The sequence below is a fragment of the Uranotaenia lowii genome, chromosome 2 (genome assembly GCF_029784155.1).
Source record: "Uranotaenia lowii strain MFRU-FL chromosome 2, ASM2978415v1, whole genome shotgun sequence".
Taxonomy (NCBI): Eukaryota; Metazoa; Arthropoda; class Insecta; order Diptera; family Culicidae; genus Uranotaenia; species Uranotaenia lowii.
Window position 1 is genome coordinate 339,086,722 of NC_073692.1, and position 70,184 is coordinate 339,156,905.

General features: G+C 40.5%; 7 protein-coding genes across 8 annotated transcripts; 4 read left to right on the top strand and 3 right to left on the bottom strand.

Moving 5' to 3' along the window:
* The first annotated feature begins 4,341 nt into the window (after window positions 1-4,341).
* LOC129744893 (protein rotatin homolog) lies at window positions 4,342-11,598 on the top strand. The gene is made up of 8 exons (XM_055737648.1): window positions 4,342-4,488; window positions 4,547-4,743; window positions 4,801-6,420; window positions 6,475-7,526; window positions 7,669-9,297; window positions 9,356-9,702; window positions 9,761-10,886; window positions 10,947-11,598. The coding sequence occupies exons 1-8, from the start codon at window positions 4,449-4,451 to the stop codon at window positions 11,308-11,310; spliced, it is 6,375 nt and encodes a 2,124-aa protein (XP_055593623.1). The 5' UTR covers window positions 4,342-4,448; the 3' UTR covers window positions 11,311-11,598.
* A 6,084-nt stretch (window positions 11,599-17,682) lies between these two features.
* Window positions 17,683-25,885, bottom strand: LOC129744899 (transferrin-like). The gene is made up of 6 exons (XM_055737654.1): window positions 25,646-25,885; window positions 20,218-20,308; window positions 19,692-20,113; window positions 18,955-19,633; window positions 18,745-18,893; window positions 17,683-18,677 (listed from the first exon to the last, which is right to left on the bottom strand). Exons 1-6 carry the CDS (start codon window positions 25,722-25,724, stop codon window positions 17,800-17,802), a joined length of 2,298 nt encoding a protein of 765 aa, XP_055593629.1. The 5' UTR covers window positions 25,725-25,885; the 3' UTR covers window positions 17,683-17,799.
* Window positions 25,886-35,513: 9,628 nt separating this feature from the next.
* On the bottom strand, window positions 35,514-37,957 carry LOC129744902 (THO complex subunit 5 homolog). The gene is made up of 4 exons (XM_055737659.1): window positions 37,754-37,957; window positions 36,935-37,682; window positions 35,903-36,870; window positions 35,514-35,836 (listed from the first exon to the last, which is right to left on the bottom strand). Exons 1-4 carry the CDS (start codon window positions 37,868-37,870, stop codon window positions 35,597-35,599), a joined length of 2,073 nt encoding a protein of 690 aa, XP_055593634.1. The 5' UTR covers window positions 37,871-37,957; the 3' UTR covers window positions 35,514-35,596.
* A 353-nt stretch (window positions 37,958-38,310) lies between these two features.
* On the top strand, window positions 38,311-43,907 carry LOC129744904 (probable DNA double-strand break repair Rad50 ATPase). The gene is made up of 8 exons (XM_055737663.1): window positions 38,311-38,564; window positions 38,803-38,932; window positions 39,000-39,178; window positions 39,243-39,457; window positions 39,514-39,672; window positions 39,730-39,921; window positions 39,984-40,164; window positions 43,808-43,907. The coding sequence occupies exons 1-7, from the start codon at window positions 38,412-38,414 to the stop codon at window positions 40,129-40,131; spliced, it is 1,176 nt and encodes a 391-aa protein (XP_055593638.1). The 5' UTR covers window positions 38,311-38,411; the 3' UTR covers window positions 40,132-40,164; window positions 43,808-43,907.
* Window positions 40,418-42,694, bottom strand: LOC129744901 (zinc finger protein 708-like). Its single transcript, XM_055737658.1, has 2 exons — window positions 42,381-42,694; window positions 40,418-42,310 (listed from the first exon to the last, which is right to left on the bottom strand). Exons 1-2 carry the CDS (start codon window positions 42,596-42,598, stop codon window positions 40,447-40,449), a joined length of 2,082 nt encoding a protein of 693 aa, XP_055593633.1. The 5' UTR covers window positions 42,599-42,694; the 3' UTR covers window positions 40,418-40,446.
* Window positions 43,908-50,029: 6,122 nt separating the features above from the next.
* On the top strand, window positions 50,030-51,515 carry LOC129743020 (uncharacterized). Its single transcript, XM_055734965.1, has 3 exons — window positions 50,030-50,071; window positions 50,223-51,470; window positions 51,509-51,515. The coding sequence occupies exons 1-3, from the start codon at window positions 50,052-50,054 to the stop codon at window positions 51,513-51,515; spliced, it is 1,275 nt and encodes a 424-aa protein (XP_055590940.1). The 5' UTR covers window positions 50,030-50,051.
* Window positions 51,516-51,624: 109 nt separating this feature from the next.
* On the top strand, window positions 51,625-59,219 carry LOC129744895 (uncharacterized protein K02A2.6-like). 2 transcript variants are annotated; one of them, XM_055737651.1, is made up of 3 exons: window positions 51,625-52,530; window positions 52,754-56,127; window positions 56,188-59,219. In XM_055737651.1, the coding sequence occupies exons 1-2, from the start codon at window positions 52,345-52,347 to the stop codon at window positions 56,099-56,101; spliced, it is 3,534 nt and encodes a 1,177-aa protein (XP_055593626.1). In that variant the 5' UTR covers window positions 51,625-52,344; the 3' UTR covers window positions 56,102-56,127; window positions 56,188-59,219. The 2 variants fall into 2 exon arrangements, with proteins under 2 accessions (XP_055593626.1, XP_055593625.1); XM_055737650.1 differs by having other exon boundaries at window positions 52,754-59,219.
* Window positions 59,220-70,184: the final 10,965 nt, after the last annotated feature.

Below are 70,184 nucleotides of genomic sequence, written 5' to 3' on the forward strand. Positions count from 1 at the left end.
CATTGGTCGAACTCAGATGCGTTTTCGTGATGAACTCCGCAACGAATACATCTGCGTGAGCTTCGACAGTCAGCTGTTTTATGGTTATATCGTAGGCAGTTAAGACATAATATTGCTTTACGTACGTATGGCTTAACAATCATCGCGCAAGAGTATAATTTGACTGAGGTGGGAAGCTGGTTTGTTCGAAATGTAATACTTACATTTGTTGTTGGGATAGGTGCCTTGTCTACAAAACGGTTGAGACGGTATATTTCCAATATCGGTACATGGGAGTACAGCTCCTGTTGAATTTCTGCAATGGTGACGTCAACTGGGATATCGGATATGACTCCAGTAACCGAAACAAGATGGCGTGGTACATAGCATTTGTACCCGAGCGACGCTGGGTAGTCGCTGCGAATAACGCGATTGGCTGCGATGTGACTGTTGAAATATACTAATACCTTGGCTTTGCCTACATGTTTGATTTCCGTAATGCAATGTTCCGTTGCGAAAATTCTTTTCAACATGCGTCCCACACCAATACGGTTGATAGACTTATCTTTTCCTTGTTTCTCCTTATCGATTTCGACGTATACCCTGAAGGGAGCTGGGTCTTCCGCTCTATAATCGTAGTTTTGAGGTGTTTTTCTGAGTCGTACATTTGGCTGCTGGGTCGTTTTTTTTAAGGCGCCTGTGCTAGAACTGCCTGTTTCTGCTGCAATATCTGGCGGATCGGGATTCATCTTCTCTTCGTCCATTTTCCACTCGCCAAAATGGCGGCGGAGCAAACGATTATCGGGAAACTTTACACTTGTTTCAGTACTGTGAGGACTGAAAAAACTGTCTTCAAAGCAAGGGAGTTCTGGTGAATATTTATTTCAGATTTAGTCGTAATCCACTGCTGTATTTTAAAATTTTCACAAAGAAAAATACGGAGCTGAGGAAAAAGGCGTCTTCTCAATTCAAAGATGGCCGAACTATATGTACATTCCCTTTAAATCGTGATAACAGGAAAAATCGTGATAAAAACGTGAAAATCAAAAATCGGATAAGCACAAAACAAAAATCAAAAATACGCTCCAGTCTCATTAAGAAAAATTGGGTTGCTCATACTCAAATTTTTGTTTCTCAAAATCATGATTCCTCAGCAGGCATGCGTTGATTTGTTACTTTTCGTCTGATTTACTCTGAAATTTCGCATCTAAAAATGTTTCTAAGAACCGAAAAAGGAAATACTGCATATTTATCTATAAAGAAGCAGCTGTTTTTGCTATGTTTACGCTATTGCTTTGCACAATTTCGATGAAAAAAATGGGTGGTACGAACACAGTGAGCGCGAAGCGAACTGCGAAGCGAAATATTCATTCACCGGATGAATTTCGCAAGTTCGTTTTTGAAGGCCGGCCACAGTGTACGCGAATTGCGAAGCGGTTCAACACTGAAAAAAACCTTCGGTGTATTGCAAACATTAATCACTCGTGAAAAAATCTTTGCAAATTTAATTTGCAGAATCAAAACTGTGAGCGAGGGATACGTACCGCGCAAAAAAAAACTAATCCGCGTTAATTCCGCGAAAAACCAAGTTAATTCCGGAAAACCGCGGAAAAAAACCTTGCACGTACTAGGACCACAGGATTTGTGAAAAGGAATCTTAGGACCGGGATAAGGACCTGATTTTTGACGCCCAAATCCAAGATGGCGGCTTCAGCCTAAATTCAAAATGCTTTTAATGACTGAAAATTGCATAAAACCCCCAAAATGTGGGTATTAGGTGAAAAGAATCAATTAGTAAAAGTCGAATTTTGCAGTCTGACGCTATGAATCGCCATCTTAAAATCCAATACGGCGGCTTCCACTCAACTTTAAAATATTTCAAATGACTGAAAATCGCAAGAAAAAACATCTACCAAAACTATGACAAAAATATTACAAAATTATTAAAAAAAATTAAAATATTATAACAACAAAAATTACGAAACTCTGACAAAACTTTGATAAAAAATATGGTAAAGGTGATAAAAATATTATATAAATTTGAGAAAAATATACCAAATCTATGATAAACTTGACTGTTAAAATGGCGAAGCCATGAGTAAATTTAAAAAAAAAAATCTGACAAAAATTAATAAAAATTTACTAAATAATAACAAAAAATTAATAATAATGCCAAAACCCGAAACAAAAGCTTTGACAAATATTTGACAACATTATGGATAATATGACAAATTAAATTAAAAATATGACAAATATAATAACTAATAAAAAATTACAAATATGACAAAAATTTGTAATAAAATAACATAAATCTTTCAATACTATGACAAAAATCTTACAAATGTGTTAAAAATGTATGTAACAACGCTATTAAAAAAATATAATAGAAATATAACAAAACTATGATAAAAAAAAACAAAATTATGACAAACAATTGACAATGGTTGTTATAGTACTGTAAGGTTTTTGTCATTTTATTTTAATTTTTGTCATTATTTTGTCATGTATTCATTTGTCGTATTTTTGTCATAGTTCTGTCAGATTTTTTGTTCATTTGATTGTAAGTTTCTTTTGATAGTTTTGTCTTTTTTTCCGTTCGATTATATATAGTCGTTTTACCATCTTCTCTTCATACTGAATGTCTTATCCGGTACAACTGTATTCGATGATTACTCTTGTATTTGAACTCACGGACATTGGCTTAGGAGGGAACTAACTTGCCAACTAAGTTAGACATATCACAAGCCCATAGATTTGTCTAGATTTTGTCATTTTTTTTTTGTCATATGCCATATATTTGTAACATATTCATCATTTTATGTTCGGATTTGTCATGTTTTTTGTTGAAATTTTGTTATTTTAATGTCGTATTTATCATCATTTTGTCATTTTTCTTACATACATGTATATTTGAAAGTATTTTGTTATATTTTTATTTCATTCTTCATAATTTTGTCAGATTTTTGCCATTATTTTGTCAAATTTTCCATATTTTTACCACCTTTGTAATAATTTTTTTTTATAGTTTTATATATGTTTGTCAGATGTTTCTAATTTTATTGTAAATTTTTTGTTATTATTTTGTCATTTTTGTAAATTTGTTGTCAAATATTTGTCCTTATATAAGTTCTGTCAGGTCATTTTATGGTCAAATTTTGATTATAATTTTGTCATATATTTTTTCTCATTTGTCTTGTCATAGTTTTGCAGTTTTTGTGATTTTTTTCTTATATTTTTGTCTAATTGTGTTATATCTGTCATATTTTTGGCATAATTTTTTTTACTACATTTGTCGTGTTTTATTCAAAATTTTGTCATTTATCTCTTTTTTGTTTGTCATATTTTTGTCATATTTTTAATTTTAGTAATATTTTTAATATGTTTCCACAGTTTTGTTATATTTTTGACAATATAACTTTCTTTTTATAACACTTGTCATATTTTTGTTTATTTGTTTCAGTGCTTTTTTGCAGTTTTCTCAAAATTTTTGTTAAATTTTTGTCAGTCATTTTTTATCAATTTTTTGATCCCTTTTACTCATTTCTTATATTTTGGATGGATCATGCGATTTTCACTTATTAACTGCATTTTGAATAGAGCGGAAACCACCATCTTTTATTTCAAAATGGCGTCGGACAGCCAAATTCGACTTCTTACTTATTGAGTACTTTCATCCAATACCCATATTGTGGGAGTTTCATGTGCTTTTCAGACACTTCCAGCATTTTAAAGTTGAGTGGAAGCGGCCATATTGGATTTCAAGATGGCGTCGTATAGCAAACTCCAACTTCTATCCGTTCAGCCCCTTCACCCTATACACATATTTTGGAACTTTCATGCCACCGGTCGTTTATTGCCAGTTAGAATTTGTTTCAATTGAAAAAGACTGAAACCGCGTTTTTTTCGAAAATCCGCGCTAAAAAACCGTGCATTTTTCATTACCAACACAGAAACGGCTATGATAATTAAATAAATAAACTGTTGAAAAAGATTTTTTAGATAAATCATTTTACGATAAAAAATATCCGAGATAATATTTTCAGTGTATGTCCGGATGAACAGGATGAACTCGCGCGATCCAGCCGGGTCTTCGCATGAAAATTCGCTTGCACTGTGGCCGGTCGATGTTTTTTTCAACGTGTTTCAATGAGAAGCGGTTTGCCGCGCGAATTGGAAATTCGCTTCGCACTTCGCTTCGCGCTCACTGTGAATTCGACCTAACTTTCGTAATGCTCCATTATGTGGAAACGAAATTGAGAGTGTAATAGGGTTTCCATTTTTTTACGCAGCGAATCAAAACAAAACAAGTAAAAACCGCGCCATCTTCGGATTTTCCTTTACTCTTTCTTTCGCAATCGCAACGTTGTAACGGTTGCCTTTCGATAGTGCTCTATTGTTAATATAATTGTAAATTTTTAACTTTTAATAATTGTTTATATGAAAATTTAAGTTCAAGTCTTCACCCGGAAATGACGCTCGTTATCACCCATGACATGCTGTCCAAGCTGAGTGAGTAAATTTGGTCTAAATACGCAAAAACTTCCTAAACTTTTTCGTCCGATAACAGCGCATCAAATTCAGGAAATTCGAATACGCACCCTGCACGACATTGAGAACAAAGTGAAGCGAGCCCTCTGGGACGAACAGCAAATGGAGCTGAAGTTCAGTCCCACGTCGCTGGTTAAGAGTCTCATCCGCTGGTTCGGTAATGTACCGATATGCGAGGAAGCCGCCGTTCTGGAACTGCTGTCCCTGCTTTTGACGGTTGGTTTTTGAATTTGATAATTTTTGCCCGGACTAATCCGATGTTATTGATTTCAGAGCAAATACGGCCATGAAATAGTGAACTATTTCACCATCAGTAGACTCATTAAAGAGCTAGGCAAGGTGAAATATTTGATTGGGTCGAAACCGGAATTGGCGGAACTGGTAGAAAATGTTGTCCAGCTTGTAAATAGTTTTAAAGAATCCGAACAGCTCCGATCTGATTATGAAAGTGTGGCAGAAAGTTTGGCTAGCATAAAAATTGATTGTATAGATCTTACCGAATCACCGAATGTACATTCAGAAACGATTCCTCGGAGAGGTGCAAATTATTACACCAAATGTTGGGAGATTCCCTTACCTTCGGATAAGAAAACACTGAGGGATTTGAATGATTCATTGCATCCATCTGGCAACGATAAAGACATTCAACATGCCTTCAATTATATGGTTCCATCGATCAACGATTATCCTCCGGAATTTTTTCTTCAGCCGCCGTATATTTATCACTCCTTGATCAAACTTTTGGAAGCCAGAAAAGTCAGTGTACGAACTATTGTGGAAATGCTGCACCGATTAACGGTGTCTATTCAAAAAAGAATTAAATCACTCCAGCTCACTTGTATGTACTCGTATGAGAACTCCAACACAGATTGTGATTCGGAAAACATACAGATATCAGTGCCGGCTTTTGTCCACGAGCTGTTCCTTCTTGGAATTAACTGTCTCAAGGAAGTGTCCGACGATATGGATTTACAAGATTCAAACAAAGTATTTAATATGTTCCATGATCTGATTGAACTGGCCTCAACTCAACCTTTGGATGGTTTTCAATTTCAAGAAGTACGCCGAGAGTTTGGATATCTTTGCAAGCACTTTCGCCAAAGCTGGGAATCGAACTCGAAATGCTTCTCGATGCGTACCAAATATCTGGTAACGGTTAATCTTTTGTCCCGGTTCCTTCAACTGGCCAAGCCAAACACTGATAGTACAGTAGAATTAACTACTGCAGATGAAACATGCTTTCCACATCATCAACAATACAACCCAAACGATTTTGAAACTTTAAACTCGACCGGTCATCGTCGTGCTCTCGAAAAGAATGACCACAGTTGGAAGCATGAGCTGCAGGTGGCTGCCCTAGATTATCCTATGAAGCACATCTATCCTTCGCTCTACGAACCAATTCTAGAGCAAGCACTTAAAACTCCAAACCCGAAACTACAAATCCTTCTGGAAGCTGATGAAATACTCGCCCCAGCAGTGACCATTCTTCGGCAACCGGACAGCATAAAAGACGAAGACCTTATCTTCACCGGCATCGAGGCCATCGAAACTCTTCATCTGCATCGGTCAACAGCCATGGTAAAGCGCCTCATTAAAGCTATCGGTCGGTGTTGCTGTTACTTCCAATCGAATAGTCGACTTCGTGAAGAAGCAGAGAAACTTACTCTGCGCCTTTTAGCCCATTCGGACGAAAAGGTAAAAAGTGCCGCATATGATGCCTGCAACGGCGTTATAAAGGATTACATTAGCTCCCTGGATGAAGGAGCTATTCTGACTCACCGGCGAACCTTTCCTAAGGTGGAGGGCAAGATGAGCGCTCTCGGGATTCCACTGACGGTGGAAATCTTAGTCGAAGTGATTTGCTTCGGATTTTGTAGCCAGAATACAAAGGTGTTTTATTTTTAAGGTTTGATTCCATTCCAGCTAAATTTTATTTCATTGTAGATCCAACAACAGGCGGAAACAATACTGCTTTTCATATTGAATTCCCGCGCGTTCTTGCTTGACCGTTGGAGCGATCTAGTGGATATTATCATACCGGTTCTACCGCTATTGCAAACCGTCGCCATAACCAAACAAAACTCCACATTGTCCCGAGCAATTATCACCTTACTGCATCCGGACTCGGAGCTACCGTCGCAGGAACAGATTCGAGGCAATTTGCGATTCCTATTCCAGGATAGCTCCGACATTCGAGAGGAAGCATTGACACGAATATTGTTCTTGTTGAGTATCGACGCCAGTTCTCAACACTACTCACCCAGCATTGACCATATTCGGGATACTATTTCCAACGACATTTGTCTGCTTAAAACAAAGTACGACATCGGCAAGCACTTGTCTACTGATGTGTATGAGGTAGCAACCATCCGACCCCTATTGGATACTTTGGAAGCTGAAGGAACCGATCCTGCTATTAGGCGGAGTGCATTGGTCCAACTGAACGCAATGTCCGAAGACCCCATCTTATGCGAGATCATTCACAAGGCCAATGGATGGGCATTTGTGTTGCAGGTTTTAGATAACGCTCTGAGGGAACATCATTATCTAGATTATCCGGACAGTGCAGTTCCCGCAATTGGAATACTTGCTAAGATGTGTTTTATGGTTCCAGAATTTCGAAAGTTCTTAGCTGAAAATGGAAACGTGTATTATTTGGTTATAAGAGCACTTCTGATTAACCACCATTTGCCCATTTTTAAGCCCGATTGTTGTTCGTTACTGTTCTTGCTACTCTTTAGTGATTACGCGGTTGGCAGTGGCAAATCGATCTCTCTACCAACACTGGTCGCTCAGTACAGGATTCCATTCGTGTGTGAATTTCACTGGCGATGTAGCCCGTTTCATGAGCTAAGCTACTTGGAAGAGATTTTTGTGGATCGTGCTGACAGCGTTGAGAAGCCAATTCAGCAACAAGATAGCATTCTGCGCTTCAGTCGAACGTGTGGGGTGGAATGTGCCACTTCCCGGCTACAGATGAACACAGCCAATCAAAGGTGAGTTTGAAAAATCTTCCTTAAACCTTCAAGCTTCACACATGAAAGATTTGAACTCATGAAGCTTTCTGACTATTTTATTTACACTATTTTTAAATTAGAAGGAATTTCCTTTTTATAAACCTTGATTTAAATTTTTCAGCTTCCATCGAAGTTCCAGCGACCTTGCCAACTTGCAAAGCTATCGCCATGTGGCGTGGCAATACTTGCGGCTAGCCTTCGCCTGTCAATGGTTCGATGCATTTGATAATATTCTGGTGAACGCAAAGAAACACAGGACCTCACCGATGGCTGCAAACGCTAAGGAATCCGTCGTCATAGATTATAATCTTCTGCCGCCCCATTTGATGCCTTCGAAAAGAAACGATGACGAAACTGTAATAGACCTGGAATATAACAGCCTCGCGTTTGATCGGTCCCTGCGGCTAACGGCGACCGATGTCAACATGATCAGAACTACACATGTGGAGGAAATTTTCAAAAATAGCCTCAAATGCATAGCGACAGCCACGTCCCATGCTGAAGTTTCCGTTGGACTGGCAGGGCTGGCCAGCAATTTAAGTTTACCGATGCGAGAGCAAATCCTACACAATTCAATCGTTAAACATTTGAAAAAATTTATCCTCACGCCTCCGAATACTTTGGCTGACGAAAAGCTACTGATAGATGTGATCGGACTACTAGGAGATTTGATTCAAATCGGGTACGAAAATGTTCTTGTTTGGATTGTGACGCTGCTCTTCGAACAAACAAGTATCTTTACTCAACTTCTGAAATCCGAGAACTGTTCAGGGGAGCTATTCATGAAAAATGTTGATTTTATTAAAATAGTACTGCAGGAGGCACTTTTGTGCGAAAATACAGATGTCGTAAAGTTGATGGTCAACGAACAAGATTATCAAATGAATATAAAACGTGAACATAATTTCAATTTGCTAAATAAACTGTTTGAAACAATAACCGATCGATTAGACAACGACCTGCACAAATGTGACATTATGAAGATCATTGCCTTGGTCAGTTTATGTCGAGTGGTCGTTCAAAGTGGTTTACTCGAGTTTGACAGTAAGTTTTTGAACCATGTGATCAACAAGCTCTGTTCCTACATGAATCTCATCCGATCGATAACCTATTCCGGCTCAACGATCATCAAGAACTGCCTCATAATAATGTCCCTCATGTTGGACCGAATGAAAGATATTCACCTGAAGCCTAAACACTACAAAGTGATAGCCATTCAATGCAGTCACACCAACCCACTCATCCGATCCTGTGCTTGGAATGTGTTAGCTAAAATGGCCAAAACACTGTCCGGGGCTCACTCAATCATCAAAGAATGTGCCTATCTTCCGGGAGGCGTTCATGCATGTGCGGCCAAAACTCTGCTAGATCCAGAAGAAACCAGTTTGGTCAAGGAATCGGCGACCGGATTGTTGATTGCATTGCTTTCCCACAAAGAGGAAAAGGGATGCAATTTGCACAAATTTATGCTGCCACATGATAAAGCAAACCCACTGAATCCCACCAACGCAGATCCGCTGAAAACTATTCTGGAGATTTTGAAGAAACATCGATTCTTCGAGCAAGCTTTGGAGTCGATGCAAACCTTCACGACTCACGATGAAATGCAGCTGGGAGAATTTGCCGGTGTTCAAATGGTCACGTGCGATGTCGTCAAAAGCTACAGCATGATTTTCAGTTGTTTGGTTGATCTGAAAGCTGATTTGGTAGATTTTTTCATCGAGAAAGGTTGTTTGCAACGGCTTATGTAGTAAGTTTCTAAAACTATTATTGTAAATCAGTTTTCCTAAAATGATTATTTATTTAAGTTGTATATCGAATGTTCCTCTGCATCCGAGTCGATCGGCTTTGTTAATGGTTTCCGAGATCAGCAACTTTCTGCTGAGGTGTCTTAGCTACAAAAAAGATATCATTTGTGAAATTATGAGCCCTTATCAAGCCGTTATAGGGGGCATCATTTACCTGCTGAATGGGGAATTGTACGGTGAGCAAAGTGAAAAATTGCTACACGAAGTTACTGTGAATATTATGCACCTGTTGAGTTCGCTGGCCTTACACAAGGTAGGCAATCAACTGATCACCGGTGTTCTGGGCGAACTTAAGTTGGAGCCTTTGGTTCTTCTTATTAATAAGGGTATCGCAAACAGTCGAAAAGGTGATTTAAAAAAAAAATTATTGTTTCGTGTGAGATACATTATTTTTTTCTATTTTAGAATATCAAATCGCCTGTCTTCGTTTTCTCACGCTACTGGTGTTAACCTCTGATGTTAATATCATCCCAACGTCAGAATTCCAATCGTTCCTTGGGTTGATTGAAACGATACAACTAGAAATGATTGAAGGTAACAGGAAAAAATCATCAATTAGCACTGTACCCGGCGCTGGCGAATTGCGAAGGATAAAATCCTTGCAACGGCTTAAATATGAACCCGAAGATTTCTGCTCCCTCGAAGATGAAGACAGTGAAAATCGGGATCCCAACGGGCAGAAAAAACTTACCGGTAACAGTGCCAAATCGAAAGCAAAAGAAGTTGAAACTGCTGCCAGTGGGAGTGAAGTCTTGTTCTTCACATTGGTGGAACAATTTCAGATTGTGGGTGCCAAGGACAAACCTGAAAATGGCGCCCTAATCTCTACGGTACAAAAACGTACCTTGTACTCCACTATTCAAGTAATGCTGAAACAGTCGGAAAAGGCTAGAAAAGTTGCGAGGAAAAAGAAGTTCTTAGAAATTTTGCTAGACAGATTAGAAGCTGTCTGTAGTGGAATCAATACCAGCTATCAAGATTTCGTGCGTAAAAACGGTGACAGTAAAAAGGCTCCAATAGTGGAAGAACTATCATCGATTGCAGATATAATCGCAGCCTGGTTTGAACACGATTTACTGGTCCACCAGAATAACATTAACCGCCTGTGCAAAATGTTTCTGCAGCTTTGGCCATGGATCGGAAACAATCAGGAACTGGAAGTTGCTTTCATAAAAGCGCTAGTTTGTCTCACTGAGAACTCAATAATTGTTTGTAAAAGCTTCACCGTTTCATTTCCGGGGCACCCTCATTCGATACTGAAATTGGTAATCGCAACTGTAACTGCTGAAACAGTTAAAGTAAAAGGAATAAAAAGTGATCTGTCTTTACTGAGATTAAGCCTAAGGGTTTTGATTAATTGTATCTCTAGCCAAGAAGGTCGTCTATTGGTTTCAAAGTTAAATGTTCTAGACAACATTAATAAACTGCACCCCGCAGTAACCAAGCTGCAAAAACCTTGGATAGCTGTAACTTTGTTGTGGCTAGAATTTTGGGAAATCTATTCCCGACATAACGATGTCAACGAAGTTAGGTAAAACATAAAAAAAATCTTAATCGAACCATTTTTTAACTTCATTTTTTTTTATTACAGGCATCTCACAGTGCTAGGGGCTTTGATACGCAAATCCACACCGGAACTACGCTTACTGGCCCTAGAAATCATGCGGAACATGTCCTATGTTCCCAGCAACAGGCCGGCGTTGCTTGCCTCCCAGGATTTTATGTGCACCGTGAAATCCGTCCTCGATGGAGAGAACTGTTCCGAGCAGCTGATAGTGGCCAGCTCGATCTGGAAGATGATTGCCAACAATTACAAGGGTAAAAGTGCTATTAAGAATAGTGCCATACCCAGAAGGTTGAGCGCACTTCTGAAACAACGCTCCCTGAAGGAACGGTGCGAAGACGATGAGCTGTTCAATGTGCTGAATGTGGTCGTGAAGTTGTTGAATAGTTGAAAATTATATGGTGTAGGATTATCAAATTAGCGACGTTGGAGTTTGGATTTTTAAAAAGCGAAAGAAATGTAAAGATTCTAGAATAACAGAAAAGCATTTTCCTGGAATGGACAAAAAATTTCGAAGCTTCGTTCGTTCTTCTCGGTAGGCTGCTCTAGAATTTCTTCCCTTAAACAAATAGTGCTCCAGACGCTAAAGCGTGTGTAAATGGTGTGAAGATTGTGAAACTGCTGTTTAAAAGTGTGTTGAGTGTTGAAGCAGAAATCAAGGCAAAAAGCTTGGAATTGAAAAAAGGTTAGTGTACATTTTTATTCTTTCTTATTTATTGATATGCTTTAATTACGGCAACACAGAATCCATTGTAAAATTGCTTGTTTATGAATATATAGAGAAATTTACCTGTAAAGTCCTTACGTATTAGCAGCTCGGTTGATACAATAACACGGTAGTAGAGAAAATGTAACGCCATGAAATAATGTCCCAAGGCACCATTTTGACGTTGTTTACAGCAAACCATTTCATTGCTATTTCGTAATCATGGTTGACAATTTACAATCCAGTTGAATGTCAGAACGGAACAATTTTGTTCTTTGGGCGAATCTTCCAGATGTTTTCCAAGCCATTCCTGCTCATTATAGTGTTGTACACGGAGCTAATGCACATGACGTCTACTACTGTTGGTTGTCCAGCAACGAATGTTTCTTCCTGACTCATGCTACATAAGATTGCATGGCATACTTGTCTACACATTTTCATGCATGTACATAAGAAAGGGCAATATGGTATAAAATGCCATATGAACATAAGTTACGATACTACATTTACTTTCCTTTTTTTTCATTCAACTTATTTTATATTTATTCTACATGGTTACACATCCACTCCTTGATGGGTTGTCCACGGAAATCACAACCATGTTTGAATCATAGAGCGTAGTGTTCTGGAACGAAAGGGTCATGAACCACCCTGATGAAGAAAAACACTCAGTTGCAACATGGTGATGCTGCGCGCATTAACGGCTGTCATGCTCGCCAAATTCTCGATTTTTCGTCGACAACGAAGAGGGTTTTCCGAAGGCTTCAGCCCAAGGCTCGGTCTCTTTAATGCACAGAGCATCAACACACCCTTGTCCTCTTATTTCGAACATCTCAGGGCCTTATCAATTGGTATAGGCTTGTTCCTCTTTTCCAATAAAACTTCTTTTTCTTGTGATAAGACTATAAGCATTTTCTCTTCTGATGGTTTACTGTTTGGCACCATTTGGTTTCTCATCGTAATACATCCGTTTTTTTTCACCTTTCCCTTTTTTCATTTCTATCAGCTTACATTTCATGTTTGCTTAAATTTCTTAAATTCTCGAGAATATCGGCACTTATAGCAGCTCTGTTTCCCAACTTGTTCAAGTTGCCTGACTTACAGAAAGTCTCCTCTGAACTGAACATTTTTCCCATTTAATTCCTTCATTCTACTGCTTCATTAGGGAATCGTATCGTTCAAACCTTTTACGAACAAACTTTGTATTACCATTCACAGGTATGAAAATTGACAGCAAAACCAAGAAAAACCGACTCCGATCACTCAACCGTTTCCCATGAGTATTCCTTCCGTGTATCACAACAACTTCAATTTAGAGATAATAACAACAACAACTCCAATGAGAAATATGACTTAAATTTTCAATCTAACATTGCCAAACATCCTCTTTTCTTAGCCATCCATCCTTAAATATTCAAGTGGATGTTCTTATGAGCGCATCTTATCGGTAAAACCCAAACGCACTTTTTATTTCCGGATAAGATAACATTTAAATTCCTAGTTTTTCTCAGAATCTTCCATTCCACTATCTTACTTTTTCACGGACATTCTTAACATGATATAAACGTGTGTGCCAATTCAATGTTTTTACGTTGCCTGTTTAAATATATACTAATCCAATGCAAAAATATTTCTCACAAACAAACCGGGTACGAACAAAAACAGTAACTAAATTACATCACAAGTTCATCTTCTAACATTCTAGACCTCGACCGAACCACTTCATCCGCATAACCCTATTGATAAAAACATCACACGTCAAGGCGGCAGCACACATTCCGACCAACAAAAATTGTCAACCACCATAGTCAAAAGATCGAGTTATCTTTGGCTGCCCTTCCAGCAACTTGCATCCTGTGGGCCTTCAACCGGTACTTAGTCGATTCGCCACCTTGCTACACCCAGATCCCCAGGAAAACACAACACCTTAAATCTCACATTCCATCTCTAGTGCACGACGGCCTGCTGCCATATAAATACTTCTCATCTTTGTGGCCGTTGTCGTCATAAACGCTTCATAACCACTGTACCTGGAATCGACTGAATCTCTTGGAACTAGACACACCAGGCTCAGCCATATCCGAACAATTCACCTGCATACTAACTAAATCATCTCCATCCAAACATTCATTGCAATTCCATACTTTTAGGATGCAGCGCTCTCTGGTACAAACGCTCACCACATTAAGAAGCAGTCTCAAAGACCTAAGCAGGCGTATAGCCGCACATCTACGTGTGTGCACCTTCCATTCCTCACCTATTCCTCCCACACCAGCACTCCTCAGCTTAGCACCGAAAACATTCAACTATCAGCGCCACTCCCACAGTATTCCGAAGAAAAAACCGTCACTAAAAACACATTACAAAACACGATTTCCGGTCTATCTACCACCCATAGTTCCACCTGCCATCCTAGGCTAGTCATCCGCTTTGTCATCTTCTTCAACATTCAGTCACTACAATTCCTCCAAGTCAATTTTATGCTACCTCCATCTTTACCAACTAGATTGTACTTTACTTCAACGCTTAGCATTGAAGCTTACAATCTCCACCATTTTGCAAAATACATCCACATGAACCACATTCGAGCAATTGGTTCCTAAAAATTTCATTTTTCAAGCTCGTCAGCTTTACATTCAAGATTAAAACTATCAGCATTTAAGCTACCAGCATTTAAGCTCTCAGCATTTAAGCTCTCAGCATTTAAGCTCACAGCATTTAAGCTCTCAGCATTTAAGCTATCAGTATTTAAGGTCCTGAACAACCTTTTCCGCATTTAAGCAACAATCTATTCAATCCGCATTTAAGCGATATTTCTTTCATCTTATTTCAATTAACTTACCAAACGCCATTTTGGAACCTCGTCGCCAATATAGTGTTGTACACGGAGCTAATGCACATGACGTCTACTACTGTTGGTTGTCCAGCAACGAATGTTTCTTCCTGACTCATGCTACATAAGATTGCATGGCATACTTGTCTACACATTTTCATGCATGTACATAAGAAAGGGCAATATGGTATAAAATGCCATATGAACATAAGTTACGATACTACACTCATCATTGAAATTAACACTCAAAGACCTGACCTTAAAAAAGTAGGTCCCAAAAATTCAAACAGCCATAACTTGCGAACCACTGGAGCGATTTTCAAAAATTTAGTTTAGTTGAATTACTTGAAGTGGTGGTACCTTTATAATTTACTGTATTTTCTAATATTTTGAAACTTCCAAAACGTTTGTCGCCATGGAACCCATATTCGGTGACGAGTGTATTTCCTGCCGCCGGCACATAAAAACGGGTGACGCTCTCTTATTCAAGATAGCCGCTCAGTTTCGCCACGCTCTGGTAATCTGGGACTCTCTCTACCAAAATACGCTTGGCGCAAGTATAAACCGACGGGGGTTGGGTGGGCTGGCAGTGTTGTTCGTTGCCATGGGTCCCGTATTTGTGTGACGGGTGTATTTCCTGGGAGGCCCCGTCACATAAAAAAACGGATGACGCTCTCTTACTCAAGTTATCCGCTCAGTTTAACCACACGTTGCATGCAAATTATGAAGTTCTTCCCCTTTACTTTCTCGCTCCGAGAATTTCTTTGGGTCCGGCTAGTAAAACTACCAAAATGAGCGTGGTGAGGTGACGAACGTGTTAAGAGAATAAATCATACGAGAAAGCGTGTTTAGCAATAATGGCTATCAATTATCGCAAATATCATACTTTCTGTTGTTGTAGAACCCACCCAGTTTTGTTTGTCGGTCGGTTGTTTCTCCCACCCCCCCTTCTTTCCACCCACTGTAGCTTTCGGATTCTGCCTTTTTTTTATTTTCTGGTGAATTGAAAAAGCTTCTTAATTAATTCAAATTTTCGAAACTTGATGTGATGATAATCATGATCATTGCATTCCTTTAACATGTTCGTCGCCACGGCACCCATATTCGGGTGACGGGTGTATTTCCTGGGGGGGGCCGTCACATCAAAAAGCATGTGACGCTCTCTTACTTGAGTTTACCGCTCAGCTTCGCCACACGTTTCAAATATGGGAGTTCTCCCTTTTTGCTTTCTCTCTCTGAAAAATTCTTTGGGCCCGGCTTGTAAAACTACCAAAATGAGCGTGGCGACGAACGTGTTAACACGTTTTTCGCCACGCTCATTTTGCTAGTTTTACTAGCCGGGCCAACAGAAATTCTCGGAGCGAGAAATTAAAGAGGGAGAACTGGTACAAGATTTAAAACGCATGGGGAAACTGAGCGGCTAACTTGAGTTAGAGAGCGTCACATTTGATGTGGCGAGGATGGGACGGGTGGCGACGAACGTGCTAAAGCTGTAGTTTACGCCAGTATATATATTTCCGAGGGGTTTCCAAAAATTCCAATGACCGTCCAAAGAAAATATGCAGCGATTTAATCAAAGCAATCGAAAGATACCGGTATTTCGATAGCAACTTATTATTTTCTTCAGTGAGCGTTTTTTTCTGAACTTTTCATTTACCGTGGTTGAATTAAAAGGAATCTTTCGATTGCTTTGATTCAGTTAAATCGTTCAACCAAGTAGGCTCACTACACAACAGAATGCAGCAGGTGTCAGTTTTCGATGTATACATATCGATAACGATATATCGTTTCGTTGCGTAAAGTCATGAAGCATGAGTTGTGACAGGCGTGAGTCTAGGATCAGCTGTACTCGATTGGCACTCGAAGGACTCCTTAGGTCATGACAAGGAAAGGTCAAACATGAATCAATAGAGGAGAGGTGAGGCCTCGAGTAGAGGTCGCTGGCTTTGTTCATGAGGGTTGCCGTGAAGACCCGAAGTACAAGTACGACCTATAACCACAGAAAACTATAACCTACAAAACGCAACTCAACTACACATGAACTCTAAGTAGCAAATTGGAGAGACGCAGTTCGCTCGCTGTGCCTAAGAATACAGTTCCTAATGAGAATTTATGGTAGTTTTTTTTTTTGTAACATTTTTATTTGAAACGGCTCATACCTGTAGGCTTCAAGGAGCCAAAATCGTTTTGTTTGTTTACAATTGTGTGCTTATATCTAGTCACTTTTTATTAGAACAGAAATGAAAATAGATAGGGAAATACGAAAATAAAAAGAATTATAGGCGAAGATCTATAGCTTTTAGGAAAAGGTATATTTCGAACATGTAGTCCAAGTCTATCAAAGCCAGCACATCTCTCACTGGAACATAGGGTGGTTTTCCTCGGGCCCTAAGGGAGTCTATAAAATTCGTTCTAGCGACAAGATGGACCTCGCACGACCAAACAATAAATATGCTCGATGTCGTGGTAACCTTGGCCGCAACCACACAAATTGCTGCCAGCAATATCAAAACGATAGAGTATCGCGTCTAAGGAATAATGATTGGACATGAGACGGGAAAATATACGAATAAAATCCCGACTCAAGTTCAATCTATTAAACCATGGTTTAGGACTTACCTTCGGGATTATAAAGTGCAGCCACCGACCAAACTCTTCCTCCTCCCATTTGCGCTGCCAGTTGACAAGAGAGTTTCTTCGAACCAAATAGTAAAATTCGTTGAAGACGATTTCACGTTGATACATGTCGCCTTCCATCGCCTCCACCTGAGAGTCTGCCTTCACATTGCCCACTATCGAGCAATGCGAGGGAATCCAAACAAAGGTGATGGTAAAGCGACGTTTTGATAAAGCACTCAAATAATTCCGTATCTTCTCGAGGAAGTACGGCGATTGCATTCCCGGTTTTATCGAATGGATTGCTTCAACAGAGCTCAGACTATCCGTAACAATATAGTAGTGTCCAACTGGCCGTGAAGCGACACTGTCCAAAGCCCAGTGAATAGCTGCTAACTCCGCTACATATACAGAGCATGGTGACTGGAGACTGTAAAAGGTGCTAGATATTTCGTTGAACACTCCAAAACCTGTTGTTTCCTCTATAAGTGATCCATCGGTAAAGTACATTTTATGGTCGTTATTTCAAGAAAACGATTAAACGGAACAAAAACCTCTGACCTTTTTTTGCTGGAATCCGTTCAAATTCGTTAAAACAAGAAAACGTATTAAACCTCTAAATTTTTTATTTCGACCTGAACTTATCGTAAAAATAACTGAACTGTTTGTTAGATGAATGCTACACAAGATGAACTAATTTTAAAGAATTCTGATACGAAACCACCCTAGCTTCGGATAGCGTTGTACAAAGCGAACAGGCAAGTCATGAAAATGTTTATACTCATCATGGCGGCACCATCTCCGGGATCTGGAGTAGTGGTGCCGATTGCACTGCTTGTACAATCTTCGATATTCTCAAACAGTCGAATATAGTTTTGCACGGCATGCCCAAGCTCAGGATGTTGCGGCGACACCAGTCCCAAGGCCGAGTCCTCGAACAGTAAATTTTTGACACCTCCAAAAATATTGTACATTCTAAAGTCAGGATCGCTCTGTAGATAGAAGTCGAGTGCACTCAACGCATGAACTATTCCAGTCGTTTTAGACGACTGGCGGCGAGTAACAATTTCACCGTCTACGATAGTAGTCAAGTAGCATTCTTCGTCTACCTCGAAACCTGGAAAAGCAGCCAATGTCCCGTTTCTGCATAAGATTCTGTACTCTAACGGGTTCATTCCCAACATTTGTGCGTGTTGCTGTAAGTTTTGGCCTTCCACAATTGCCACTTCACCTCTGTTCTGTAGACATCTCAACGCCCCTCGTGTACCGTAGAAGGGATTTGAATCAGCAGCTGCACAATTCGTGTTCCTGCTGATGGTAGCCTCCGCTCCCTGTACTTCTTGGTCCGTCAGACTCGAGTGAAGTTCGATCGATTCATCTCCTTCGATCGGAGTTTCGTCGATCGGATCGCTTGCTGGCTTAATGGCAGCAAAGCAGAGGGAACACAACGATTCGGCATTTTCACCATGTGGGTCGTGCAAATCGTCTCGCGATCCGGGCGCACAGGTATCGCTGAAGAAGTCTCCCAACAGTTGACCGTAGTTGCATGCCTGCCGGTCGAAGATACCTCGACTTTTTCCAACGTTGATGAAGGCGATCGATGCTGTCGCATGAAAGAAGAGAATTAACGGTTAGAAGTTAGAAGTGTGACAATAAGTTTTAATGATTACCTATTCCTCCAAATTCCGGAATGCATGCCTTGGCGTCTCGCAGATTTTCGAATCGGGTGAAACGACTATTATCGCGAACTAGAACAACTACCGAAGAGTACTTTTCCTTCTCCGTTTCCTGGAACATAGCAGCGGTCAGATTAAAGGGACTGAAAATTTCAAAATGTTAGTCTAGGTTTTGACGGATAGTTCGGAGAGTTTATTGCTTACTGTCTTGCTAGGTAACCGTAGTTGGAATCGATGCCAGTAAAATCGGCACGATTGGAAGAGATTTCGTTCAAACAAGCCATTCGGCTCGTAGTTGGATCGGGACATTCGATCAGTGGAGTTATTCCTGAGGTTAGAGCAGCTGCCCGAAGTACTTTACATTTTTCATTTTCCTCCAGGGATGTTGTACACCAGCGAGCGGTAGTTTGGCACAAATCTGTGGCAATGGGTAGAGCCCTGTTTGGACGTAAGTGATCCAAGGGGCTTTGAATAGAATCAACGGGTGAAACTATTCTACTATCATGTCCGAGGATTTCTTGAATAACAAGTTCCCAATTGTTTGTGCTAGAGGGACGCACCCAACGCTCAATACGCAAAGATATATCAACAGCACGAGCTGAGGTTGAAATGATTACAGGCCATGGCTGGGTCAACCACGAACAAGGAGCAATGTTGCCAAGAACCGGTTGTACTGTTCCGTTGGGGCAAAGAAATCCGTAGTTCGAAGCGATGTCACTGCGTTCGTTGAAGTAAGATACGGCGTCTTGTTGAGACACATAGGTCACATCACCACCAGATCGAAGGCAGTTTAACGCTGCGCCATGACTTGAAGGATTGGTCAAATCGTACGAACACTCCGCAGTATTTTGGCACAAAGCGCAGAGATTTGGGTATTTGGATTCTAGAGGAGAAAAACAATTAGATTAAGAGGTCCAAAATAGTAACTCAATGTGAATTACTCAATTCTTTATCTTCCGATGGTACATGGGACCATCTGCCGGGTCGACAGGCCGATTCAAAGTACTGCGAAAGTCCAGCCGCTTCGATTTCAGCAGCACTGGTCAAGTCCGAACACTCAGTCGGTACAACGAGTCGCTCAAAATGTTTCAGGAATCGTTCGCTCCATCGTTGCTGCCGTCCATAGTGCAGGCCAGGATGGCAGAATTTTTTACCTCTCAAACCATCTAATCCACCCTGATGTTGAGCGGAAACCACAACTACCGAGCGATAGTCGACCAGATCACGTTGTCGTTCCACGTGTCTCAACTCCTTAATCACCGTAAGTCCATCCCAGTTTAGCGAAGCTACCTGGAGCATACTCTCGGCACTGAAAATTCCCAGGTCGGCCGTTCCATTACGAATCCGTTGAGCACACTCGATGCTAAACATTGCAAAACCAGAAAAAGGAAGTTTGTTCAATCAGTCATTGTTAAATTCTTTTCAAACCACCCCTGAGTCAACAGGCGTCATAAATAGCGATGGTACCTGTCTTGAACTGTGACACATTCTACTTGGGACGATCCACGCTGTAGTTGAAGGCACTGTTCGGAGAATCTACTGGTTGCACAAATTTTATCTGCAAAACAAATTGAATGGAGCTATTTAGTGCATAGCGCATATATACCTTCGACTTATGATATAATGATGCTTTACCACACTTCCATGGAAGCGAGAGTTATCAGTTCGATACTTTATCTTATCTAGCCGGTAGGTACACTCAGACCGAAACTAGAGGGAATTGTAAATCCGAACATCAGAGTCGCTTTACCCGAAATATGTTTCTCTGTGCAATATTTCATTGTGTTCTATTATTCCTGAATAGGGGTTTTATCGAAAGAGAGTACGCGTGTGTTCAACCTAAACGTTGGTGTTTAAAAAAAGGGAGCTTCGAAGAGGAAGTTGAGTTATTCATGAGAATAAACTTCACTAAACAAATTCTATATCGAAAATTATAAACATTTTGTATAAACAACCAACGAAGACCAATATTCTCAATTAAAATATTTTGTGAATTGAAAACAAAAAAATCTTGATTCGGATTAACACATTTAAAACCGTCCGTAGTGGCCTTTTCAAATCAATTCTGAAAAGCTGATCATTCATACTGATATGAATGATTCACATTCCGTACCCTGGGTTCCCATGGGTAACGGCGGCGGTGTGCATGCTTGTGATAATGATGGTTTACTATCATTGTCCTGAGAGGGTCGTTGCACACATCTTGTCAAGCTTGGATCATAATATGACTCAAATTAGAAGGCGTGATGGACACCTTTATTTAAATTAAATTAGCGGTAGGTTCAATGGTGTCCAAATTTTTCATGATCCATGCTGATAAGATGAATGGGAGTTGAAACACTTGCCCTCCCTTCCGTTGAACAATGGGAAAATTTTGTAGTGAAAATATCACATTTTGCCGTCATAAAGTGATACTTTTCAATAGGGCATAATCTGTTTGGTAAGGTAGTTAGCTAGTTTAGTTTCATAGAATTAGGATGTTTCAAGTATTGATAGGTTAGGTAATGGTATTCGCCTCCCCAATGCTCTAGAAAGTGTGCATTTGCGGTTTATGAATTTCGTTGGCTTATTCTTAAATCAAGCATTTTACAAGAACTAGGGGCTCATTGGACGGGAATGCTGTTTTGACAAATATGATATTTCAGTTTGTAATAAACTTTCGACATTTGTTTTGATTTATTTATTTACTTTTGGTAGATCTATACATTTTTCGGTTAGGATTGAAATTCATAAATCGAAGTTTAAAATAGAAAATATGATTTCGATAAGCAAGAATGAGTAGATAGTTTAGATAATTTATTTCGGGCATTTAAAAACAGGCACACGGTTTATTTGAATTGAACCCCTATCGTGTAGATTGAGTATAAAAGTTTGTTTGAGTAGTTGACCACAATTAGTGACAAGGTTTTAAGGAACAGCACTGTTATTTTCCTGTACCGTTGATAAGTTGACGATATAAATAAAGCTATTGCTATTTAAGCTTACAGTTCATTGTTGATGAGTTTAAGAGACACCTTTTCTAGATTCTGTTTTTATGATATCCTAATTGAGTTATCGAATAACCGTGTAGTCGCGTAGAATCAATCACTTGAATATATCTTTTACTTAGCAAATCTATGATTATTTCTAAATCAAACTAGGAAGAATCCAAATTTATGGAAACGAGTAAGGTAGATGACAGGTAGGGAAAATTCAACTACGGTAAGATAGTGAACCCTTCTGACAATGATATCGAGGCGTTAGCATATGATATCATATTATTTGATACCATACTGCTATTGCTCGGTTGAATTGAAGGTTGGGTTAACTCGAAGTTCATATGGGGCCCACCAACCGTCCTAGTCCGTCGAGCACTATCTTAACGCTTCCCTAAACTGGTGCTTCAGAACCCTCGGGCTCTGTTGCCGCTATCCTTTTCTAAGCTATTCTACTCTCATTTAAAATTTTCCTCTTCTGTCCCCCGTTCTGTTTTTCCTTTCCGGGTCAGCCAGGCGCTCGTAAACCCATAAACAAACAAAAAAAAAGATATGAATGATTCACATTATAAATTTCTGAAAAATACAATGATTCGCCTTGTGGCAAAATTTCAATACTGTATCTTTTAACATTTTCAAGAAGTCAATCCAGGTACAATCTGGGACGATTTTCAGGAAACTTAGGGCTTTGGTATGAAGTATTTTCAAGTTGGCTTCTAAAATTACTCACACCAGCTTGCTTCAAACCTTTATTGTTTTTGTAAAGCATTTGGAACTCAATTTTCAATTTTTCCTGAAGGCTTAGGCAGAAACAGTTCAGTTGAACAATAAACAATTAATGAAAACAAAATCAAACATGACAAAAACTGATAAAAATGATAAGCATTTCTCAAATGACAAAACAAAAAAAAATACAAAAATAATTTAGGTCAAACGTCACAGGAATGACTGAAGTTGCAAAAAAACTGGTCCATTCAGTTATTTATTTTGTCAGCTTTTTTTTGGATATCATTTTGGTATTTTCTCCCCTTTTTTATCCGGTTTTTTTATTTGTTTTTCTATGTCGTAACTATCATTTTTTTTCCATTTTTTCGTTTTTGTCATTTTGTTAATTATATTAATTATAATAAATTTTGTACATAGAATTTTTTTTATTTTTTTTTATATTTTTTGTCATTTTTTCATTGGTGTCATTTTTAGCTTTCCCTTTTGTAGTTTTTCTGAAAAAAAGTTATAATTTCTGTGTTGTTTTTCATATTTATCATAATTTATTGAATTTCTTTTTTTATAAATTTTGTTATTTTTATGTCCTTTAAACTTTAAACATTCAAACAGCGATGTGTGATTTGGAGCAAGTCGTTAAGTCATTTAACATCGGATTGATTTTCTATTTTCCAAATTTTATGAAAGAAGTTTCAAAATTCAGAATCAGAATTCAGATTCAGAATTCAGATTCAGAATTCAGATTCAGAATTCAGATTCAGAATTCAGATTCAGAATTCAGATTCAGAATTCAGATTCAGAATTCAGATTCAGAATTCAGATTCAGAATTCAGATTCAGAATTCAGATTCAGAATTCAGATTCAGAATTCAGATTCAGAATTCAGAATTCAGATTCAGAATTCAGATTCAGAATTCAGATTCAGAATTCAGATTCAGAATTCAGATTCAGAATTCAGATTCAGAATTCAGATTCAGAATTCAGATTCAGAATTCAGATTCAGAATTCAGATTCAGAATTCAGATTCAGAATTCAGATTCAGAATTCAGATTCAGAATTCAGATTCAGAATTCAGATTCAGAATTCAGATTCAGAATTCAGATTCAGAATTCAGATTCAGAATTCAGATTCAGAATTCAGATTCAGAATTCAGATTCAGAATTCAGATTCAGAATTCAGATTCAGAATTCAGATTCAGAATTCAGATTCAGAATTCAGATTCAGAATTCAGATTCAGAATTCAGATTCAGAATTCAGATTCAGAATTCAGATTCAGAATTCAGATTCAGAATTCAGATTCAGAATTCAGATTCAGAATTCAGATTCAGAATTCAGATTCAGAATTCAGATTCAGAATTCAGATTCAGAATTCAGATTCAGAATTCAGATTCAGAATTCAGATTCAGAATTCAGATTCAAAATTCAGATTCAGAATTCAGATTCAGAATTCAGATTCAGAATTCAGATTCAGAATTCAGATTCAGAATTCAGATTCAGAATTCAGATTCAGAATTCAGATTCAGAATTCAGATTCAGAATTCAGATTCAGAATTCAGATTCAGAATTCAGATTCAGAATTCAGATTCAGAATTCAGATTCAGAATTCAGATTCAGAATTCAGATTCAGAATTCAGATTCAGAATTCAGATTCAGAATTCAGATTCAGAATTCAGATTCAGAATTCAGATTCAGAATCCAGATTCAGAATTCAGATTCAGAATTCAGATTCAGAATTCAGATTCAGAATTCAGATTCAGAATTCAGATTCAGAATTCAGATTCAGAATTCAGATTCAGAATTCAGATTCAGAATTCAGATTCAGAATTCAGATTCAGAATTCAGATTCAGAATTCAGATTCAGAATTCAGATTCAGAATTCAGATTCAGAATTCAGATTCAGAATTCAGATTCAGAATTCAGATTCAGAATTCAGATTCAGAATTCAGATTCAGAATTCAGATTCAGAATTCAGATTCAGAATTCAGAATTCAGATTCAGAATTAAGATTCAGATTTATATGTAGAATTCAGGATTCAGATTTAGCTTTCGAAATTAAGAATCAGATTGATGAATCAAGTTCAGGATTGAGTTCGGATTTGATGTTAGTTTCAGTACAGTTTCAAAGGTTTAGATTCTAGAAGAAATTGAAATTTGGCATTCAGACTCGGATTTCCATAACTCACATTTAGGATTCAGAATCAAAAGTCAGGATAATGATGCAAAATCAAGATTCAAAAATCGTATAGTACATATTTAAAGATTTTGAATACTTTCAAGTGGGTACTTAAATTTTAAAATATAGTTTGAAAATAAATGAAGAAGAAAAATTGGAACAAATTTTTTTTTCCTTCTAACAGTTTTTAATATTAAAAGCTTTGATTCAGAATTGCTTAAGTCAACTTGAAGGTGACTCAGGGTTTAAAAGTGATTAATCCATTGACACATTCAAAGAGCTGGGTTATCCTGATTTTTTCCAAGTGTAAAAAACTATTGTTCATGAATTTGAAATGTAAAAGATTTTCTAAGAGGTATAACGCCATCACTTAAAATAGCCATACAATCAAACTTTTGTATTGAATTTTTACTAAAATTGATTAACAATTTCAATAACTATTTCAAATTAAGTGTCGTATATCACGTCATTTCTTAGAATGTTTGAATACGCACGTTTTTCACACTTTATGTTGGTATTGCTCGAAACCTTTTGGCACATGTTCAACGATGGCTTCGCAAGCAACCGTCATACAATCTCGACGTTTGATTTAATGCTACAGTGATAAATCCGTTGAACCCGATTTTTTATCTTTTCAACGACTTTTTAACACCCTTTTTTCACCGAACCTTCTTACCATTTCCATGTGTTTGGCAGTTTTCAGCTTCATATTTAAACTCTGATACGATCGAGCCAATTACCATCGGCGTGCTTATCGATGATAAGATAATATTATGTTTGCCTGACTGCAATATTTCATTGGAACCATCGGTTTTTGACCGTTATTATGCCATTTTTTCCTTGGGTTTAAACTTTTCAGGAAGCATGACTAAGCTCTTATGGCACTCACTTAAGGATTTCAAACATTTGCTACCACTCTACGCAGATTTATCTTATCACATGGTTTTCGCAAATAGCACCTGATCTTTGCCGTTACCGTTTTAATTATTCTTCAGGAACCCCGCCCAATGTGATCCGAAACTTACCGACAATCTGAGCCTGAACATTGCCGCCAAAAACGCACAAAATCGCCAGTACCCCGTAGCTTATAGCCGATCGAGTCATGTTTTCCGTATTTGTCCCTTTTTCCCGGAACCACAATATATCAGCCACTTGACAAAATCAATCCCCTGTTAACTTAAGCTATTAGATCATTATATGTTATATCGAAGACCTCACACGAACTGCACCTTTCCCGAGTCGAGTACCGAATGAAACTAACCGACTCCGGCCAGGTGCTTGATTTTGTAACCCTGGTTCGCTGTGTTTGGTATCCACACTGTCACAGTGTGTCTTATCAATCGCAATGATAAGCGAGGTTGGGAGACAGAACATTTTTAGATAAGCAATGGTTTGACCGTTGTTGGGTGTTAATTTGAAGTAAACCCAATTTTTCGTTTTGAAAATCCTGTTATAATAACGGTGAACAAGGAGTTATGTGGACATATTTTTTAACTAAACGCGCTGCTGGAATTGATAATTGCAAACGTCAAAAATATCAGTTTTGGCTACTAAAAATAGGTAGCGGTCCTAGTGGACTACCTAACGGTACACCAGGTGGTATTTTTCTATTAGTTTATGACGTGGTAAATAGATCACTCCAATTTTCTACTCTGATTCAAGGGACTCAACGGTTCGACTCATGGTAAACCGGCGTATACGTAGGGTTTAACAGCATTACTGAAGAAAATTTAAAAAAAAACACGTTCACGCTTAGCAGTACTCATAAACGAATTCACTCCCTCAACGAATACTCTACGACCTTTTCTCTAAGCGAGTAAAGGTCCGACCTCTCCCGTGCTTTTGCCCGTTGTTTGGGTTTTTCTGTAGTCCGTCCTCGACAGGACTCAACTGCAAAGGCATTTTTATTTAAAATTGAGGTACAACAAAAACAAATTCGGTTACTTACAAATAGTTCCCTTTCTTAACTCGTCTGTACTCGAGTGCTACGTTCCGGCGTTCCGGATACAGATTGCCTAGCGTCTGATAAGATGTTTAGATTAACAAATATTCCAATTCTATATAAAAAAGACTTACATGGAAACGGGGCAACTTGAGCTGAATCACAGTGTAATTGGCCCTAGAAACCGGAATGTTCAACGAGAACGCTCTTCGTCAACTTCGAGCGACAAATCGCTAGATTTAGGAAAACCTTTCAATTAGTACTGAAGGCGATTATATAAAAAGCTTAAACTTACTTGGAGATATCAGAAACCTAATATTATCCACTACAAATTCGCGAAAAGCTAAAGCACTTGGAACTTAGTAAACGTTTGCAAAACACGTTGTGACGAGATCCAGAAATCCAATAAAAATACGTTATTCTTCGTCTGACGTTTACCGCTTTTTTCCTACACGCTCAAACTGGAAACCCAATCTGTGGGCTATAATCCCACGCAACACCCCCGCCCGTAACACCTTACGCTAGTAGGTTTTACCTGTCACATCTAGATCTAACAGTGCTACCTTGGCAACTCCTCGCTGTAATACACCTGAGCCAGTTTCCATGTCTACTCTCCCAACCTGCCCATCAGATCCTGGATAAGAACGGCTTACACGCCCTCGTAACCATCCGTTCCTCACGGTCTCGTCCACGATTACAACAAGGTCTCCTTCCTGCAACGGTCGAACATCATGGTACCATTTGGTCCGCCTTGCTATTGTTGGTAGATAGCCCTCGATCCAGCGTTTCCAAAATTGATTTAAAATTTCTTCCATCGTTCTCCAATTAGCTTTCAGGTTACTCGTCGAACCAATTTCCACCTTCGGTGCACAGGAACCACTCGATGTCATAAGCAGGAAACAATTAGGAGTAAGTACAGGATCATTCGGAGAGTCCAGCGGCACTAATGTTATGGTACTCTCAGTTCTATTTTTGGTTCGACAGCGATGGTAAAAATGAAACAAATATGGTGACGGCCATTCGGATTCCCACTTTGTCGCAGCATCCGCAACGTTCAGTTTTGAAGCTATCCAGCGCCACTCGTCGACTTGAGTTTTCGATAAGATCTCACCGACTCTGAATCCTACATACTGCCGGTACTTTCGTGGGTCGGCATGAAGCCACGAAATCACGACGGATGAATCGGTCCAAAAATATCGCTTGCATATCTTCAACCGGTGACTGTCGACAATGGACTCCATTAGTCGCGCTCCAATGACTGCACCATTCAACTCGTTCCGAGGAATCGACTGTGGTCGAAGTGAGGTAACTTTCGCCTTCGAAGCTACTAGACAGCATCTCGGTGATCCTCGATCGACTATTCTAAAAAATGCTACGCTAGCGTAAGCTGTCTCGCTTGCATCTGTGAAGATGTGCAGTTGCAGAGAATCATAGCTAATAGGATCGTAGTTCGGGAAATAACATCTTGGAATCGTCACCTTCTCTAAATCGGGAAGCACTCCTATCCAGCGCTTCCAGTTTTCGAAATCCGTCAACCGGATAGACTCGTCCCAATTCACACCTGACCTCCATATATCCTGCATGAGGATTTTTCCGTGGATGGTGAAGGCTGCGATTATTCCCAGGGGGTCGAAAAGGCTCATTACCACCTGAAGAACTTGACGTTTGGTGGGAATGATGTGTCCGGTTAGCAGTGTCTGAAGATCATCACGAAATACATTTTCAAATACGAAGACGTCTGGGCTTGGCCGCCAAACCATCCCAAGAACTCGATCCGTTGCTGTCATTCTATCCACAGAAAAACGTTTCGTGGAGTTTTCGCTTTCGTTGCTGATCTCTCGAAGAACTTCGATGGAATTCGATTGCCACGTCGGGATTTGGAAGCCAGCTGCACCATTTATCGTGGCCACTTCTTGCGCAATTTCGACAGCTTCTCTCGCTGAATCTCTGCTATCGAGAAAGTCGTCAACATACGTGCCTTCTACGATGGCGGCTGCTGCTTCTGGATAACGGTCACGATGTTCGGAGGCGTTCAGATTCTTCGCATATTGAGCGGAACATCTTTCCGTTTTTCCGTACTTCCCGGACGGAGTCCGCTTTGTAGTCTCTTGCATGACTCTTCGGGCACGTTGATCTTCGCTGGTTTCTGGCGGAGCATGTTCGGCAATGCGCATACTAGGTGCGGCTGCTAGGTTCCCTCTGGCAAGATCGTGCAATTCGTCGTCTTTGTTGCACTTGCATGTGTGGACCATGGTTCGGGCGAGATTATTCGTAGCACTCTGTCCACCGAAGATAACCCAGCCTAATCTCGTCTTTGTTGCTACGGGTTCACCAGCACTTCGCTCTCTTCTGTTTAGCGTTAACTTCAGCCTTGCATGGTCGACTCCAATTAATATTTTAGGAGTAACATCGGTATAGCTGCAAATCGGTAAACCACGAAGATGGGGGAAATCTTTTGCCATTTTTTTGTAGTTCAACGACTGCTTCGGCAATCCCAAATCAGGAACGGTGCGCACGTTCGTCAGGGCATGTCTTTCTTCACTTTTCGGCTTGGATATCGTCAGCTGCACGACACGAGAAGAATCTTCATTCCGTGATACGCTACCTGTCCACTCTATGCATAGAGGTCTTTCTACTCCGTCTAGGCCCAGTTCATCGGCGACTTTGCTTTCGATGAGAGTCAAGTCGGACCCATCATCGAGAAATGCGTGGACCAATAAAGACTTGCCGTTCCCATGTAGCATAACCGGTATGATTTTGAAAAGCGTGGAATTTTGTTTGTGTCGATGTGTTGTTACAATTCCGGATGCACCATACGAGGTGGATGGCGATGGCTTACAATGGAGCAACATATGGTGCATTTCCTGACAACCGTCCACACCGCAGGGTTGTCTTGTTCGACACGGCCACTTGCCGTGTGGTGCCAAGCATCGTCGACACAGTTGTTTCTCCTGCACTACTTTCAGACGATCATTCAACGAAGATTTCTTGAATCTCTCGCAGTCGCGGACCCTGTGGCCCTTCCTATCGCACGCTAAACAGGGTCTGGGATCTCCTTTCTGCTTCGGCAAAGTGTTCTCCGTTTTCGAGAAAACCTCCTGATGAGTATTGAGAAAGCCTGTTTCTTTTTCTTTGCGGGTTCCTCTTCGAATTTGACCATCCATTGCGAGGTCAGCTGGTGGAGTGACTTTGCATGCAGCGGTTCTGAGCGATGACACATAATTGCAGAAATCCCTTAGCGACGGCTCCGGAACGTTTTCTAGGAGTTTTCCCCACTCAAGGCGTAAACTTGGAGGCAATTTAAACACCAGTTCGGAAAGGAGCTCCGGATTAGTCAGGTGGGACTGTAAACGAGCGGCTTCAATGTACGTCACCAAATTCCTCACTTCACGTCCGAAACTAACGAGAGTTTCTAATTTGTTTGCATTTGGCAGACTGCCACGGCGAATTTTAGACAGCATACAATGTATCAATTGATCGGGTCGGCCACACTCTTCCCTGAGGGTAGCAATAATTTCTGGAACCGCTGATGGAATTGTGAGCAGGTTCAGAACTTTTTCTCTCGCACTTCCTACCAGGCACTTTTGAAGGCGAACCAGGTTCTCGTCTGGTTGAATTCCGCACATGGCCGTGGTCGATTCGAAAGTGCTAAGGAACACCGGCCATTCTAATGGATCACCCGAAAATCTGGGTAAATCCCGGGATACGACGTGCCTTGCTGCGAGTTGCTGGGCATTGAGCAGTACAGGCTGCTGCTGAACGAGTTGATTGTTGAGCAGAGGTGGAGAATTTGGAGGGGGATTATTTTCTCGACACCACGAACCTCCGGAAACATCTACCGGCTCTGATAGTTCTGCATAAGAAAATCTCGGCCGGGGATTTTGATCCACTGTCATACTGAATGGATGCGACGATCGACGCTGAACATCAGAATTTGGCCAACAATTCCGGGAAAAACTAGACTCCCTTGTGCCCAGTACTGCTGGGGGAAGTTTAGCGTAACCTATGCTGCCTTTCTTGTTAGTTGCTGCCTCTGGTCGCCTTCCTTGGACTATTCGTGAATCTTCCGGTCTACAATATTCCTCCTCTATCGCTGGCAGCTGTAAGATTTTCGGCACCGCACCAGTATGTACCGGGGCCGCTACAGGAGTGGATGAAGCCAACAGGTTTTCATTACCGATGTCCTGACTTTGGATCCACTTTTCGGTCAGCTGCTCCCGTGACTCGAAACTACGTTCGCTTCCTGCTTGAGATTCTTCGCCCAGCAATTCCAATTGTAGTTGGTGCTTTTCCGCCAGATAGAAGCGATCTTTTTCGGCTTGTTCTGCTTTTTCTTTCCTCAATCTATCTTCCAACTGTTTTTGCTCCTCCAGCTGTTGCAACCGGAGCCGGGCCAGCGAAGATGTTGAATGTTTTGAGGAAGTGGATCGCATTGTATGGAACGAAGAAGTATTCGTTTTCCTGGATTTTCCGGTACATTGGGCGCAACGGAACGATTTGTCGGCAATAGAGGCATTTACTCCGGCGCAATTATAATGCCACCACTGGGAGCACTCGTCACATGCCACCATATCCTGGATTTCATCCGGCTGCGTGCATCCTATGCAATTATGCTGGGATGAAATTTGCAGGTTATGTTGATTGGAATCCGTAGCACTCATTCCGCAGGTTATTTTTGAGCTTGTTTGGGTTTTTCTGTAGTCCGTCCTCGACAGGACTCAACTGCAAAGGCATTTTTATTTAAAATTGAGGTACAACAAAAACAAATTCGGTTACTTACAAATAGTTCCTTCCTAGTCTGATAAGATGTTTAGATTAACAAATATTCCAATTCTATATAAAAAAGACTTACATGGAAACGGGGCAACTTGAGCTGAATCACAGTGTAATTGGCCCTAGAAACCGGAATGTTCAACGAGAACGCTCTTCGTCAACTTCGAATATATCTCCGCAGTTTCACTCGTAGTTGAGTGACACTACTCTGATATCTCCCGTCGTTGGAGATTTTCTTCCACACACGAGATATCCCCGAGATGCACTACGCAGAAGATAAAGTCTCACGTTTGTAGATTCATCCGTAGGATCGAATTCGGTGTAGAGTGCACGAAAGTCCTCCGACAATGATAGGGTCATTCTAAACCGGTTCGCGATGAGCATTGTTAGATACCGTCTATCTATACGTGTCAATGCATGCCCTCCCTCTAAGTTTCGACGACGACTACAAAGGTCGCCAAATTCGGGAGCATCTTCAGCATATCGGGCAATAATGTATACACGGTACTCAACAGTGATTTTTTCACTGGGCCCAGCTTAACGAACAGTTTATTGAAGAACGCCTTTTCCTTCTTCTTTAAATCTTTACTTACTTACTTACTTACTTAATGATCCCGCGCCGATCCTCCGGTGCATAGGTAAAAGACCTCCACTGTTGACGATCCGGAGCCAGCGTCTTCACCTGGTCCCAGTCAAGATTCTCGTCGACAGTTCGGATTTCAGCGGCTAGGCTTCGCCGCCACGAGTTTCCGGGTCTGCCTCTTCTTCGATGTCCTTCTGGATTCCAATCTAGCGCCTCTCTGCAAATCTCGTTTTCATCTTTTCGCAGCGTGTGCCCAATCCAACTCCACTTACGTTCCCGAATCTCGATTTCTAGCGGCCTTTGATGACACCGGCGATGTAGTTCCTCATTCGAGATCCAGATGAGGTGGTTTACAAATACTTACAGTTTTCGCGTCGTCACCGCATATGTGCACCAAGTGTGCACCGTACAGCAATACGGATTTGACGTTTGAGTCAAAGATTCGGACTTTCGTTCGTAGAGAGATCTGGCGTGACCGCCAGATGTTTCAGAGACTCGCAAATGAAAAACAGGCCTTTCTGATCCAGGTTTCGATGTCTTTCCTGGTACCACCATCTGGCGTTATCTGGCTACCAAGATACTGGAAGCACTCCACTTTCTCAACTTGTTGCCCAGTTACCATGAAACTGGAGGGATTTCCTGTGTTGATTTCCATCGACTTGGTCTTTCCGACATTGACTTTAAGACCTGCTGCCTTGGAACTTTCGGTAAGGTCGTCGAGTTTGCTCTGCATATCTGGTTGTGTTTGGGCGAGCAAAACAATATCGTCAGCCAGGTCAAGGTAGTTCAGTTGCTCCATTGTTGAAGGATTCCACGGCAATCCTCGGTTCGATGCACAGTCAATCGATTCAGTCAGAATCTCATCCATTACGATTAGAAAAAGTAGCGGTGATAAGATACATCCTTGTCTCACTCCAGCAGTTACCGCGATTGGTTCGAACAAGACACCGTCGTGCAAGACCTTGCACGAAAATGCCTCGTACTGTAGTTCGTTGAGATGGACTAGTTTCTCTGGTACTCCTCGTCGCCTTAGAGCCGCCCAGATGTTTTCATGGTTAAGTCGGTCGAATGCTTTTTCGAAATCAACGAACAACAGCAGAAGAGAGTCCTGAAATTCGTTGATTTGTTCCAGTATGATTCGTAGTGTTGTGATGTGGTCCACACATGATCGTCTGGATCGGAATCCAGCTTGTTGCCGTCGGAGTGTAGCGTCGAGTTTCTCCTAGATCCTGTTCAGGATCACTTTGTAGAGTACTTTGAGGATTGTACAGATCAACGTTATGCCTCGCCAGTTACCGCACTCTGTCAGGTCTCCTTTTTCGGGACCTTTACGAGGATACCCTGCATCTAGTCGGCCGGGAATGTTGCAGTATCCCAGATGTCAGCGAAAAGACGGTGCAACATTTGTGCTGACAGGGCAGGGTCGGCTTTCAGCAGAGATGCAATCGATCCCAGGCGCTTTGTTGGATTTCATGTTTTTGATTGCCGCTTCTATTTCAGCCAGTGAGGGCGCTTCCGAGTTAACGCCATTTATGCGGCTTACTGTTGGCGCTTCGAGCTGCGGGTTCTGTTGGCCATTGCTATTCGTAACACGGAAAAGTTTTTCGAAGTGCTCAGTCCATCGTTTGAGCTGATCTGTTGGATCGGTCAATAACTGACCTGCTCGGTCTTTCAGCGGCATTCTTGCATTAGTCCTTGCACCACTGAGGCGGCGAAAAATGTCATAACGTAATCGAATATCTCCATTGGCGGCGGCTGTTTCTCCCTCTTCGGCTAGGGAGTTTGTCCAGGCTCTCTTGTCTCGTCTATAAGCTCGTTTAACTGCATTTTCCAGCTCCGCATATCGTAAGCGGGCGGCTGCTTTGACTGACCCGGTACATGCCTGCTCAATTCCGACTTTCGCCTTTCTCCGATCATCGACCATCCTCCAAGTTTCATCCGACATCCATTCACTTCTTCTTCCACAAACTTTACCGAGTACCATGGCTCTTCGTGATAAAGGCATTCTTGATTCCACACCACTGTTCTTCGACTGTTCCGTCTGTCGGCAGCTCCGAGGCTCGGGATTCTAGCTGTTCAGAGTATGCCCTTTTCACCTCTGGATTCTCCAACAGGCGGACGTCGTATCGACACCCGACTTTCTCCTCGCACCGTTGGACACGCGCAACTCTCAGTCGTATTTCGCCAAGGACGAGGTGATGGTCAGATGCAATGTCTGCGCTTCGTTTGTTGCGAACATCCATAAGGCTCCTCCTTCATTTTCGGCTGATGCGGTCAATTAGATTTTCTGTTCGGCCATCTCGGGATACCCAAGTGACCTTATGTGCTGCTCGATGGGGGAAGAGCGATCCACCGATCACCATGTTGTTGTTGCCACAAAATTCTACAAACAGCTCTTCGTTTTAGCGTCGGGAACAGTAGGTTGTTATTCTAAAGTCCTCATACCGCGATGGGGCTGCCATCTTGGACTTAGCTGGCGGGAGCCGCATTCCATAAATTCAGTCGCTCGCTGCGAGACAGACGCTGTTTGAGCCGCCCCTGACCTGGAGAACAGACGCGTGCGCCCACCTTCTCAGTCTGCATGCGACCAAAGCATCCACCGGGGTTGGGTACCCGATCTCCGCTTAGGTTACTCGCATCCCAGCCGGCACCACGAGGAGGTAGAGATAGGAGTTGTGAATAAGAGGTGATATGACCACTATGGGGTCTAGTGTTGCACATTATCCACCATTTACCAGCCAAATCTTTAGTCATTAAAAATTAAAATTGACAGCTTATTTCTTTATTTTATTATTGGCTCAGGGCTACTCTGCAACTGCAAACGTCAATCGCATCTCATGCCAACGTTTGAAGACATCGGTTAAAGACAGCTCAAGTCTTTAGCAGACTTGACATCAAAGATGCTTTTCACCAAGTTGAACTACATGAATCATCACTACTATCAAATCACTACTTTTAGAACTCACAGAGGAACCTTCCGATATAAACGGCTCATGTTTGGAATATCTTGCGCGCCAGAAATGTTCCAGAGAATCCTGGAACAAGTACCTTCAAGATGTGAACATGCTGTGAATTACATTGACGGCATTCTGATTTACGGATCAGACATAGAAGAACATGATCGATAACTGAAAACGGTAATGGATATTTTGAAAGACTACGACATACTCCTGAATCAAAAGAAGGCAATTCAAATCCACTCATTATTTCATATGCCAGAAAAACCGTAAGTCGTACTGAAAAACGTTACTTCCAAACTTAGAAAGAAGGCCTTGCGCTCGTTTGGGCTGTAGAGAGGTTTTCGACACACCTGTTGGGTCGCAAATTCGAATTGTTCTAAAATTATGCGAATTGACGATTGGCATTCTATCATTGTTCAGTTTGCGGTAATATGTACGTGGTACTCAAGTGTAACCTTTTCGCGAGGAGCTATTTTATTTGCTTATTTCGGGCGTTGAAAAAAAATCGCTAAGTCATAATGAAAAATGAAAGGAAAAGATTCCTCGTTCTCCCTTGGTGTGTTCATAAAAACTTTGTAATATTCATATTTTAAGTAAGTTTCTCACTTGATAGAATAAATAAAGAATCAAAACACTTAATTGGTCAAACAAATATATTTGAATCACCTTTCTTAATTTTCTAAATCATGTGAAAACCCAATTCCTCACTTTTCATACTTCAAATCTGGGTAAACACGGAACTGCTCCCATTGGAAGCGATACGAAGCGGCCTATAACGGGGACGTCCCCGGAACGATTTCAGATACGTCTTGTCCTGGGTGAACTCTGCCGGCGTGTAGAAGGGTCCTTCGGTTTCCAGGAAAATATCCAAACACGACATGGCACGCTTTAGCTGCCAGGAAAGGATAGTTTTTGGGTGCTTCGGTGCCTCCAAACTATTCGTCCAGTATTCCATGTCCTTGAAATGGGAAGATTTTTAATTATTTTTTTAGTTTTGGGTGGGGAAAATTGTTAGTTCACTTACCCTAACGGATGCATTATCCGCAGCGGAATGTTTCCCGTTCCAGTTCAGCGACAGCGACCAAAGAGGAGTGCTCTCGGGGAAGCTGCAGGGAACGCAGATGTAACACTCTAGTTTTGCCGAACCACGGGTGACGATTGCCCGGAAGTACAAATCATTACGACCAGCCAAATTTTGATCAAGGAATTTCTTAGTGACATTTGAAGCACAATATTCTGCATGGGAAAGAGCCGTCCACTGAACCAGGGTGCTTGAAATGCGAATCGGATTGTTGTGCTCAGTATTGATGGATGTGTCCACGATTCCGGTTTCGAGTTCGTGAACTTGTTGATAGAGTCTCAAGCGAGCTTCCCATCTTGCACGGATCGCTTTAATTGTAGCTGGTATGGTTATCTGCCATTTGTCACTAGAAGTGATGAACTTTTCTCCTGAATTGACGAACTCTATTCCGCACATTTCTTGAGCCCATTTGTAAGGCTTTCCAAGATCCTTATCGTTCATCATCGAGTAAAATTTATCCATGGTTATACCGTATTCCTGTAGTTGGAATTTTGTTTTCGGATTTGGACTACCATCGCCATTGTCCTCCGAGAACAGGGCATTAAGAATATTCTCGTGAGACATTACATCCCCGGCAGCCACGCCAGAAACTTGAAAATCTACCAGCGAACATTTGACCGTTACAAAACCGGCATTCGGTAGATACTGGAACGTCAATGCAAGTGACTCTTTGCCTTCCTTGCTTTTAATAGTAATAACAACGCTCAAAGGATGAGGTTTGACCAGAGCTTTGCGCTTCTGTCTCAAGGGGTCCTGCTGTTTGGCAGCCTTACGACGGTTGTAACTTCCCCGGGACTCGCGCTCACCGTTTTCTGACGCTTCGTCATCGGATTCGCAGTTCAAATTTCCAGTTATCTCGACTTGACGGGCTTCCTCTTCGTCACCTTGTACAGTCGTTGATACTAGAGGGTCTGTGGAAAAAAAAGTTCAAAATTGTTGATTGTAGGTAACAAACAAAAAAAAACCAAAGCTTACCACAAGCTTCGCCATAAGCGCTGACATTAGCATACAGAACGTACAGAGGCTGAACCAGCAAACGGACTGTTTTCTGTATTTCCCATCCCTTTTCGATTGGCATATCTAAAGCATCCTGCAGTGGCCTGGTGGCAGCCAATAAATCTTTCAACCTCGGAGCCAACGATTCCAGTCGTTCCGTTTTGGAAATGATATCTTCGGCCACTTTAGCCTTGGAACCCTGTAGTTCCTTGCAAAGTGCATCCAGTTCTTTGCGCTGTTGCAATTCCCATTCCAAGCGAGCAATTCGCCGGGCGTGTTCATCTTGTTTGGTTTTTTCCGGACGTGAAATGGACTCGGGAGCCTTATCATAAAATTCTGTCTCCGGTACCAGTTCGATTTCCTCGTCCTGACTTTTGAACAGATAGCAACGTTGCACCTCTTTGCGTAAATGATCCGCCTCGTAAAGTAAGTTCTGCAACTGAAGCCGATTGCTGTCCACGCGTAGCTTTTCCTTGTGTAGCGCTTCTTTACCATCACGAATGCGCACCTTGTCTAGTCGGTTTAGCTTTTTCAAGGTGATGAAAGCCAGCGAACCTTCGACGCGCTTTTCGGCAATCTTGGCGCGTGATTCTTCCGAGTTTTCCTTCTTCAGTGCGGCTATATCGTCGAACAGCGCTCGCAACTCGTCACACGTACTGTGGAACAGTTGCGCATCCTTTTCCGGGGCTCGTTTGGACGCTTCGCGTTCCTCAAATGCAATTGTATTCTACAAAGGAGTGAAAAATGTTTTGAGATTTGGAAAGGTGTTGGTAAAAAAAAATTAAAAAAAATACTTACCGCGTACAAATCCTCCTTGGACAATTTAACCGGTGAGGTTGTTTCGTTGACCGATGTTTTTCTGCGCTTCTTATCGTTGCCATCTCGATCATTGGTAGTTTCTGCTTTGTTAACCATGCTTAGAACCGGAACTATCCGTATTTGACCGGCGAAAAAGAGAAAATGTGGAGAACCCGCGGACAGTTTGGAAATTAATGTTTACAAACAAATATTACACTTTCAACAAAAAACCAACATGATTTCCGTCTTGTTACACGCAATTAAATAACTACTCATCGATTTTAAAAAATGGATACTCAAACGCAGCAGTGCGTTGTTTTGTTTAGCTTATTAAATAAGAAAAATTTTCTCTCCAAGTTTTGGTTTTACTATCGTATCTCAACGTCATCACAAAATCCATAATTCATCGATCTTGTCGTATGTCCATGTCCAATCATTATTCCTCAGTGAATAGTTTTTTTTTTTCGAAACCCATCATAATAACTCAGAAAAAGATTTTGCTCCCTCCTGCTCTCAAAAATTGATTGAATTTAGTCGTAGTTGATTAAATTTATTTCTCTGTGTAGTCTTCTAACGGAAAAGTTTGCGTGTTTCATTCGGAAATTTTCGTGGATGCAGTTTTCTTTACTTACGGGACTTATAGTAAATTTAGCCAATAATGACCAACGCCACGTTCATTGAGGACTGGAACAGCATCATCCAGCACAAGATCAAGGCGGCTGATCTGGAACATCCGACTGAATCGTTCGTTTGCCGGTGTCTTGTGAGTTTTTTACGGATGCTCAAGTACGATGTTACCGAATTTGAACAGGTATGTTATTTGTAATTGTAATTGTAATTGTGCTTTATTGATTTAACGTCAACCCATCGATATAAAATCATAGTTAGGGTCAAGGAAATACAATTCGATAGTAACAAGTGAATTAATTAGTTCTAGTCTGTACTATTCTATTACTCTCTATTTATGTTATTTATGTTATTTTCGAAATCTTTTTTTTTTTTAATAAAATTATTATTTTAACAAATTACATTTTTACCTAAATTTGCAGATGTACAGTGAAACGAAAGATTCCATCATGCAAAAGCGAACCCTTCTTGTAGCTCACATAAATCATCTTTACCAATTGTGCCTCGGACCCCAGCAGAATCATTTTTTCTTGATGGACCTTATTAAACCTTGTAAGTTTGATGTTGATAAATAAGCTTTATTTAAAGTTGCTAAACATGTAAATAACAAATATTTCAGCTCCTAAGAAAACGGTTCACGTTCTTGGAATTCTTCTGAACTTCCTATTTTACGTAAACATGGTTCATGACGAGGTAGTAAAACGGGCCACGACCTGCACTTCCAAGTTTCAAGAGCTCTCAACTCGTATGAATCAACACCAACGAGATTTGGAAAGCCATCGCATCAAACAGGATAACGTACGTTTGTAGTTAAAAAAAACTCTCAAGTGTTACACTGTTAAAAACAAACTCTGATTCACAGATCGAACACAACATCAACATGATGGAAATGCAGTTGCCCCAGTTGGAGCGGGAAAACGAGCAACTTAAAGAAAAGCAAATTAAGCTGCGCGAGAAATCCACAATCCTTAAAACGGCTGATTTGGAGCTGGTGGAACGAATAGCGAAGCTGGACACCGACTATGCCACCCTCAAAGATCAACGAGTCGAGGACGAAGAAGCTGCTGCATTAATTCAGTAAGTTAAAGTTCTTACGTATTAATCTTAATTTATTACATAAATTTTATATTTAGAAAAATCGAGGAACTTGATCTGGACATTAACGAATGCGAGAAACAAGAAACACGTTTGCAGCAAACAAATTCGGAATACGCTACCCTGATAAGCCAAATTCAACCGAGTATTCTGATAGTGACGGAGATTCTGCAAAGTCCATTGGACAATTGCCTATCGTAAGAAAAATATTTTAACTTATTCCAAAAATGTTTCTCAACTCTAGTCTCTTTCAGAACTATTCACAATGAACTGAACGAATTGAAGCTTAACTACTCTCGATTGGAAAAAGAGCACACTACCAAATCGATGGTGTTAGAGTCGCTGCAGAAAAATTGCAGCACCATAAACGCCTATCTGGATGATAAAACCAAGGAGCTGGCTGCAAAGCAGAAGGCAAAAAGGAAAACCGAACGGCAAACGATGAGGTTCGAATAATCTTTATCATTATCTAGGAATTTACTAACTTTCAAAATCTCAACCCTTCCAGTGATCTCAGCAGCAAGAAGACCCAACTTGAAGAGCTACAGGAACAAAATGAAAACCACTTGGAGACTATTGAGGTTCTCAAGGAAGAAATTTCTCTGATTTTGCAGATGGCAGAGAAAACATTCAAACTGTTGATGCGAAATTCTTAAGCAACAATTTATGGAAAACGTGTTCGTATATAAGTAAGTTTCAACTTTCTCTTTAATAGTTTTGGCAAGTTTGAATATTTGTAATGTATATTTAAAAATGTTTGATTTAAAAACACAGTTCCTAGTAACTCTGCTGAAAGAAAGTTTCCTAGTCGTGTCTTTTGGAATTTGAAAATGTAACTATTTTAAAAGTTACGTCTTTTGATTTTACGTCAATGAGATAAAATTTGCTACTTAAGTCAATTGTTTTTTAAGTTCCTCAAAAAACAGCTTGGCTTATTTCGGATCAATGAACGACGCTGCATAAAAAAAATCCTAACTTCCAGCTTTATCATCGACTTTTTTACAAACACCCTTCCTATGTTTGCACAGGGTACTGTTGTCGGCGAAACGTTTACCGCACTTCTCGCATGCGTACGGTTTCTCGCCTGTGTGCGTGCGCCTGTGTGTGTGCAGTTGATTTGATTGGGCGAACTTTTTCCCACAGAAATCACACTCATGCCGCTTGATTCCCAGATGCAGCAGCTCGTGCCGTTTAAGATTGGCAACGTGGGTGAAACTTTTATCGCACGTTTTGCACGTATGACTGCGCACCCCGCCATGGATAGCCTGGTGAACTTTGAGAGCCTGTGTGGTGCTGAAGGCTTTGTCGCAGAACTCGCACTGCTGTGTTTTTTCATGATTTCGTATGTGGACTTCGAGAATGTTTTTTGATAGGAAGCGTTGATCGCAAATCTCGCACGTTAGGTACTGGACATGTTCGCTAGGGTGCATTGCGACGATGTGATCGATCAAGAGCAAATGTCTTGTGAAGGACGCCTCACAAAACTGGCAGACATTGTTTGCACGTGGCTGACATTGGCTGGCTGGTTTTAGCAAAGAATTTTCGCTGTGATATTTTATTTTATGCTTTCTTAGCAGCGGCGTCGAACTGAAACGTTGATCACATGCTGTGCAACTGTAAGGCTTTTCGCCAGAATGTAGACGCATGTGATCCTTATACATGGGAGATTGTCGAAAAGCTTTTCCGCAAATGTTACACTTGTAAGGTTTCTCCGAAGTGTGAATGAGATGATGTCGTTCCAGGTTGTTCTTGTTGGCAAATAACCTTCCGCAGATTTGGCAAGCATGCCTTTTGATTCCTGCATGTGCATCTTCGTGCTCTCTAAGAAAGGACATCGAGAGGCACTGCTTGCCGCAATGCTGGCAAGTGTATTTACCTTTTTTCTTCTTGTCATACCTAAGCGTTGAAATAGGATGCTCGATGCTATGTTTTTGCTTCTCGTGTCTTCGTTTTCCCAGACTATCGGTGAATCTCAATTCACAACGGTCACACTTGAAAGGCCGTTCAGATACGTCGTGTTTCGCAATGTGACGATTATATTTAGTCAAATTAGGAAATGTTTCGCCGCAAGTCACGCAATCTAGTCGATGATCAATATGCTCAATCATGTGCGTGAACAATTCTTCCGAGGTTTTAAATAATGTTATACACATGTAACATTTTCGCTCCATCAATCCTTTTAAAGACTGTTTGGCTTTCACCTCTACTTGTTTTTTGTTTTTCGGTCTTCCTATTTGTCGACGTTTTATAGGAATCTTTGAGATATTGTGTTCTATTTTAACCATTTCATCTTGTACTAACTTGACATCAATCTCTACAACAGCTTCTTCTACATCTTCATTATGATGAATTTCAACCTCATTGTCAACAACTATTTCCTGCTCTGCTTGTTGTTCCTGATCCTCCTCGTCATCCTCTAATATCGTGACCAGATCCACTGCAGGTTCGGACTTTGTGCATAAATCCTTGATTTCATTAGCTACTTTTTCGATCAATTTTGGTTTTTGAGGCTCAACTTTCCTGTCAGTCTTGCTTTTCTTTTTGTACCTTAGACGATTCTCCTCGTTGACAAATACAGTCATTCTTCGCCAGGATTTTGCATTTTGAGAAAGCTGCTTCCTCAATGCTACCACCATATCCAATCGGACCAGACATTCCTCACAGATCCCCTCAGGAAAGTCCGCATCAATCAGCTTGATCTTGAATGTTTCCTTAAGCACCTCTTCCACGGCAACATCTCCAATCATGTGTTGTTCACTCCAGGGAACAACTCGACTGGCCAAATCGAACCGTAGACACAACCGACAGCTAGACAAATGGATCTCTTCGTTGACGCTAATTAAAATACAGTACATAAAATACATTTCCATTCACAATCACCCAAAACAATATAATGGAAACCCACCTTTGATTCCGGAAAATTACCGGTTCACTGTACTCGTCGACCTCGTCGAAGTGCTGCTGGCAAATTTCCGCCTCCAATGGGTCCAGGTCCTCGGGAAAGGGTAAACCGGAGCCCAGTTCGATGGCCGAACGCCACCGATCATAGAGGAAGGCGCTCCGCGGGAAACGGAGCATAAAGCTCTGTCCCTCCGGATCGCAATCCGGCACGGCACAGGGCATCTTTATTTTGGGAAATTTGGCGACCGTTTGTAACTAACGGCAACCGTGCGCTGATTTTTTGTTTGATTTGTTTGAAAACAACGGCATGCACTGCATGTTTACTTTATTTATATGCAGTTGCTTTGAAAAGTATTGTGTCCAAGGTAGTGTATCAGAAAGAAAAATATGTACTGCTTTCCTTATCGCTAAGAGTTCCGCCATGTACACCGATGATGCATGCGGGAGTTTTATTTTCGCAAATGCAATGTTGCTGTTGTTCACAACAGAGAAACCTACTCCCAGAATATCCTTGGAACCGTCGGTAGCCATTATAGTCCATTCATTGTACTTTTCTTGCATAATATTTGATACTATTTCAGCAGCCGATGTTTCGTGAGGTTGTGCTATTTTCGATACCACAGAAAAGTCTATGGACAGATCACTTCTACCGACAGCTAGCGGGAACAGAAAGCACGGGATGTTCTCCAGTGTATTCTGTAACGGAATAAAATGGTTAAGTTGGTTTAAAGCGATACGAATACCAGTATTTGAAGATCCTGAATCCAAGGTTGGTTGTACGAAACGTTGATGCCACTTCTTGAGATGAGAACGTCTGTTGACAAATCGGATTGCTGCTGTTTCTCTCCTGATGCTGAGGGGACACAATCCAGCTAGGACTTCTAGTGATCCGGTATGTGTAGTTTTAGTTGACCCTAAACATACACGGATACATGCCCACTGAATTTTGTCCAACGCCATAGAGTCCATTTGGTGTAGTTGCGTCATGAAGATAGAACCATACTCCAGTATCGATCTGGGACCAGCTTTATATATTTTAACTAACGACGATGGGTGAGCACCCCAGGATTGACCTGCTATGCTTCGTAGGAAATTGATGTAGGGTGCGACGCGTTTTTTCACATTTTTTATGTGACACGACCATGACAAGTTCCGAGTTAAATGCATGCCCAACAGTTTTAAGCTATTAACGAATCGGACCGGCTCACCACCTATGATTATTTCCGGGGTAATATCAGGTTGCTTTTTAGATATAATTAAGCATTTGCTTTTGTGCGGTGCAATCTCAAAGCCAAGATTTGTTATTCCGTGAATAAGACTGTCCACTGCTATTTGCAATGTGCTGCAGCTTGTATTAAAATTGTTGCCTCTTACAGCGAGTGTAGTATCATCAGCATAATTAATTTTCATAACATTGGTGATTCTTTTCAGCAAACGAGTGATGACTACATTAAAACAGATCGGACTGAGCGGTGACCCTTGGGGTAATCCTTTCCATGTGGTTCTGGTTAACTTATTGGACATACCTGTGGTAGGTAGTGCTTGGAAACAGAAAAGAACTAATGTGTTAAATTAATTTCTTTTGTGTATTGCAGAAAGTCGCGGCTGAACTGTTACAATATATAAAACAAAAATATGAAAACACTGTTCAATCGCTTCAATGGGTTTATTACATTCAAATTCGTTACTGATTTATGGAATTTCGATATTATTGAATTGAGAAAAATGAATGTAAAATACTTCCAGGAACATAGCAAGAAAATTACAAACGAGTTGTTGCAGTGTATGAGAGAACATCTTCGTTAATGACAATGCTTTGAATAGTATCTAGAGAATGAAAATGTATGCGTCACATCACAAGAGAGAAGAGAGTCGTGTCGTATGAATGGAATGAGCGAGTGTTCTGTTAGAGGGTTTAGGAGTTCCGAGTCAATGTGGTACATTCAAAGGTGGGGATGATCTCAAATGTTCCCGAGAAGGAACTAAATCTTGCAAGGAAATCTGTATAAAATATCAAATTGTGTGTGTAAATTCTTTTGATCTTCACCTATCCAGATATGGTACCCCAAGGGTTGTTCAAATTACTCCCTATTATTTGCAACAAGTGTTTGTGAGAGCGAATTGAAAGACCGTTGAGTTCGAGATTCGGGTGTTGAGCGTTTACAAGTCATTCTGTATTCCAATTTTGAAGGCAGTGGTTCAGTGGTTTTGTTGGCGGTCGGCGAAATGGAAAGCCGAAAGAAAGGTTTAAGACGAGGTTACCACAATGGCGCAGGCGCTCCCAAAGGGTAAGTTCTCCTGACGATTGATCTTAATATCGTTGTAATGGGTATACACAGAAAGCTTGGCTACGATAAAATGCTGCGTGGACATTTTGTGAGTTAATATGGAGGATTAAGATTGCTCAGATAATAAAATACTTAAAGACCATATTGACGGATTGTTTCTTGGAATAGGAAGCAAACATAAGCTATACTTTAATTGCAGCAAGTTCATGTGAACGATTTCAAATATTTAGAAATGAAGAAGGGTAACTTATTTTGAAGCAGTTTGGTTAAAATTTGCTTACAGCAACGCGCTTTCAAACAAAATGGCGGGCTTTTAAACAAAGATGCTACACGTACTGGCAGTTTTGCCATAGATTTAGCACTGTCTTGCCGTAATGGTGGTAGTTGGAAATGACATAAAGAAATTTGATACTATTTGGGGTCGATGAAACATACACATTTGGAAGGAGAGCATTTGGCTGATGTCATGCTGAAGCAACTAGCAACGCGACCTACAACGCAACGTTCACACGACTAACCAGCTCTCATTTGATCTTCATGGAAATCGCGCAGACCTGTCATACTGGTCGCTTTGTGTAGCGCGACCAATCTGATGCCAATGTGTTTAGTAGCACGACTAGTAGGAAATCCAATAGGAACATTGTTTTTTTCTCGATTTGAAGCAGTGATTCCGGGTTTTAAGCACAATAGTACGAAGATCTGTCCGAACTTGTGATAATAAACTAAAAACTATCTTAATCGGCGAGAAAATTTTCATGAATTCTTAGTTCCGGCAAAAAAAACAAGGAATTTTGTCGGTTCAAATTTCGGCATTCTTGCAATCCGGGTCGTGATTTGATGAGTTTTTGATGGCTCCGGAAAGAAAGGAGACGATTCAAAGCATTATCAGATGTAGAGAAGTGATGATTTGTAGGGAATTTCAAAGCGACCGGTCGCGCCAGCATGACATACCAATGCAATGCAACGCAATCTTATTGGAACGTTGCGTTGCGTTGCGTTGCTAGTTGCTTCAGCATGACATCAGCCTTTGGCATTTCTTTATCCCGCTAAATAGAATGTGTGATAGTGTGAAGAGGCAACCAATCAGCATCGAGCATCTATCATGCTCGCTCCAGATAGTGAGATATCGGTTGGTTCATTTTCAAGTGTAGTAGTGAAGACGAAAGTATCCGTCGTAACAAAATACTTACACGCGAAGTATTTGTGATGATTTTCCTTTTGTAAATTACGACCGCGAGTGCTGCAAACAAAATAACAGGCAAGTAAATGGGAAACTGTGAGATCAAAGTCGGTTAAGATTTGCCAAAATCTATCGGTGCGTTATAATGCGAATATGTTGGAGAAGGGTGCATTTTGAATCCCACAAGTGAACCGGAGAGCAAAAACGACCAATCAAAACCAAGCATCTATCATGCTCACCCAAGCTGGTGAGTTTCGATTATTTCGTTTACATGTAGTGGTAAGAATGATGCTCAGTATTCGTCGCTGCTCGAAAGAAAGGTTGATCAAGGGTAATTTGGGGTTGAGGATTTGTTCCGGAAAGTTCAGATCAACTAGCGGACAAGCCGATAAACTGCTGAGTTGAGGATTGGTTGTGATTTGCGGAAATGGTGTATTTCAATCATCTGCACATAGGTGAGCCGATGAGCTGGTGACCAAACTAACATCGAGCATCTATCAGGCTCGCACAGGATAGTGAGTTTTCGGCTAAATTTCTTCGAGGGTATTGGTAAAGATGAAAGAACGCGTCGTGCTCATAACGAGGTACTGGCATGCGAGGTCTTGGTGGGGATTTTTTTTTCAGTAGAATTACATCCGCGAGTGCCGTCAACAATTTATAACAAGCAACACCGCAACAACGAATTGTCGGTTAAGATTCACAAAATATATCGTTGCGTTATGAAGTGAATACATTTGAGAAGGGTGCATTTTACACCTTCTCACCCCAAAAGTGAACCGGAGAGCATAAGCGACCAATCGAAATCGAGCATCTACCGTTCTCATACAAGCTAGTGAGTTTTCAGTTATTGCGTCTCTACATGTAGTGGTGAAAATTATGCTCAGTACTCGTCGCTGCTCGAAAGAAAATCTTATCAAGTGAAAATTTGGGATCGAGTTTTCCTACGAAAATTACGTCGCGAGTGCTACAAAACAAGAATAAACTAGTTAGCAAGCCGGAAAAATGTGAAATTGGGTGTTGGTTACGATTTACGAAATCACTTAGTTGAGCGTAGTTACCCGTCGCTGCTCGATAGAATGTTTTTATCAGGCAGACCTGTTGTTGAATATCTGTTTCGGAAAATTACATCCGCGAGTGTTACGAAACGGGGAATCTAGCAAGAAATTCAAAGGAATGTTGAATTGAAGGTTGGTTACGATCTACAAAATGGAATTTTGTGTTGTTAAATGGCTTTCCCGAGTGCAACAGAGCAGAACAGGATTTGGTCGAACCTTTCACAGGGTTTACCAGGTGAAGATCGAGGGGTTTCAGATCATTGCGTTTCGTCGGCATTAAGACGGTTGCTTCTTTGCATTTCCGAACAAAGATTCATGGAGTTGGCATATGTGGAACGTTGTGATGGTTTTCAAGGGGTTTTTTCGTTGGTCTGGCCTTAAGCGGGAAATCGGCAATTCTAATCGGTGTTGTGATGATGCACTGGAACGTTTTCAAACAAAATTTAGCAAACAGTGCATTTTCAACTCCTTCGGCACGCAACTTAGCTATGGACTCGATATGACCAATCAGCATCGAGCTTCAATCGTGCGTGCATATGATGGTATATTCCAAGTAGACAATTAATAGTGGTAGTGGGATTCGAAATGGTACAGAGAAGAGAAATCATTCGAAGAGATCCGGTGAGCACATCGCTCTTGAAAATCGTGCATTGGTAGTGGTGATAATGAAGTTCTCTTGATATTGTAAAGTACCGTTCGAGCACCGGAGTGGTGGGTTGTTTGCAAGAATACCGTTGGATGGTAACAACCACAATAAAAGAAATATAATAAACGAACAAAATCTGTTAATCGGGGGATGAACATAATGTTTTGAAATCAGATGAGCAAAAGTGCATCCGATAAAATTTTGTGAATGTGTGATAGGTGAAGGAATCGCACTAAAATTATGGTAAGTTTAAATTGCTAGAATTTTATGTTTCATTCATCTACTTGTTCCAACTTTGAACTAAAAAATAGGGGATCTTTGAGAACTAAAACAGAAGAAATGTTCCGGTTGGGGTTCAATATATTGAATACTGATCTTTGATCTAACAAGATTTATCGAATGCGTTAAAAAAAAAAAAAAAAACAAACACTACAACGATATTGCCAAATGCGGGTGCGTCCAAATCTTATCTTAAATCATTGGACGAGGTAATACCCTAAGGAAGCTGTATTTTCAAAATTTGCTCATGGAAAACAAAACTATGAGCTTCAAATCCAGAGGTTGAAATAAGTTGCTGCTAGTACTGGATTCATGGAGTTGGCATATGTGGAACGTTGTGATGGTTTTCAAGGGTTTTTTCGTTGGTCTGGCCTTAAGCGGGAAATCGGCAATTCTAATCGGTGTTGTGATGATGCACTGGAACGTTTTCAAACAAAATTTAGCAAACAGTGCATTTTCAACTCCTTCGGCACGCAACTTAGCTATGGACTCGATACGACCAATCAGCATCGAGCTTCAATCGTGCGTGCATATGATGGTATATTCCAAAGTAGACAATAGTGGTAGTGGGATTCGAAATGGTACAGAGAAGAGAAATCATTAGAAGAGATCCGGTGAGCACATCGCTCTTGAAAATCGTGCATTGGTAGTGGTGATAATGAAGTTCTCTTGATATTGTAAAGTACCGTTCGAGCACCGGAGTGGTGGGTTGTTTGCAAGAATACCGTTGGATGGTAACAACCACAATAAAAGAAATATAATAAACGAACAAAATCTGTTAATCGGGGGATGAACATAATGTTTTGAAATCAGATGAGCAAAAGTGCATGCGATAAAATTTTGTGAATGTGTGATAGGTGAAGGAATCGTACTGATATTATGGTAAGTTTAAATTGCTAGAGTTTTATGTTTCATTCATCTACTTGTTCCAACTTTGAACTAAAAAAAATAGGGGATCTTTGAGAACTAAAACAGAAGAAATGTTCCGGTTGGGGTTCAATATATTGAATACTGATCTTTGATCTAACAAGATTTATCGAATGCGTTTAAAAAAAAAAAAAAACAAACACTACAACGATATTGCCAAATGCGGGTGCGTCCAAATCTTATCTTAAATCATTGGACGAGGTAATACCCTAAGGAAGCTGTATTTTCAAAATTTGCTCATGGAAAACAAAACTATGAACTTCAAATCCAGAGGTTGAAATAAGTTGCTGCTTGTACTGGTTGCTGGCGGGTTCAACGAATGACAAGCTTTGTAAGTAATAATGGTAAGCTCGGTTGAAGTTGATCGATCGTTAATTTGTTATAAGTGCTATCGATTTCGTTACAAATTTCGATAATTTTCTCTTTGTTCAAAATTCAAAGGAGCGGGAATCTTAGTGCTACTACGTTGGTGCAAGGAGAAAGCTAAATAAATAATTATGCGAGGGATAGATTTAACTATACTAAATGATGCAAGCAAAAGAAAATAACGCGGGACTGTTACTCATGAATGCTATAAAACACTATCAAACATCAAAAGAGAGTTTGGAACAGAACATATCCAGTTCGATTCGTGCGACAGGTCATGAATTGAATAATTTGAAGATTGATGAGTCCGTCATATTTATGAAAAGAATAATTTGCAAGAGAACAGTATTTGATTAAGATGAATGGATAGTGCTAGACCACCCCCAATCGAAAGACAACTTGCGGCAGGCCAAGTTCAATTCATTCATGCGACAGGTCATGAATCGAATAAAGGTTGAATAGTTATAATTCGAGTACGTCAATAACAAACAAAAGATAACTTGCGACAGGACAAGTTTAATTTTATTCGTGCGACAGGCCACGAACTAAAAAAAAAAAAAAAAAAAGAAGGAGGATGAATAAATAAAAAATATTGATTAGATTGTTTACAATCAAAAGTCAACTTGCGACAGGCCAAGTTCAATTCGACTCATGCGACAGGTCATGAATTGAATCACTAAGAATCGAGCAACTATTATGTTTAAACTTTGCACAATTGGACAGTCAGGTTGTTTCGTGCGGCAGGTCACGAAATATAAGAGTATTAAATGAACAAAACTGGATCTCACCAAATCTGAAGTGAACTTTCAGCAGGTAAAGTGCAAATGGATCAGAGTAACACTCACATATAAGTGATAACATAGTAGGGCAAATTAGGCGATAACGATTTAAAAAAAAAAAAATAGACTAAAATGATCAAAGGATTAGAAGAGAGATGGTTCGAAATTCGACAAGGTTTGGATAAAGTGGGAGGTTAAGCAGCATTTATATCGTTTAGCAAAAAAAAAAAAAAAAAGACAAGCATACCCTTTCAAATTGTACATTACCAATCTGCAAGTTGAAGTTAAAGAAAATGTTACTGATACTTTGGTACATCTTCATTTAGGTGCACTTCGACCCCAAGGAAAACAAAATTGAAGATGAAAGTTATGGCGAAGAAGTTGGCCCGAGAAAAGTTGCGTTTGGCGGATTTGACGGCTAAGGTGCAAAGACTGGAGGAAGAGAACGCAACACTGAAGAGTCATACAAAGTTAGGAGATAATGATTTTGAACCCTGCCAAATTGAATCCGACGGTAGTGAAGTTCTTGCATCCACTAGTACTCAACGGGTTGGATCAAGTTATAAACCGGGTGAATCTCGTTTAACGTCCTCTGTCAACCAACTAGCCATATCGTCTATTTTGATTCCCGAATGCAAACCTTTGGCCAGTGATACTGAAATCCACAGGCATACCTTTGAAGCCTGGATTGAGCTTTTAAATAATTATTTGGACCTTGCCGGAATTGTTGACGAACCCACTAAGTTTACGATTTTCAAAGTGAAGGCTGGCAGTCAGTTGCTTCAGGTCTTTAAGAACACCAGCTCTTCTACTGGGGACCCCGACCCTTGCCTTTTTCCCTTTTCTAATGCTGTTCATCGATTAACTCTATATTTTGGCTCTACATCGGGTGTTATGCTCAACCGACGAACGCTAGCTTCGATAGTCCAAGGCGTTGAGGAATCAGACTTGACATTTATCAACCGCGTAGCAGCCACTGCTCGATTGTGTAATTACGAAGACCGCGAGTTTGCTGAGATAGTTGGAACTGTAGCTGAACGTGCCGTTCATAAAGAAGTTAGAGTAGCCGCATTCAAAATGATGGGTCGCCAAGGGACATTCACACAACTGGTTGATAAAATCAGAGAAATTGAGGCTATTCGAATCAATGAAAAGTGTTTTGAACTTAAGCATAGAAAGCAAGAACCACTAGTACTAGCACCCATCGAAGTCGACTCGGCAACCCAAAAAAATGCGTCAACCAGTGGCTTTCGTCAAAGATCCACACAAGAGTACATGGGCTATGATCGCCAAACATCAGGACCGCAAAACAAACCGTACGGAAACAACGATTGGCGTACTTACCGTGAGGGATTCAGATTTACCAGAAGGCCATACCCGCAGTCCGCCTATAAAGCCAGAGGCATTCACGAATTAAACAGAGGAAGGTTCGATACTCGTAGAGACAGCAGATTCCGTTCCCCCGCGGATTTCAGCACTAACAGAGGAGACTATCAACGCAGTGTTAAACGATCCAAATCCGGGGACTATCATGATCAGCAACAAGGCAATCAATCCATCGACAATCAAGCAAGGTGCCAAGGATGTGGAAGCGTTTTCCATCACTATAAAGATTGTAGTAGGGGAACATGCCCTATTATGCGCCACCTAAGCGAATCGCTCATTTTCTATGTATTCCACGTACAAATTGTGTTAAAAATGGGTGTAATCGTTGAAGAAAACTGTTTTCTACAAATTCCTATGATTTTTCATTACTCAAATTGCTTTAGTTTCTTCAAAAACATGATTTTTAAAAACCATATTCAAAGCCACAGAACAAAACTGTGTTGCGAATACGCGCCGCTGTGTATTCAATACGCGCCTAGCAGCCGAACACACCCGAGAGCAGCCGAAGACCGAAAACACACCAATACTTACAGACACTTTGACTGAAAAGAAAATCAAAATGGACTAATAGAAATTTAACAAAAAATGAAAAATAGATTTTTTGGGCTGAATTAACGCTCAAAATATGGTTTTAGACTTTTTGTTCATTTTCAATGAAAATTGGCCTTTTTGAAAAATTAATGCTATTTTCAGCCTACTACGATTGGCGCGTTATAAAGAGCGCATGGGCCGTGATAGAACATACCCATGAAAAGCATACCTTAGCGAGTTCAGTATGATTTTTTAGCATAAAATCATAATTTAGATTCTCCTCTATCGATGTGTCAGAAAATATTGTCTTATTCGTTTTTCTCTGCTCGGTGACACCTTATTAAAAGTGTTTTAAAATTTAGATCGAAATGAAGAAAAACCAAAATTGTGAAATTATTACGACACAGGGGCATTTTAAGGGAAAATTCATACTTGCCATGACCAATCTCAGCATTTAAAACAAATTGGTAATATTTTGCAGGCTTAAAATGTGTCAGATTCTTCAAAACAAGAGTGGCGCGTATTAGCCACATGGGGCGTTATATGAACTTTTCCCCTACTTGGGAACTGACGTGCTACGGTTGTAACAAAGTTGGACACATCAGAAGGGTGTGTCCGAACGCAGGCTCCGGAATAAAGGGACATCCATTGCGTCCGTTGGAAACAAGAGAGGTTCCTCCTGAAGTTAAAACGAATGACAACGGTTCGGATGATCGAGTAAGTGATAAATCTGAGAACTAATTTTTATATTTAAAAGGGTTGTTGAAGCGTTGTTCTTTTCCTATTTCTGTCGAATTTGTTCATCTTGTCACATGAAACAAAGGTTGTGAAGAATTGAAATAAATCTTGATATAAAACTGAAAAAACTCTACAAGAGCGTTTATGTTTTTTTCCTTTACCATAACATAATTCCTAATCAGGCTCCGTCTTACATTGGCAGATTATGATCGGGAAGCAGATTTGCAATACGGCTGACGATCCTTTCATGCTAGCTGTCATCAATAAGGGTGTCAGCGATGGAACTTTATCAGCTACAGTAGCGGGAATGCCCTGCTCTTTTCTAGTAGATTCGGGCGCTCAGGTGAACACTTTCACGTTTGATTTATTCGAAATTTTGAAAAACGATACCAGATACAAGAGTGGCATCATCAATTTAGAATTCGGAACGGATGTACCATTGAAAGGGTACGCTTCTAAACAAGATATTAGCGTTGTTGCTACATTCGAAGCACTGTTATATGTGAGTCCGGATCGGCCTGTACTGCTCGAAAAATTTTACGTGGTGAAAGAAACCAAGGCACTTTTAGGAAGAACGACCGCGCTGAGATATTCAGTATTGATGTTAGGCACAAAAGTTCCAATAAGCATCGAGGTAGATCACACCGGCCTCAACGAATTTAATAACATTGGTCACATTGCCAAGAAAATTTTTCCGAAATTCAACATTCCACCGGTAAAACTAAGTTTTAGGAATCCAGTAGCACCTTGCCGTAACATCTTTACAAATATCCCCCAAGCTTTAAAACAAACAGTTCAAAGCAGGCTGAATCAATTAGTAGAAGCGGAAATAATAGAGCCAGTTACTAACAACATGAACATGACCTTTTGTTCTTCCATGCTAGTGGTACCAAAAGGAAAACAAGACATTAGACTCGTTATAGATTTACGGGGTCCAAACAAGTTTATCGATCGTACGCCATTCGCTATGCCGACATTGGAATCTATCCTAGCGAATTTGAATGGAGCAACCTGGTTTTCGACCATCGATCTGACCAATGCTTACTTCCACATAGAGCTGGATCAGGATTCAAGGCACCTCACCAATTTCTTCACGGAGTTTGGAATATACAGATACGTGAGGTTGCCCTTCGGTTTGTGTAACGCACCGGACCTTTTCCAGGAAATCCTTCAAAGGAAAATTCTGGGCGGATGTAGAGGAACTCATAACTATCTGGACGATATAATTGTGTTCGGTAGCAGTAAAGTCGAGCACGATGCAAATTTGGAAGAAGTTCTTTCCCGCCTCACACAACACAATGTGAACTTAAATCTGGCAAAATGCGCATTCGGGAAGCAGTCCGTAAACTTCTTGGGCTTCACAATAACGTCAGACGGATGGAAGGTGTCAGATGAAAAGCTTAAAGCAATCGAAGGATTTCGTCGACCTAGGACTTGTGGCGAAGTAAAAAGCTTTCTAGGCTTGGTCACGTTCATGGATAAATTCATCCAAAATCGAGCGGACTTGACTAGAAGTTTGAGAGGTTTGGCGAACTCTAACTCTTTTTATTGGAGTGAAGACGAGGAAAAAGAGTTTGTTTATCTGCAAAACAGCGCGTTGAAAACGATCAGATTGCTAGGATATTATAGCACAACAGATCCTTTAGAGCTTTTTGTGGACGCCAGCCCGATAGGCCTCGGTGCGGTACTTGTCCAGTTTGATAATAAAAATATACCACGTGTTATCTCTTGCGCATCGAAATCATTGACACCCGCAGAACAAAGGTATCCGCAGACGCAGAAGGAGGCATTGGCAGTAGTCTGGGGAGTCGAGCGCTTCAGCTTCTATTTACTCGGCAGATCTTTTATCGTACGAACCGATGCTGAGGCAAATGAGTTCATTTACAACAGCAACTTTAGACTGGGTAGAAGAGCATTGACTAGGGCGGAAACTTGGGCGCTGAGGCTTCAGCCTTATGATATGAGAATCGAAAGGGTTAAGGGGGAGAAAAATGTTGCAGATGCCCTCTCACGTCTCATTGAGAATACTAAGGAGGCCATCCCATTTGACGAGGACAACGACAATCACTTTCTTTTCTCTGTGGACGCGGGGATAATGAGCATAACTTGGGAAGAAATTGAACGAGCTTCTGAGTCTGATGCCGAGCTGCAATCACTGCAAAAGGCTCTAGATTCCAATAAATGGCCTAAGGAGCTTCGTAAGTTCGAGGCTCAGCGTAACAACATCTACAGAATTGGAGCTCTGCTGTTCAAAGGCGATCGATCTATTCTTCCCGCCGAACTACGAATTAAAGTTTTGAAATATGCACATGGTGGACATGTTGGAGAATCAGCTATGAAAAGGATCATGCGAGAGTTCTTCTGGTGGCCGGGGATGTCCGTAGATACCATCGAGTTTGTGAAATCCTGCGAAACTTGTGCTATTCTGGCCAAAAAGAACCCACCACTACCTTTGTCTTCCCGAGTTCTTCCTGATGGTCCCTGGGAAGTGGTTCAGATTGACTTCCTCTCAATCCCAGGTTGTGGAACGGGAGAGTTTCTGATTGTGGTTGACACTTATTCTCGGTATTTATCAGTAGTAGAAATGAGGCAGAAAGACGCTGAAAAAACTAACGCGGCGTTATGTGAGATCTTTAAACTCTGGGGATGTCCATTAATACTACAGAGTGACAACGGCCCACCCTTTCAAAGTGACTGGTTTATAAATTTTTGGGAGAGCAGAGGCGTTAAAGTTAGAAAAGCGATCCCGCTTTGTCCACAAACAAACGGTAGCGTCGAAAGGCAGAACCAAGGACTGATTAAGGCAGTAGCGGCGGCAAGAATAGACGGCGTTAATTGGAGGAAGGCGTTGCAAGAATACGTCCACAAACGTAATACACTGGTTCCACATTCACGGCTCGGGGTGACGCCCTTTGAGTTAATGGTGGGATGGAAGTACCGGGGATCGTTTCCATGCCTCTGGAACCAAAACGACAAGAAAAGCTTGGACCGTGAGGATATTGAGGAAAAGGATGCGGAAGCTAAATTGGTTAGCAAAAAATACGCAGATACTGTAAGAGGAGCAAGAGAAACAGACTTAGCAGTAGGTGACAATGTTCTTTTAGCACAAACGAAGAAATCGAAAACAGATCCTACTTTCTCGTCAGAAAAGTTTAAGATAGTAGCAAGGCAAGGTTCTAAGTTCGTAGTTGCTAGCCAGTCGGGTGTTCAATACTCTCGGGCCATCAAAGACATTCGTAAAGCTCCCCTACAGGCAGTGCCTTCGGAAGAAACACTTAGCGGCGAGAAAGATTTAGATTCTCCAGAAACTTCGACGAATAGTGTGAGTCCAGATTCAGCATCAACCCATCTAACATCAATGGATTTGTTATTTGGATGTAAAGCGAGGTCCAGCGAGTTAGCTGTCAGCCCAGAGGAAGATGCTCCTTGCAGCTCACAGCTATCACAACATCCGGAACCGGGTTTCTCTTCATCCAGACTTCGACCCCGCGACATGGTAAGAAGACCAGCCAGATTCGATGAAAATTACGTATTTTCGATCTTCAACTAGAGTACAGGAGAAGGCGAATGTGGTAGGTAGTGCTTGGAAACAGAAAAGAACTAATGTGTTAAATTAATTTCTTTTGTGTATTGCAGAAAGTCGCGGCTGAACTGTTACAATATATAAAACAAAAATATGAAAACACTGTTCAATCGCTTCAATGGGTTTATTACATTCAAATTCGTTACTGATTTATGGAATTTCGATATTATTGAATTGAGAAAAATGAATGTAAAATACTTCCAGGAACATAGCAAGAAAATTACAAACGAGTTGTTGCAGTGTATGAGAGAACATCTTCGTTAATGACAATGCTTTGAATAGTATCTAGAGAATGAAAATGTATGCGTCACATCACAAGAGAGAAGAGAGTCGTGTCGTATGAATGGAATGAGCGAGTGTTCTGTTAGAGGGTTTAGGAGTTCCGAGTCAATGTGGTACATTCAAAGGTGGGGATGATCTCAAATGTTCCCGAGAAGGAACTAAATCTTGCAAGGAAATCTGTATAAAATATCAAATTGTGTGTGTAAATTCTTTTGATCTTCACCTATCCAGATATGGTACCCCAAGGGTTGTTCAAATTACTCCCTATTATTTGCAACAAGTGTTTGTGAGAGCGAATTGAAAGACCGTTGAGTTCGAGATTCGGGTGTTGAGCGTTTACAAGTCATTCTGTATTCCAATTTTGAAGGCAGTGGTTCAGTGGTTTTGTTGGCGGTCGGCGAAATGGAAAGCCGAAAGAAAGGTTTAAGACGAGGTTACCACAATACCAACTTCGGCTTCCAGGATTCGCTCTTCGAATAGAGTATGAATACATTTAACTATGCACTCTGGAACTTGCAACCCACGAAGTTCCTGGATGAGGATATCTACTTCCACGTTGTCGTAGGCGCTTTGTATGTCAACGCTGCATAAAACCACATGCTCACGGCTATTAAGTGCATCAGTTGCAGACTCGATTAGCGGACAAAGGGCATCCATGGTTCCTTTACCCTTTCTAAATCCACATATTTCATCGGGGAATATATGACTACTCTCGATAAACCATTCAAGTCTCTCCTTTATCATCAGCTCGAAGACTTTACGAAAGCATGAAGCCAAGGCTATGGGACGAACGCCAGTCACAAAATTAATGTCTTGATCAGGTTTTGGAATGGGAATCACCTTGAATATTTTCCATGCTCGTGGAATATTTCCGTTGTTGGCCACCGTATTATAAATGGTTACTAGATGCCTTAAGGCACTTAAGGGCAAGCGATTAATTACCGAATAAGTAATCCCGTCAATTCCAGGCGCCGAATCTTTTCCAGATTTTTGAACTGATAGAAGGTCTTTTAAAGAAAACAACATATTTGGAGAGTGATCGCTACATTGACAATTGTGGAATTCTGGAATTTGCTTCTTCACAGAATGAGGGGCTAGTTTTTCGAGTAGGTCATTCATTACGCTTTCTGGAACAGTTTTTCCGCTAATCGTTGATCGATTCTTAAACCTTTTAGCTAAACGCCATAATGTATTCAGGGACGTAGAACTATCGAAGGAATCACAAAAGTTATGCCAACTTTTAGTTTTCTTTTGTCTTACCATGTTGCGAAATTTTCGTTCCTGTTCTTTATACTGACAATAACTTTCTGAAGATAATGTTGTTTTCCATACTCGAAACGCTGCACGTGTTGCTGACTTTGCTGCACTTAATTCACTGTCCCAGTAGGGTTGTGATATTTTAGACTGGCACGAATTTCTTGTGCGACTAGGCGTGGCGAAAACGAGAGCATTCCAAATATGCTCAAACAATTCTTCAAAACCAATCGCTTGAACATCCCAAAGAAGATCATCAACTTTGTTACTGAAGGCTTCCCAATCAATTCGTGATAAGTTGATACCTGTCCGATGATGCAGCACATTGACAACATTAGTCCCGAAATGAATCGGAAAATGGTCACTTCCATTTGGCGACTCGTCGATGTTCCATTCAAAATACAGACTTAAACCTGACGAAACCAGTGTGACATCTATAGCGCTCCACAACCGGTTTACGTCAAATCTAGTCGGGCGGCCGGTGTTTAAGACGACAAGATCACTTGATTCCAAAGCGTCAGCTAGATGTATCCCACGTGTGTTGTCAGATGCGTTTCCCCACAGCTCATGTTTCGCGTTAAAATCGCCTCCAATAATACATGGTTTCGGAATAGCGGCAAAGAACTCCTCAAACTTTGATCTGGTTACCGTTGCTTGGTGATGAATATAAATGGACACTACAGTTACTGTTCCTAGACTACACGTCAGTTGACAAGCCGTATGCTGAATGTCAAAACGACCAGGAATGTGGAAGGCGGTAGGCTGAAGCTCTGATCTAACAGCAAGTGCAAATTATTGAGGAGCAACCTGTCGGGAAATTCCTAATAATTTCGGACAGCATGAGCAGCTTGAAAAGTCTTGCGTGCACTAGACCCTCTGCCAAAAACCCGTTGGCATGGTATGAAATTAAAAAAACGACAATAGCAATCGCATGCAAAGGATCAGAAGTTGTCTTCATGTGGGTGCCATCGCACAGAGGAATCCCTCTTAATGAATCAGCTGACCAGGAAGCCAAAAAAGCTTGCACCGAAGGGACTGCGGACGACTATACCTTAACTTCGAACGATAGTTCATTTCCGTGCCAATCACGTTCGAGACAACTGTGGCAATGCCGATGGGACTCTGGAACCAAAGGCCGCTTTTGTCATAGTATTCTAAAAGAAGTGTCTTTGCAACCATGGTTCCAAAACACAGAATTAACAAGGAGACAAATAGTCATATTATCGAAACTCATCAGCAATCACTCACGATTGCCAGCACACCTACATCGTAACCGTATCATCGCAAACGCGAGCTGCGATTGTGGCGCAAATAATGCAAATCCGGACCATTATCTATTCAGCTGCCCAAATTATGGAGATAGAAGATGGCCTGTTTGGAAAATTCTACTAGAAAAACGAATAGCTCCTGACCTTCAATTAATACTCAAAACCAAAGATTTCAAATTGTATAAAAGTATAGCGGATTTTTTCATAGATTGTAACATAGATATGTAAAAACATTATCTTTCAAGTAATTAACACTTGGCCGGCTATGTATTAGAGGTTAAGCCAGTAGTAGAATAAATTAAAAAAAAAAAAAAAAAAAAAAAAAAAAAGAAAAAAAAAAAAAGAAAAATATGTAACTTGCTTACTTCCGAATGTTCTTGTTTTTTTTCTCTCTCTTTCTTTTGGCTGTAGACCTTGGCGAAGAATAAAAAAGACGATTTACCGAGAAGCAGAAGTTTTTTTTTCCACCCATCTTTCGAAGTAAATTTACCTTTTTTTCATTCACTTGGCAAAAAGGTAAATTTTACCTTTTTTTCATTCAACTACGGGAAACTTGAAATGTATATTCAACAATGTGAATTCTCCCACATTCACTCACAAAAATGGTAAAACTGGAACTCTAGCCAATCCAAGGCTGCTAGGGGGTTGAATGACATCCAGATGTTAAAATCGTGCGAGGACCAAATAAATGAAAAAAAAATTAGAAAAAAATTTAAAAATTTAGAAAAACAATCCAAGGCTACACTACAGTGCACTGGGCTGAACCCAAGTTTATAGAAAAGAAACATCGGCGCGTTCGTAAATTGTTTTTTTACGATCGAAGTGACGCTGGCATTCGTTAATTGAACAAACTGTATGCAAAAGCATTGGGTGGTGATTTAACATCTACCTACCAAGAAAAATCGATGCATCACCCAAAAAATCAATTTACAAACGCACCGTTATATGCAATTTGAAAAAACCAATTCGTCATAGAGTTGTTTTTGAAATTTCTCACGCCCACTTGCTGAAGGTATACAAATGAGACAGGATAAATAAGGTCAAAATCTTTCAGTACAAAAGTCGGGTAGCCGGTCGACAAATATGGTCGTTTTTCAAGTTGTTTTTCCCAAAACTGGAAAGTGTGAACCAACCAGCATATCACAAAAAACTACGGCAAATAGGACTCTAAACCCTTCTGCATTAACTTCTAAAAGACTTCATGACCTAGGTCTTAAGAATGTCTGACATCCAGCGTGTTAATGGAAGACTCTTATTTTGATCATTTGAAAAAATGGCAGCCTTCTCACTTGAGCTACGGTACGTATCGCATCGTGTTTTCAATAGCTGTGAGCAAAACAAACTTACCCTTTTTTTCGCTTAATTTTTCATACTTCCTTCGGAGCTGAAATATGACCCCCGGTGAGGATAATCCGGAAAACCAAGTTGAGGTTCAACGGGTTAGAAAATATCCCGAAAAACATCCTGGACCATACTTAGTGATCGCCGAATCAACCGAAAATCAGTTAGCTTGTGCCAAAATTGCCAAATCTTTGATAAAAAAGTTTGGCAATGATTACATTCGTGCGACGCCGATGTCGAAGAAGAAGTTAAAAATTTTGATGCGAACAAAGGAGTCTGCAAATTGTCTGGTAGAGAAAAAGGGCGATGACCTCCGATTTGTGATACCGCAACGCTTAGTCGAGTGCCTTGGTGTGGCTTATGTGGAAACAACAGTTGAAGATGAAGAGTTAGCTAATGCTGTGTCTTATGATAAGCGAAAGTTGATGCAACGTGATAATCCTGATATTTTGGAATTCCGTCGAATCATTCGAAATGTTGATAACAAAAAAACACCACTTTACACTGTAATATTTACATTTTCTGGCACCGAACTACCAACACACATCGAAATTGAGAAAATATTATACCCATTAAAGAAATACATTTTTCCGGTTCGTCAATGTGGTCAATGTTGGCGGATTGGTCATATAAAAAGCCAATGTAAAAGTCAAGTGAGATGTAATAAATGCATTAATGGAACGGGCGAGCTTGAACACATTTGTTCTGCTGACGAACCTCAATGTGTGAACTGTAATGGATCGCACAGAGCAAACGATCACAAGAAGTGTCCGAAACTTATATTGAAAAAGCAGAAGGATCAAGAACGAAGTGAAACATTCTCCCAAGGCCAAACTGACTGGTTTTGCCACACCGGAACGAAAAATGCCGCGAATTTCAACGGTGTACAACAACAACAACAACAACAACAACAACAACAAGTCCTATCGATATCTCCAACCTCAACGGCTAATATTCGAGCTAGTGCTGCTAAGCGACGCTGTGGTGATGATGATGACCTGGAAGAAGAACCGCCCCGTCTCGAGGTAAATATTTCGGAGGGGGTGTGTGATTCCATTCAGGCAAGCATCGGATCCGAGGAAGTTATGGGAATCTTATGCGAAATAACGGATGAAGGAATAAGGGAAAAAATTACAACAGAAACTCTGGGAAAAATTTCTGATGTTGTAACGCAGAACATTAGATCTTATCTAGGTTCCTTGCGTTTATGATAAACGATCACGTCGAACAACGAAGAGTGCAGAATCCCACTGCGTTGTATTCAGTGGAACTGTAGAGGAGTTCTTACCAAAAAATCGTCGCTTATCCATTTGATTAACTCTGAAAGGGCCAACGTGATACTTTTAAGCGAAACACATTTAGATAGTTCCAAAAATTTTGTCGTTCCACAATTTGACATTTTTAGAACCGATGGCAGGAGCAATTCAATGGGAGTTGCCCTTGCAATAAGAAGAGAACTCCGTCCTACAGCTTTTGCCGTACCTGGATGTTTCGATATACAACACACGTCTTGTCAAATAAAAAGCAGATTTGGAACTTTGACCGTAGTTTCGCTGTACATTCATCATCAAGCAAATGTGTCTAAGGCTAAATTTGAAGAATTTTTCGCCGCAATTCCCTCACCATGTATCATTGCAGGAGATTTCAACGCAAAGCATAGTCTTTGGGGTAACGAATCGGATAATACTCGCGGTTCACGTATAGCAGAAGCTCTGGAGTGCAGCAACCTCGTCGTCCTAAATAACGGAAGTCCAACTAGATTCGATGTAAACCGGTCGTGGAGCGCAATCGATATCACGCTGGTTTCATCTGATTTTAGTTTGGATTGTGATTGGAACGTTTTGGAATCCCCGAATGGCAGTGATCACTTTCCAATCATCTTTGGTACCGATTCTACACCGATAGAACTCCGCAATGCGAATTTGAATTTTAAAAAAACCGATTGGAAGAAGTTTTCTGATAAAATAGAAGAATCTTTAGCTGATACTTACGACACCCAATCCTTCGACACTTTCTTTCGGAAAATTTGGTCTGCTTTAGAGTTTTCGACTCCGGTTCCAAAACGTAGTACTCATCTGCACAAATGCCCTCAGCCATATTGGGATGAAGAGTTGACTGCTGCTAAGGATGCAACCCGCAGAGCTTTTCGCGTCTGGAAAAGAACTCTGTCCGCTGATGCATATGATCACTATGCAATCAAGGAAAGATTGTTTCGAAATTTGGTAAGAAAGAAAAAATCCGAATCATGGCAGTCTTTCTGCAACAGTTTCGACAATACAACAACATTACAAACATTGTGGAAACTCGCCAAAAAGTTTAAAAATGGTACCTCATCTGCGAATCGAACTGTTGATGACAAAACTCTAAATATGATGTTGGACAAAATAGCCCCTCAATCAGCGAAAAGACCAGGATTGACCTTTTCACAATGCGAATGTGATGATCATTCCAGCAATCTGTCATTCAATGTTTGTGATATTGAATCGGTGATGAAAACCGGTAAAGACTCGGCGCCAGGATTGGATATGATACCCTACTCTGTTATCAAAAATCTCCCCTTAGTCGCTATTCGATGTTTAGCCAGAATTTACAGTGATATCTTCTCCAATGGAATGATTCCTCCCACTTGGAAGGTTTTCAAAATAGTAGCCATTCCTAAACCGAATCACGATTTACCTACAGTGTCCAGTGTTCGCCCAATAGCATTAGCATCATGCTTCCGCAAAATCTACGAGATGATGGTTAAGGAAAAATTAGAATGGTTCATTGAAAGCAACAACTTGTTTCCTAATGAAATTTGTGGTTTCAGGAAAAACAAAGGCACTATGGACGCGTTGCTTCCACTCATAGAAGAGTCATCAAAAGCTCTGAACATGCAACAACACGTTGTCGTGTGCGCTGTGGACATCAAAAGTGCCTACGACGATGTTGAAATTGAAATACTTGTTCAAGAATTGAGAGCACTAGGGACCCCTGAATGCTTAACTCAAAGTATCTACAAACTTTTTGAAGAACGAATTTTGTCAATCACTGGGAATTCTGGTTTGATAGAAAGGACTACCTGGAAAGGCCTCCCGCAAGGATCACCCCTCAGCCCTATCTGCTTCAACGTCGTTTTGACAAGACTTCTGCGAGATTTACCAGATGATGTTATTAAAATAAACTACGCCGATGATACAACGCTTGCTGTCAGAGGAAATATTTTAAATAATAGCTGCCGAGCACTTCAATCAGGGATCGACACGTTGGCTCACGGTTTAACGCTTCTTGGGTTTGAAATTTCTCAAACTAAGAGTAAGTGCCTCCTTATTTCGAAACGACAAACTGAACTTGTACCGGATATAATAATTCATGGCGAACCTGTAGAATTCGTAAATTCTATAAAACTTTTGGGAATGAATCTATCGACAAATCTCTCCTGGTCACATCATATTCTACAGATCAAAAAACGCACAGCACCGTATCTCAATTTCCTTCGCAGTATTGCCGGCCAATATTGGGGAGCCCACCCTTCTACAATGATACACATATATAAAGCATGTATTCGGTCGATCATTGAGTATGGTTCAATATTTATGACACAACTGAATTATAAGGATAGTCTAATGCTGGACAGAATTCAGTGGGCATGTATCCGTGTATGTTTAGGGTCAACCAAAACTACTCATACAGGATCGCTAGATGTCTTAGCTGGTTTATGTCCTCTAAGCATAAGAAGAGATTCCTCGGCGCTGCGGTTTGTTAACAGAAGAGCATGTTTGAACACATGGCATCAACAGTTTGTAAATCCAAATTTGGAAACAAGATCCTTCACCACCGGTTTGCAACGAGCTCTTCACCACGTCAACGATTTTTTTCCTCTACAAAACACGCTGGAACAACTGCCCTGTTTTTTGTACAAACCGAACGTACGGAAAACAGTGCTTTCTATCGATCTTTCGGTGATGGACTTACGATCACAAGAAGCTTCTACCGCTGCTTTAATAGACACTTTGCTAGAGGAAAAATACTCAGAAAGTTCTATTATAGCAACAGACGGTTCCAAGGATCTACTAGGCACTGGTTATGCAGTCGTCAACAATTTTGGTGCTCCAACATGTAGTATCAAACTCCCTTCCACAATGAGTGTCTACACGGCGGAACTGCTTGCTATCAGGAAGGCAGTTTCTATCATCTCTGATCTGCCAGCAGGTAAATATGTGATTATCACTGATAGTATGAGTTGTCTTTCTAGCCTTCAAAACAACAAAATGAGTCCATCGAACCCCGTTGCATGGTACGATATTAAAAAGATGACTACAATGGCTCAACAACAAGGTTCTGAAATCCATTTTCTTTGGGTACCATCACATCGAGGAATCCAGATGAATGAATGGGCTGATCAAGAAGCAAAACTGGCCTGCAGACATGGTTTGCCGGACGATTACACGTTCACTGTGCATGATGTCTCCTTCCCAACTGTTCAACACGCTAGACAACGGTGGCAAAGTGCATGGAACGCTGGAGTTAAAGGCCGTTTCTGCCATAGTATCCTTACCAACGTTACAAGTCATCCATGGTTCCATCAACTGCAACTCGATAGGAGAGAAATAGTTATTTTGTCAAAACTCATAAGCAACCATTCACGGTTACCTGCACATTTGTTTAGGAATAGGATAATCCCCAGTGATGTTTGCAACTGTGGCGCGATAAACGCAGACCCTGATCACTTCCTGTTTGCTTGTTCGAACTTCAGTGCGAAAAGAAATGCTTTATGGAGGATTCTTGTGAACAAAGGCGTTGTTCCTGATACACAAATCTTGTTGAAGAAACGTGATATTGAAATTTATAAAACAGTAGCAAAATTTTTCGTAGAATGTAAAATAGATCTGTAATTTTCTCTGCTTCCAATACCCACTTGGCCAGCTATGTAACAGAGGTTAAGCCAAATAGATGTAGGAAATAAAAAAAAAAAAAAAAAAAAAAAAATGGCAGCCTCTAAAGGAAACCTCTTATTATATTTTTTTTGAATATTTGGATGGAACCTTTCTAACCCTATAACGAATATGATAAATAATAATATAGCATATTTTCTTGCCAATCAAAAGTACAGTTTTCTCAGAAAATTTGGGTTTCTCACTGCACGGTGAATGCAACGTCTAATGTCAAAAGTCGTTTCCCAATTTCCCACCTTTTCTAACGACCTTGTGGCATCGCGTTTTTCTTAAAAGTGTTGGTGTCCGTAACGCACACTGTAAAACAACCGTTACTTTTTTTAGTTCAAGTTCAACACGCGCGTGGATATTAGCAGCGATCTAGTGATTCCTCCTAAATTTTCATTCATCGATTCATACGCTCTTCTAATCTTAGCTTGTGCGGTTCGCGTTCGCATTTTGTCCAACTCAAAATCGTGTGCCTGGCCACCAACTGCTGTGCTGTGTAGCGTGTTCGTTCCAAATTTGCACGGATATCCCCGCGATCGAGGACGTATCGGATTCCCCGGAGCTGACGTGGACGTTGTGCGTTTACTAGAGATAAATTTGGTGTCTGTTAACCGGAAGTGTTTCGAGAGCTCCCCGCAATTCGAATTTGAGTGTGCTGTGGTCTTCCCTCGAGTGGAATTCTCGGAAGCATAACCCCCTACTCGGATTTGCCACAGGAAGGAGCAACGTTCGTCTTTTATTGCTAGGACAAAAAGTTTGCTCTAGCGACAAGTAAGTGGAAAATATTGTATATAGTTTTATTATTCCTTAGCAATCGATTTCCTGAATTACAAAAATGGATATTTTAGGGGAAAAAAAATCTCGTCTTGATTTCGATTCGGCCATCATTGTTTTAGCAGTGTGTGTGAGGTTTGACGCACTGTTCTCTTGAGCCTCACTAATCCATCGAAACATCAGGGTTGAAGCTCATGTTCGTTCACTTGATGTTCTGTTTCTTTATAATCTCGTATAGTTTCGATGATAGAATTGAATCTGAATTCTGAACTTATGTACATCTAGGATATTAAACGACATTATACAGAACAATAACAATTATCTTGAACGTAAGAATGGACATTAAACCCTAATTCTAACAAATTTTAGATAAAATTAGTCTTTAATCTGCTGTATTAATGCCTTGAGGTCATCCCTACAAGGTCTACAAACTATGTGATCCAATTCACTCACTTGAATTAATCAAAACATAAACTAAAATTTAGTTTTGTTATTTTTCGAAGTGGAACATAGTGCAGTAACAAAACCTGTTATTGTCAATCCTAGTCGAAGGTGCATTGTAAACAATACAGAAAAAAACGGAACATGGCCACCATCGTCTTCTCACCGTTTATACTATACGGACTATACGGTGACTACGGTAAACTAACGGTGTGTCTGTGGGATCCATGTACGGATGCGAGGCGAAAACAGCTAGCTTACTATCGTATCACGAACACCATCAACACATATCAGCAAGGAACTTGGGACTTGTAATCGGGGAGAAACCAGAAAGAAACCACCAATATCATCATCATCAGCCATCATCAGGCCCCGAGTCAGCGATGCCACACATACCGATTTTCCGGTATTTATACCGATTTTTGAGCAAAATTTTGACCAAGAATCGGTATATACCGATTACCGATTTTTGCCAAAACATACCGATTTCATACCGATTTTTAAGATTTTAACTCAAACTTCATACCACTTCCACATTCCCACTTAATTCAAGCTATCCTCGTAAAGGTCCCGTAGAAAGGAGACAAAGTGCGGTAGCTGGCGTGGCGTAAGTTGATCTGTACAACTTTTAAAGTACCCTGCAAAGATCTCCACGGCTCACTCTCATAATTCGTTCAGTTGTTCGCGCTGTTTTGTTCTGTCAAATGATGCACTATTATAGTGCTCAACCTCAAAGCCAAAGGACTCAGCTCAAGGCTGAGGCTGATATTTGACCTTCTGCGACTGCCAGCAGAAGGTAGAAGTTTCTAAAGATCAATCTCAATGGGCGATGGAATCGAAAAGTTATTCTTTCTCTCCTTAAGAAAAAACCCGTAAGATCTGTCAGAAGTTGGGTGAAATTTTAGCTGCATCCCGCTTGCACTAATGCAAAACCATCACCCAAATTCGGCAGCGCTTCCATCGCCTATTGACTATGCTCTTGTCTCCTGAGATGCTACGTTTTCAAGGGAAAAAATACACCGTTGGAATAAAATTCTTGTTCAATTTGTCGCCAGATGTGGTATGTCAAGATTTAAAGTGCAATCAGATCCACGGTTTGTCATATCATCGGTATTATCTTCAATCCTTCTCCATCTTGTTAGCCAATTAAATGATATCACATGTAGGTACCTAACTGCAGAGATCGCCAGGCCACGCCAGGCAAAATGGGTATTTTCAGTTTTGGAAAAACTATGTGTTTTTTAAACATTTTTCTTAGGAACACCTTTTTTTAGAACACGTTTCACATTTATTTTCGCCTAAAATTCTTAGGTTTTCATATGAATAATGTGTGATTTTTCAAAAAATAAAATTAATTTTCCATTGCCTGAAAAAAAAATTGAAGCAACAACTCTCTCAACTTTCTTCAATCATTTCTTTTTTTTAATCGCTAGAACTCATATCTAATACTTAAGGCTTTGAAAGCTGAAATGGCCAGTTTGGCAAAAAAAACCATCAACCAAACGAAGAACATTAACTTGGGCTCATATTTTCCTCGAACATCAAAAAGCCATTAAAGAATCAAGTTTTTATTTCATTAAAATGCCTAAACCACGTGTAACCTGAAAGTGATCGCCATGCCCTTATTTTTCTTATCAAACGGTTGCTTTCAAATTAGATTTCGATTCAATTATAGTACTGGAGAGTAACACTAATTTTGGATTCTCTGTTGAATTTTCATTATGTAAACATGCGTTACCTAGAACCAAGATTAAAAAAAAGAAATAATTTATGCTAAAACACACTTAGTCAGCTAGTTTAATACTCAAATTAATATTCATAAGAGTTCTTAGACTTGCTTTTTATTGCAAGCTTCCATTTATATTAAAAATACGTTAGGAAGTTGAAAATGTAAGCATTTTTGAATATCCACCTCAAATACCGATTTTCATACCGATTTTTAGGATTTCCATACCGATAAAAGATTTTTCTGGGTTCCAAAATACCGATAAAAATGTGGCATCACTGCCCCGAGTTTCGTTGCTTTCGATTCTCCGCTTGCCGTCGTAATCTGTGAGTCAGAGTTTAACTGTCCGACAAATCAGAAGTTCCAACTCGAGACACGCGCGCCGCGAGAAATTCCCCATTATTACAGAAAACTCTGCCATCGCCAGGTTATACAGCAAGATAATTCTTTGCTGCTGGTCGTCGTCGAGTCGAGTGTGAATTACGATATTCGTTTTGTGTGTCAGCCAAATTGATTTGAGGCTAATTTGGCTTTAAAAGTTTAATTCGGATAATCGGAAATAATTCTTTCTATCCTAGTTCCGGATTCCGAAGACGCCCCTGAGAAGTAGAGAAATCATACGCAAATTTTATACTGCGATTGTTAGAGGTGAGTAACTTTTTAGCTATTGTTTCTGAATACTTATCGGAAGATATATTGAATATTTTAAAAGGAATTTCCAAGCTATTTTGGTAGCTTCAAATATTAAACATTCAGAGCATCCATTGGATCTCAAACTGGGCCACTCCAGAATTGTTAAATATCCCACAGTGGTGCAACACAGAAGGAACAAGAATCTCGAGAAAATCGATCGATAAAATGGTGTACCTTCACTACACTTTTCAGGCCACCGCCCGCGTCCTCTCGCCTCGCCGTCGTTGCTTCACCTCCCGTCAACAGTCTCTAAAGGAGGTACACGGGTATAGGCAAACCAAACCAAGTGGATGTGTTTCCTCATATTCTCTCTCTCACCATAACACATGGTCCCTTTTACTCGCTTTCGCTCTTCTGTACGACGGGGCCAACCCAACGTCATATCGTGTGTCGGTTGGGTTGGATATAAGGATGGGGTATAATAGCATTTTTAGAGGCATAGAAACTTGTTTTATATCATTCTCGTAATCCGTCATCCGTCTGTGCGCTTCTTCTCTTAAGTTAGAGAGCGACAACGGAAATGGCTGCTGCGAGGATGGACCAGAAATTTCCTCGGAGCGTATTTTCACCGCCCGTATGATGCAGTTTTAAAAAAAACTGGCATAGGTGTCAAACTCTGCCGATGGAAACTTGCATCAGCCATTAGGCAAAGGCATCTCTAATCTCTACTGTTCAGGTGTTCAAGTGTTTGTAATGTTTTTCTCGGCTTTTTGTATCACTGTGTTTGAACCGTAAACCCCTGAACAAAAAGGGCTCTATCCTTGATCCTTACTGCACCATCACAAACTATGCAGCCAGGTACCTGTTCAAAGGTTTTGAAAAAGGAACGAAAAGGTTGCGGTTGGTTTGTCCGAACTTCACTAAAGATCAAATGAGTTTTTACCTTTTGGAAAATCGCTTGAAATACTTGAGGGTCATGCTTCACATTCTGAAGTAAAAAGATTAATCGTGTTTAGCGAACTTGGTTGAATTTTCAAAATAAATTTCTCATACGTTTGACAAAAAAAGTTCGTCTTCAAGTCGCAAAGAAACCGAAGCTGAGATCCGCCGAAATTCGGCATTCAACATCTCTTAGAAAACAACTGTATACAATTTCTACAAAAATTTTCTCGTATTTGGTCCGCAATGTTTCACACAAGTTATCTGATGAGCAATTTATAAAAGAAGTTCGTTTTTGCGAAAATTGTTTACACAAGACTTTAAAGTTATCACAAAACTAAGAAAGCCTAACTGTGTTTTGGTAGCCTTTGTAGAAGTATGTAATAAGATAATCGGAATACTAATAGACGTTGTTGCAGCAATAAATTTCACATAGCCGTAGAAATTTTTAAGTTCCCTCTTTCTCAAAA

Bases quoted from the DNA above. Each gene is read 5' to 3' on its own strand.
- LOC129744904 (XM_055737663.1), top strand. From the start codon at position 38,412: ATGACCAACGCCACGTTCATTGAGGACTGGAACAGCATCATCCAGCAC. The intron at 38,933-38,999 runs GTAAGTTTGATG...CAAATATTTCAG, and splicing joins GATGGACCTTATTAAACCTT to CTCCTAAGAAAACGGTTCAC. The intron at 39,458-39,513 runs GTAAGTTAAAGT...TTTTATATTTAG, and splicing joins GAAGCTGCTGCATTAATTCA to AAAAATCGAGGAACTTGATC.
- LOC129744901 (XM_055737658.1), bottom strand. From the start codon at position 42,598: ATGCCCTGTGCCGTGCCGGATTGCGATCCGGAGGGACAGAGCTTTATG. The intron at 42,311-42,380 runs GTGGGTTTCCAT...TATTTTAATTAG, and splicing joins GTAATTTTCCGGAATCAAAG to CGTCAACGAAGAGATCCATT.
- LOC129743020 (XM_055734965.1), top strand. From the start codon at position 50,052: ATGGTTCGAAATTCGACAAG. The intron at 50,072-50,222 runs GTTTGGATAAAG...ATCTTCATTTAG, and splicing joins ATGGTTCGAAATTCGACAAG to GTGCACTTCGACCCCAAGGA.
- LOC129744902 (XM_055737659.1), bottom strand. From the start codon at position 37,870: ATGGTTAACAAAGCAGAAACTACCAATGATCGAGATGGCAACGATAAG. The intron at 36,871-36,934 runs GTAAGCTTTGGT...TTTTTTCCACAG, and splicing joins CGCTTATGGCGAAGCTTGTG to ACCCTCTAGTATCAACGACT. The intron at 35,837-35,902 runs GTAAGTGAACTA...TCCCATTTCAAG, and splicing joins CGGATAATGCATCCGTTAGG to GACATGGAATACTGGACGAA.
- LOC129744895 (XM_055737650.1), top strand. From the start codon at position 52,345: ATGGGGCGTTATATGAACTTTTCCCCTACTTGGGAACTGACGTGCTAC. The intron at 52,531-52,753 runs GTAAGTGATAAA...TTACATTGGCAG, and splicing joins ACAACGGTTCGGATGATCGA to ATTATGATCGGGAAGCAGAT.
- LOC129744893 (XM_055737648.1), top strand. From the start codon at position 4,449: ATGACGCTCGTTATCACCCATGACATGCTGTCCAAGCTGA. The intron at 4,489-4,546 runs GTGAGTAAATTT...GTCCGATAACAG, and splicing joins TGACATGCTGTCCAAGCTGA to CGCATCAAATTCAGGAAATT. The intron at 9,703-9,760 runs GTGATTTAAAAA...TTTCTATTTTAG, and splicing joins TATCGCAAACAGTCGAAAAG to AATATCAAATCGCCTGTCTT.
- LOC129744899 (XM_055737654.1), bottom strand. From the start codon at position 25,724: ATGACTCGATCGGCTATAAGCTACGGGGTACTGGCGATTTTGTGCGTT. The intron at 20,114-20,217 runs GTACCATCGCTA...TGCAATGTTTAG, and splicing joins TGTGTCACAGTTCAAGACAG to CATCGAGTGTGCTCAACGGA. The intron at 18,894-18,954 runs GTAAGCAATAAA...TGAAATTTTCAG, and splicing joins TACGGTTACCTAGCAAGACA to TCCCTTTAATCTGACCGCTG.